Raw genomic sequence first — 72,089 nt, 5'->3', positions numbered from 1 at the left:
ATATTATTGTTTCTCTAATATATAAATTGTATTATTGACTTTGCTGCAATATCTGCATTTACTAATATTGACAAAAAATACCACATTATATAATAAGCAAAATACAATAGTGTCATCACCTGACCAATTCAAATTGTTCTGAATTTTCTTGAGGACGTCATCTTTACTCACATCAAGTGACATCACAATTATTCTATTACACAATCAACTAGATTTGTCCACATCGACCTTTGTATATCAAATTTTAGAATCTCTTCAGGAGTTCTAATAATATTTATATGATTATCATAAAGTCGATTAAAAGAAATTCATTTCCATATCCTTAAAATGGATAAATGATGTCATCTCTTCAATAGTTTTGATTGTATGTCTTACGCAAATGAAATCGTTCAGAGAGTTTCATATAACCATCACTATCAAGTGAGCCATACAAATAAATTGTAAAACATTTTCATATAATTTGAGCCTTTCATGTGCTACTAAACTTAATCAAGTATAAAAAAGTTCTTGAATTCACTTCAGGTGAATATGTCTCTAAACAATGTATGCTTCCTAAAAATAAATGGTTGATATTTACCAATTCACTTAAGATGAACATATCAAACTCTATATATATGTATTTTACCATACTAATTCCCTTTTCACACGAAAAATCATATATATCCATTTAACTTCACACCTTCAAGTGTGCGGACTACAAGTTCAAACTAATTATGCTTTATGAAGCGAGTTTGATATCATTGGAATTGTCTCTTTCCTTTTGTACATATTTTCTCTATCTATAATCTTCGATAGACTTTAACTCACGATCCTCATTATTACTTATAACATATAGCGCTATATTATATATCCAAAAATGCGTCGACATTAACTTCATTTCGGTTCCATCTCATTCCATTGAGATCTTTCATTCATGGCATAATTTATCAATATTTCATAAGTTTCAGGTACCTGATCAGTTCTTCTGGAATTGAAAAAATCAATTATGTCATAAAACTCTTTTTAGAGTTTTTGTATGCTTATTTGGGTTATCATTCCTTTAAGCTCCTTTTCTTATTTGAAACTTTTATATTTGGAACCGATTAATTTACCATGATTCAGGCACGGTTGAGATTCATTTGCAATATTAGATTATCCTACATGGATATCTATTTCATTTGGAGCATTAGCAGCAGATATTCAATTTGTTTAACTTTGCAAATGAGTTATATTTTGAGGATCAAGATGAGACAATAATATTTCCCTTCAAATAATTAATTTGAACTCCAGGTTCACAATTTTTAGCTGCTTATTATCTCCCTCTAATATTGGGAAAAGTAATCTATCAATTGATAATTAGCCTACCAGGCCATAACCAAATTGTCTCAATAAAGTATATGATAGATGGAGATTCATATCAAATAGATTTTCCCAATATTCTTTCAAGATTTATCTTATTGCATTATATTGGAGCAATTGTGACATACACAATACATCCAAAAATTTACTTAGATGAGAAATATCAGGTTCTTAACCTAAAACCAATGATAAATTAAGGAGGGAATTACATATAGTAATGTGTTGGCTTGATGCATATCAATATCTCAATATACAAGATTATTGATTCCCAAAATAGAGTTTATAAGAAATGGTCTCATAACCAAACTAGAGTTTTTAAGGTATAGTCTCATAACCAAAATAGAGTTTATAAGGTATGGTCTGATAACCAAAGTAGAGTTTATAAGGTATAGTCTCATAACCAAAATAGAGTTTATAAGTTATGGTCTGATAAGTATATATCAATCATACAATTAACTTTAGACATCTAAAGAATGGATCTCCAAGTCCATTTTTATGAGCATATGCTATCAGCTGTTCAATATCAATTTCAATTGACAAATGATACTTATCAAATGATTTCTGAAAATTTTAGAAAATAAACTCTTAGTCAAAATTGTTGACATAATAATCTCGCAAACTTCTGGTTGTGAATATACATGTGATCATTTAGTTGATGCATCGATTCAAATTATATAATATCCAAGTGATTCACATGATCAGTGTATTAATTTAAATAACATCTTATATAAGTGCGACATTCATTCCTTTAAATTGTCAACTTACTTAGGAACTAGTAACACAAAAGTCACTAGATTGAATAATTTTTTTTTCAACTAGTTTATGCATCGTAATAGATCCGGGATAACCCAACCGGTCTTGCCAACGATAAATTTAATATAATATGTAAACTTCTGGTTTACGATATTATGTGCTTCCATTGCACTAATAATATAATATGTAAACTTCAGGTTTACAATAATATGTGATTAATATGTTTAATCCATTTGAAACAATAATGAACAAGAAAATAATTATGTTCAAATAATATTCTAAAGCCTTGAATCATCTTTTGCATTATCATACATATATCAAATATAAAAAGAACTAAAAATATATTTTTTTTTTAACAAATTAAACTTTATATATCATACGTATTTTTCGGATGAGTAACTAGGCTACATAAATTGTCAGTAAGACATATTTTCCAAGTTTGACATCTCCAAAGTTTATATTATATGTAAGATCAAGATCAAATAAATTCATTTCATAAGAAAATATAAATATCTAACATATAATATTTATAAGATAATAATCTTGAATGATTTAGAAGTAAATAAGAGAACATAATTCATAAAAAATATTTTCAAGAATTATGTAGAGAAAAGTTTGTGCTTACCTTGTAATCCAAGCATTCTAGAAGTCTTATGCAATAAGAAAGATGAAAATCATTACCAAACTTTGATCATAGAATAAGGAAACAATCTTACGTAATTCAATTCATGTAATAGAAACATGACTATATCAAGAAAATCTTTGATCAAAAACTAAATTTTCAACTGATATAAGTTTACACTAATGAAATTTTATGACCTTGACATGTATCATATTAATAGTAATCTTTACTAATTTAATTACCATAACCATGATATTGGTTATATATCACAAATAGTATTGATAAAATGATCAAGTATTACCCTTTTTTTCCCTCTAATAGAAAATATGAGATTATTTAATCTTAGTAATAACACTTTATTATTCATATTGTTATTATAAAAACATTAATAAAAAATGAATACTAAAATAGTAATATCACTATGTATAGATGGGTGTAAATATTAATTACACGATCAAGAAACAAAAAAAATTGTTATTGAATAGAAATTAGTTGATAAATATAAATAAAAATAGAAATTCACTTAACAAACTAACGTTTGGTTAGATTACTACGGAACAAATTTAGGATCGTTGCGTAACAAATTTATAACTAATGTTTTATTAATTTTGTTCTATAAATTTGGTTTTGAACAAAATATTTATTTAGGGATAACGAACACATATTTCCTAAAGTCTAATTTGAAAAAAATTTAGAATCAAATATCCTATTGGTTTAACAAATGATCCATCCCATATCTGTGAGTAAATTTTTTTTTTAATTATCCGTGAAATATTTAAAACAAATAATAAACACCAACATTAGATTAGATTCAAATATTAAAAATCAGTTCTTTTGTTGAAAAGTGACTCAAAAATGTGCATTCTGTCTGTAAAAAATTGTGGCCGATTTGTACCAATCGGGGGCCGATTTTGACCTGTTTTTGGAGACTTTTGTCTCTGGAAAAATCGGTAGCCGATTTTGCAAGTTCGGTGGCCGATTTCGCACAGAAGGAGAAAAATAAAACAGCTTGTGGGCCTGTTTTGTTCCAATTTTTGAGGGATGTTTTCCACTATAAATATAAGCCTTGTATCAGATGATTATGTGTGTAGAAAAACAGGGTTTAGAAGCCAACAAACAAACTAGGGTTTATAGAGAATTCTCTTGGCAACAACACTAGGGTTGGGATTATTTTGATTCAACTTGAACAAAGAACTATTAGGATTGAGTCTCTTGGTCACGGGAAGAGGCTGGGACTTTGGGTAGAATTAGGTTTGAAGACTGATTCTTGTAACCCTCTGACATCTCTTTGTAAAGAAACTCATATCATTATAGTGGAACGGAGAGCTGCTCTCTCCCCCAGAGTAGGTCATCATTAGACCGAACTGGGTAAACAGATTCTTGTGTTCTCTTTCTTCCTTTCATCTCTTTCCGTTTATTTTTGTTTTAATTATTTTTGTCATCCACTTCAATTGATTGCTTGGTATTAATTTGCTCCACACATCAAGTTTATTATTGGTGTGTTTTTCACAACGAATTTGCAACAATTGGCGCCCACCGTGGGGCAAAGGTCAAATCAATAACCAGGTATCATGGGTTCGAAGTGGGATATTGAAAAGTTTACCGGTAGTAACGACTTCGGGTTGTGGAAGGTAAAGATGAGGGAAATTCTAATTCAACAAAAGTGTGTTGAAGCATTGAAGGGAGAAGCACAGATGCGTGCGCATCTGACACCTGTTGAGAAGGCGGAGATGAATGATAAAGCGGTCAGTGCTATCATTCTGTGTCTTGGTGATAAGTTGTTGAGAGAGGTAGCAAGGGAGACTACTGTTGTGTCTATGTGGAATAAACTTGATTCATTGTACATGACCAAGTCCTTGGCACATAGACAATGTCTGAAACAACAACACTACTTTTACCGAATGGTGGAGTCAAAACCTATAATGGAGCAACTGACGGAGTTCAATAAGATTATTGATGATTTGGCGAACATAGATGTAAATCTGGAAGATGAGGATAAAGCCTTACACCTACTGTGTGCTTTACCTAGGTCCTTTGAGAATTTCAAGGATACTATGCTTTATGGCAAAGAGGGCACTATCACTTTGGAGGAAGTTCAAGCAGCTTTGAGAACCAAAGAGTTAACCATGTTCAAAGAGTTAAAGGTTGATGATAGTGGAGAAGGCTTGAATGTCTCAAGGGGGAGAAGTGAAAACAAAGGAAAGGGGAAAGGCAAGAATTCCAGGTCAAAGTCTAGGCCAAAAGGTGCTGATAATAAAACAAAGTACAAATGTTTTCTTTGTCACAACTATGGTCACTTCAAGAAGGATTGTCCGGAGAGAAAGGGCAATGGAAGTGGAAATCCATCCGTTCAGATTGCAAGTGAAGAGGAAGGTTATGAGAGTGCTAGAGCACTAACTGTCACAAGTTGGGAACCTGAAAAGGGCTGGGTCTTGGACTCTGGGTGCTCTTATCACATCTGTCCGAGAAAGGAGTACTTTGAAACTTTGGAGCTAAAAGAAGGTGGAGTTGTTCGCCTTTGTAACAATAAGGCTTGCAAAATTCAAGGTATGGGTACTATCCGTCTCAAAATGTTTGATGACCGTGATTTCCTTTTGATGGATGTGAGGTATATTCCTGAACTTAAGAGAAATTTAATATCTATAAGCATGTTTGATGGTCTAGGTTATTGTACTATAATTGAACATGGTATGATGAGAATTTCTCATGGTGCATTAGTTATAGCTAAAGTGTCTAAAATACATGGTTTATATATTTTAGATGGTTCCACTGTTATAGGTCATGCATCGGTTGCTAGTGTAGACACTCTGGACATAACTAAACTGTGGCATTTGAGGTTAGGTCATGTCAGTGATAGGGGTTTGGTTGAGCTAGCTAAACAAGGTTTGCTAGGAAATGAAAAATTGAACAAACTAGATTTTTGTGATAATTGCACATTAGGCAAACAACACAAGGTGAAGTTTGGGGTGGGTGTGCATAAATCTAGTAGGCCTTTTGAGTATGTTCATTCAGATCTTTGGGGTCCAGCATCAGTTAAAACTCATGGGGGAGGTTCATATTTCATGTCTATTATTGATGATTTTTCTAGAAGGGTATGGGTATACATTCTGAAGAATAAAAGTGACGCTTTTGAAAAATTTAAAGAATGACATACACTTATAGAAAATCAGATTGGAACTAAACTGAAAGTGTTGAGAACTGACAATGGCCTGGAGTTTGTTTCAGAGCAGTTTAATGAGTTTTGCAGGAAAAGAGGTATAAAGAGGCATAGAACTGTGGCATACACACCTCAACTGAATGGTCTTGCTGAAAGAATGAACAGGACCTTGTTGGAGCGTGTGAGGTGTATGCGGTTGGGAGCTGGATTGTCTAAGAGTTTCTGGGGAGAAGCTGTTAGTACTGCAGCATATTTGATTAACAGATGTCCATCAACAGGGATAGATCTCAAAACACCTATGGAGGTTTGGAGTGGGAGACCGGAAGACTACTCTAATTTGAAAGTTTTCGGAGCTTTAGCATTTGCTCATGTGAGACAGGACAAACTTGATGCTAGAGCTGTGAAGTGTATTTTCATGGGTTATCCTGAAGGTGTGAAAGGTTACAAACTGTGGAAGATGGAACCTGGAGGATCAAAATTTATTATAAGCAGGGATGTTACTTTTGATGAGACCCGCATGGGGATGAAGTGCAAAGATCTGGATACAAGCTCAGAAACAGGGGAGGAGAAAATTCAGTTTGAGGTGGAGCCTACCACTGATGAAAGGGAAGAGGAGGATGAGACTCCAGTACCTGATGAGAGTGAAGGCCAAATTGATCCTGACTATCAGCTAGCAAGAGATAGGATAAGGAGAAAAATTACTCCACCTGATAGATACGGTTATGCTGACCTCATATGTTATGCTTTGAATGCAGTTGAAGAATTGGAAGACTCAGAACCAAAGAACATCAGGGAAGCATTAGAAAGCAATGAAAACAAGGACTGGCTGAAGGCAATGAATGAGGAAATACTTTCATTGGAAAAAAACCAGACTTGGAAACTTGTTTCATTACCTAAGAATCAAAGGGTGGTGGGAAGCAAGTGGGTGTTTAAGAAGAAAGAAGGTATACCAGGGGTCGAAGCACCAAGGTATAAGGCAAGACTTGTAGCAAAGGGTTTTACTCAGGTGGAAGGGATTGATTACAATGAAATCTTTTCACCAGTGGTAACACATTGTTCTATAAGGGTACTTATGGCGATTGTTAACATGTATGATCTTGAGTTAGAACAAATGGATGTGAAGACCGCATTTCTACATGGAGACTATCTATATGCAACAACCAGAAGGTTTCGTGGAAGATAATACAAAAGTGTGTTTGTTGAAGAAATCTTTGTATGGGTTGAAGCAAAGTCCAAGGCAGTGGTATCGTCGATTTGATGAGTTCCTAGTAAAGGCTGGTTTTGTGAGAAGCAACTATGATAGTTGTGTTTACATGATGAGAAGGAATGAGAAATTCATTCTCTACCTTCTCCTTTATGTAGATGATATTCTTATGGCAAGTTCTGACATGCAAGAGATTCAGAAGCTCAAGGAAAGATTGAATGATGAATTTGAGATGAAGGATCTTGGTAATGCAAAGAGGATACTTGGTATGGATATCATAAGGGACCGAAACAAAGGTGAGCTGTTCTTATCTCAGCAAGGTTACTTGAGGAAAGTGGTGGAGCGGTTCAGAATGAAAGATTCTAAGGTCGTTGGCACTCCTCTTGGTCGTCACACAAAGTTGCCAATAAAGCAGTGTCCTCAATCCGATGAAGAGAAAAGCAAGATGGAGGGTACTCCCTATGCAAGTGGGGTTGGAAGCATCATGTATGGTATGGTTTGTAGTAGACCGGACTTATCCTATGCAATAAGTGTGATAAGTCGGTTTATGGCAAATCCGGGTCAAGTGCACTGGCAAGCTTTGAAGTGGGTTCTGAGATATTTGAATGGGACTTTGATAGGTGGTCTAAAGTATACGAGGTCACAACCAGGAAGGGATGCTTTGGAAGGATATGTGGATGCGGACTATGCAGGTAATGTAGACACTAGAAAATCTTTGTCTGGATTTGTGTTTACATTGTTTGGTACAACAGTAACTTGGAAGGCAAATCAACAATCTGTTGTAGCTCTTTCAACAACTCAAGCAGAGTACATAGCCCTTGTTGAAGGGGTCAAGGAAGCCATATGGTTGAAAGGTATGATTGGAGAAATGGGGATTAGTCAAGAGTGTGTGAAGATACATTGTGATAGCCAAAGTGCCATTCATTTGGCAAATCATCAGGTCTATCATGAAAGAACAAAGCACATTGACATTCGTTTGCACTTTGTTAGAGACATGATTGAGACAAAGGAGATCATGGTTGAGAAAGTGGCATCGGAAGAAAATCCAGCAGACATGTTCACCAAATCATTATCGAGATCAAGGTTCAAGCATTGCTTGGACTTGATTAACTTCATTGAAACATAGATGAAGGTTGGAGAGAGCAGCAAGGTGATTGATGGTTAAATTGGCATCATCACTATTTTAGAGTCAAGGTGGAGAATTGTTGAAAAGTGACTAAAAAATGTGCATTCTGTCTGTCAAAATCGGTGGCCGATTTGTACCAATCGGTGGCCGATTTTGACCTATTTTTGGAGACTTTTGTCTCTGGAAAAACCGGTAGCCGATTTTGCAAGTTCGGTGGCCGATTTCGCGCAGAAGGAGAAAAATAAAACAGCTTGTGGGCCTGTTTTGTTCCAATTTTTGAGGGATGCTTTCCACTATAAATATAAGCCTTGTATCAGATGATTATGTGTGTTGAAAAACAGGGTTTAGAAGCCAACAAACAAACTAGGGTTTATAGAGAATTCTCTTGGCAACAACACTAGGGTTGGGATTGTTTTGATTCACCTTGAACAAAGCACTATTAGGATTGAGTCTCTTGGTCACGGGAAGAGGCTGGGACTTTGGGTAGAATTAGGTTTGAAGACTGATTCTTGTAACCCTCTGACATCTCTTTGTAAAGAAACTCATATCATTATAGTGGAACGGAGAGCTGCTCTCTCCACCAGAGTATGTCATCATTAGACCGAATTGGGTAAACAGATTCTTGTGTTCTCTTTCTTCCTTTCATCTCTTGCTGTTTATTTTTGTTTGAATTATTTTTGTCATCCGCTTCAATTGATTGCTTGGTATTAATTTGCTCCACACATCAAGTTTATTATTGGTGTGTTTTTCACAACGAATTCGCAACATCTTTCAAGAACAATATAACATACAATTAATTATTTGTGCGATCATTCACGATGCATCATTGTTGAATTGAATCTTCAGGAATTTCTTGAGAAAAAAAAACAAGAGTTTTTAAGTTCTTCAATAGCTATACACAATCAAATTAATTCTTTGTGCAATTCTTTATGGATGTGTCACTGTTGAATTCTTCAGGAATTCATGGATAATACAAATTGAATTTTTAAGTTCTTCCAGAAATATATAACCACTCTAATCAGTTGTTTGTATGATCCTTCAGGATGTAACACTACCGAATTCTTCTGGAATTCATGGAGGATAAATTAAACCCGAGTTGTTTAAGTTCTTCAGGAACTATACAACAAATTTAAACAATAAGATTAATTCTCTAAGTCATCCTTGAGGAATGTAACTCTTTTGATGAATTCTTCTAGAATTCACAAAAAAATATTGAGTTCTTCAGGAACTATGCGTTTGAATTCTTCAGGAATTCATAGAGAATAATATTGTGTTCTTCAGGAACTACATAATAGATCTCTTTAATTTTATAATATGAGATCAATCCTTATGCAATACTTCAGGAATGCATATGGAATAAATAAACACAATAATATAATATAATTCATATAATAATGATTTAATGTATCTATAAGCACTGATTCCAATTGATGGAATTGTAACAGTATAGCCTATAATCATCGATACAAAAATTAAATTTTATTTGCATAAAAAATAGATTAACAAGAATTGCATACCTCAATCGGTTAGAGTCTCGTGCTGTTAACGTGTTATGAAACTAAAGAAATAGGAACAAGAATAAAGTAGAGAGAAGTAGAGAAGGAGAAAGAAAGTGAAGAGAGATGATTCTATCATTCTCTTGTGATGTACAATATGTTACATGTGATATCTATTCATAGAGAAGAAACTTAAGAGTTAAGTACTTAAGGGATAAATACAGAAAGGTGTGACTTAGGAGTTAAGCAAAGGTGTCACTTAATAGATAAGCACAAGGGTTGTGGACATCCACTTATAATATTCATAACAATTATCATATAATACAATGTGTTTCAGATAATAAACTTTCGATATTGGTTAGTGAAATATACTTTATTACTCGTTATTGTTATCAAGATATCTAACAACGCGGAAGAGCTCATGTTCTTAGTTTTAAATTATTGATGAGTAAGGTTTTACAGAAACATCACACACATGTTAGCGTGAAATCGGGTTGTACTTCAACCACAAGCATTTTTAGGACATGGTAATTAAAGACAAGTTAGATGAGGTTGAAAAGCATCGTTTTGGATTCATAAAAGTTGAAACGTTGATCACTCGATCGAAATATACTTTGAAATAAGAAAACAAAAATTACCTTGAACCATTAGACAAAAACATTCATAGAAAGGCTTTAGACATTTTCATGATGGATTTGGCTCAAGAAATGCATAATTATTTAAAAAACTGACGTAGCTTTTGACAATTTACAATATAAGGTAATATAAATCACTTTCAACATATCAAGATGTATTTTCTGCAAAAAATAAAGTGGTTGATGATATTCAGGAAATCATACATAAACATCCTATGATAGGTGGGAAATTGAAATTTTTTTCCATTAAAGGTAGAGGCTAAGGCATCTTCTAAATCAAAGATAAAATTGGCAGCATCAATATCCTATTCCATGAATCATCTCTCTTTGGAATTCAGAAACATCTACTTTTGCGACAATAAATCAAGGAACAATGTTGAGATTTTGTGCGATGGTAGATAGTTCGAAAAATTAATGGAACTTAATTTAGTTCAGTTCGTGAGCTGTCGGTCATCGTTGAATTTTTTCGTTGCAATTTGCTTTTTGTTCTGTCGACTTCTTTTAATCTACCTAGAGGACCCCGTCAGATGAAGTGTTTGTGATATTTTTCATAAGTGGACCCTTTGTTTTTGCTGAAGTAATTGGGTATTTGTAGAGATGTTGTGGCTGAATATTCACCAGTCGTAATCCAGGAGTGTACAGGAAACCAAAAGAGGCAGAAGAAATTCTAAAGGGGTGAAGAAGAGCTTCTGAAGAAGATAGCCTTGGCAGATGCTACATTTATGCTCGTAAACAAGCAGCTGAAGAAGAGTTGTATGCAAAGAGAAAGGAGGCAGGTTTAGGGTTTAGGGTTTGTGGCTGAATTGACAGATGCTGCATTTATGCTTGTAAACAAGCTGCTGAAGAAGAGCTGTATGCAAAGAGAAAAGAGGCAGGGGGGACGGTGACACTTGTTTGGGAATGCTAAAGGGGTGTAAGTACATTTCTCAATGCACTTGGAGGCAATGACTGCAGAGATTAATGCTGAGGAAATATGTGTACTTCAGGCTAAGATTAGTATTTGGAGTAATGGTGGTGAAAGAGCTGATGGTTCCATGGGTATAAAAGAAGTTACTGGTGTTTACAAGATGTTGCCACCTCTGTTTAAGACAGTCCATGAGCAAACAGGCATGTTGCCACATTTTATTGTGTGATACATGTGTTTGATTCACTAGTCTATTTATAGTTTCAGGTTCAAAATATTATATACTAATTTAATTTATATTTTACATACTTGGTATTTTATCAATTGAATTACTCTGAAAAAATAAAACTCGTAGAAGGACTAGCATCACTGTGGTTTTTTATTTGTGAGTATGCATACTCATTTCAAGAATAAACAAGAGCTACTAGTTCTATTTCATTATCATGTTGAAAGATGAGTGTTCGCAACCATGATATACAAAAGATCAATTGGAGATGAAATAAGGTGACAGTGCCAGGCAGTTGCCTTGAAATGGTAGGATAATACTACCTAAAAATAGAACAAGAGATATATCAAAATTATAAATGTGAATGAGAATAAATTACTATGTTGTTATAACATCATTAAATACTGAACCAATATAAGCATAACTACTCAGAATTTGCCCATAGGTTCCAATTTATAGCTATCTTAAGCCTAAAAAGAAGCATAACAATGTTCTAATTTGTTGCGCACAAGCATGTGACTGCAACAGAGTCGGAGGCTGAGTGAGATGGACAAACAATGTATCTGATAGATCAACCTTCTCATTATTCTCAGACTGTGCTGGAAAAATTTAAAAGATTCAATTCAATATCAGAAAGACAGGGTGCCAATGGCATCACATTCTTCCAAAAGTCCTGCAAGAATAACTTTAAATTAGATTTTGAAGGGCAATAACTTCAGTAAATCCCTCCTGGTTTCACCAATTCAAATGGATATACTAATCTTGTAATCGCCGTCCTGTTTCTCATGAATTTGAGCGAAGAAGCATGCCACCTAGTACATATGCAAGGGACATTTGATACAACTCTGAATCGTAATTGTTAAACTTCCCTACTTCTACATCAATAATAATAGGTAGTTTCTTTATAACCTCTTCCTTCATTTGAGTAGTTTGCCTAAGTTTGATTTGGAACATCGTAAACTCTAGACGTATAAAATCCTTTCTTCATGAAAGTCTGCAGTTTTCAGCACCAGTACTATGTCTATTGTTGTATAAGCGTTTTATGAGATTTGGCAATGATAGATTGATGATGTAAGTTTGGATGCTTCAGAAAACTTAATTGTTAATTTTGTGTATAATTATGCTTTCATTAAAACGGAACCCAGTTATCCCCACTTTTCCACAATTAAATTGTGTGAGCCACTAGGCTACTTGTGTGACAAAAAAAAATAAATGAACCCAGTTGAGTCGGTTAGTCTTTCTAATAGGCATATGAAAATAATAATTGATTCCTAAATTTGAGGTTCCAATATGACTCGGACTTCTAGTTCTATGACTCATTCAAAAGAGAAAAACAAATTAATTATAATATAATAATCAAGTCTAAGTAAAAAATACAATAACATGTATGTGGCCATTCTAATTCCATTATCTCCCTTTAGAACTCTTAATCTAACAATAGTATTATTCCAAAAACCATTCGATTATAACCAAACTCAGGTAAATAGAAGAAGAATAGATGAAGTCAATTAATGAGGTGGAGAAGGAGGAAGATGAGGAACTTTCCAGTGAAGAAGTGGAAGAATCTCCAGTTGAAAAAGCTAAACCCATTGGTGAACCCGTTAGGGTTTCTCGAAAAGGAAGAGATAGAAAAATGCATTTTTAGTCCTTTGATTTCCTTGGAGACCAATACACTCTCGTATATTAATATTAATCAATCATCTCTTTCTCTTTTTCTCCTTTTGCTTTTTGCATGTTGTAACTATTTGGCTTTGTCGAATTCAGTGCTTAATCTTTTTTGTGATTGTTTCAATTGATTCTACAACTTACTGCTATTCTTGGTGTTACTCTTTCTGCAGGAGGGCCCTGTGCTTCTTTTTCCTGAGATTAAATATCAAAAGCCATATGTTGCAATTATCAAGGTCAATTCCTTGTTAATTATGCCGTTTTTTTATTTATTTTAAGATATGTCTGCGTAATATGAATTTAAAATGATCATCTGTGTTGTTGTTTGTTATGCATTTGTGAATAAGTAATAAATTATACACTAGAAGTACATAAGGAATAGAAGTGATTATTCCATTTGTAAAGTTTAATGTCGATATACAGTATGTGTAAAGATTTTTTTACACTATAATCAATTATCAACTACTACGACAATAAGTGTAAAGTTTAGTGTTGATTAACGTTGTCATTGACAATGCACGATAATTTAATTACTTTTTAGATTAGCTTCCCTTCTTTGTTGTTGGCAATCCTAGGCATGTGCGCATTGCTGGATTTGGCATGTCGTTCTGTACTCATCTTTTGGCTTTTGATAACAAGGTTTAAAAAAAAAATCAGCGTTGTTACATAACGCAACATATGTTGTGAAGTAGATTGATCAACATTAATGTTATCATAAACTTATAATAATAGGTTTGGTAACCTCCTTATTTCTCCTTTACTTGTGGGGACATATAGGGTGCTATTCTCTCCTTGCTTACAAAATGTAGAGTTATACGCGCACCTTTATGTTTTTTGATTTTAAGAGATGTGTTTTTGTCAGGACATCACACAATCCCTAAATGGAAGCTTGATGATCACAGGGCAGTGGTTTTACCGTCCAGATGAAGCAGAACAAAAGGGAGGTGGTAGGTGGCAATCGTTTGACAATAGAGAGTTGTTTTATAGTTTCCACCACGATGAAGTTCCTGCAGAATCTGTTATGCATAAGTGTGTGGTGCATTTTATTCCCATACACAAACAACTTCCAGATCGTAAGCAACATCCCGGGTTTATTGTGCATAACGTTTATGATACAAATGAATTGAAATTACGAAAACTAACTGATAAGAACTATCATGACAATAATAAACAAGAAATCAATGAGCTTATACTGAAAACTCGTTAATGTTTGGGTGAACTACCTGATATCGAGACCGGTGAACCTGCTACTGATCAGGAAGATTTGGTTAAGGATAGGAGAAACTTAAAGAATGGTGTTTCAAGGGAGGATGAAACTCCCTGGTGTTTCTTTAAAACCTATAACACCAGGGAGTTGTGCAGCTAATACCTTAGAGCATCAACGCATACTAGTGAATTTTAATGCGCTAACAGGAGATACCCGTCGTGACAAGGGTTTGGTGATGTTGCTTCAAAATGTTCAATACTTGTTTGAAACTGATGAAAGAAAAATGAAAACAGACAAACGTGATGACAGGGACAGATCTAGACTTTAGGTGCATGTGGAGCTAAAATTTCAAATAAATAATACTCCCTCCGTCCCATAATAACTGAACCATTTGCAAAAAAAAAAAAGTCCCTAAATAACTGAGCCATTTCATTTTTCAATACAATATTAATTTCTTTTTTCCCTTTATAACTCTAATTAATACTACTTTCATCATTCTAATTCAATACTCCCTCCGTCCTAAATTATAAGCAAAAAAAACTCATTTTTTTGTCCCAAATTATAAGAAAAAAGATCAACTTTTATCATATTTAATTATGTTTTTTCAAAACATTATCTTTTCCAAGGAAAAATTAAATGCAAAGTGCATTCAATTTGCTCTCTTTTTCATTTTCTCTATAATCAACTACCAATGAAAATTGTTTTTACACCTTCCTATAAAACTTATTTCAAAGATAACACAAAAAAACTATGTTACAAACTACTATGTTTTAGTTTTCTTAATAAGTGTGATTTTTTTGTTGCTTATGATATGGGACCGAGGGAGTATATTCCACTTTACATTTATGATAGTGGAAAATACACCAATACTTAATAAGTGCACTTAAAACTATTTTTCTCTCTCCTTCATTTATAGATTTTTCTTAATACATGTGAAATGAGCTTTTGGCTCAGTTAATACGGGACGGATGGAGTAATACAAACTATTTTTTTTAATCCACAAATATTATTACCTTATTGTTTGATACAATACATTACAATGAAAATCATCACCTATCCATTTGTTGAAAATGAGATAAAATGACATCATTGCTAATTGTTAATAGAACATCTCTTAGCCACTGATTACCCATTTGATTACATAGGTTACTCTTCCCAACTTTCATAGCTAAAAAAACACGTTCAACACTTGCAGTTGCTACCGTGCGTGTGTGCTATATGTGTTTTATCTATTAAAAATATAAAAAAAAATAGGGAAAAGCATGTGGAGCTATAGTCCCATATAGCTCCAACATGCATCCGTCCCTGCGTGATGACCATTTTTATGCTATCAACAATGAAGGCTATAACAAAAGTTTTGGAATAGAAAATGAATCTAAAGATAAAGTTTTGAAGGTATTTCTTGAAGTACCCAATTGTGATTGTGATCTCTTGTGTGGGTTCATTTATTTTGTCATAATCTTTTCATTGTTTTCCCTTTTTCTTGAGGTTTATAACTTATAATGAATTCATCATGTACTGTTTTCTATCTACAGAACTCCAAGTCTTTTGTCTGGCCCGATGTTGTTGTGCCAGTTGTAGTTTCTCTGGAGAAAGCTTTATACCATACATTTTCATCAGATTATCAGAAGTACAAACAAAAGCTACGACAGTTGATATTTAATCTCAAGGTTTGATGTTACTTTTTCACAAGGATTGTAAATGTTTTTTAGTGTTGTCTTTGAGACTTAAGAGATGAAAAATCACTTGTCACTACTACACTTGATTTTGGATAAGGTTGCACAAAGAGAGTTTTTTGTTATAGTTGAATAGATATTTTTAATTATAATACTTATTAAAAAATTATTATCAGGAGATTAATGTCTAATAAAATGGGGCCATCTCAACTGAGTTATATATAGCCATATGAGGCATATGTCATGTAGTGAAGAATTACTGATTTATTATTATTTACAGTAGTTATTATTTCATATTTTTTATATGTGAATATGTGTGATATTTTCTTAAAAGCATTTGTTTTTGTGTTGTAAAATTTGTCTTTGAACTTTGAACAGGGGTAATTTAAGTAAACTTCTGGCATTCAGAATAATGCGGTCAACTAACGGGGATGCTTTTTAAGTTTCGCAATTAGTTAAAAGTTAAAACAATGTGTTTTTTTTTTGCCTCGATCTGCATCATCTATGTCGTTATCCAAAGTTGTAATATTAGGATAGAATTAAGGTTTTGAGGGGCTAGTTCGCCTGGCCTTGCAGATCGTTCTTAGTTAACTTATTTTTACTAAGACAAAAATATTGCAAGCTGTGATGGTCTGCTTATATTTATTTTTCTCACCTTATTTTACAGAACAATTCATTTCTGTTCCGCCGATTATTAAATGGAGAGCTAGAACCTTCAAAAATATTGAATATGACACCTACTGAATTGAAGGTATTTAATGAATGTCATCTTTCCAACTGTTTTTCTTATTTTGCATTTACAATTTTCAAGTTCTCTACTCATATGATTTTTTTTCATCTAAATTGTATGCTATTAATTTCTAATTCGATAACTTCTTGTAAATATTTTGTTCAGTTAATACAATCGGTCCAACCCTTATAATTTTCAACATATTTATTTGTTATAACTCATTTCAAATGCTGGTAAAATAAAGGAATATACTTCTGATTGAATTTTATTGACAGCTATGATTATTGACAGCTATGAAAGATCTATAAACATTTATGTTACTTATCATTGAAAGTTATAGCTTCATGAAATAGTTAATAGCTTTAAGAAGAAAGTTCTTTCTAGTAATAACGTTTGAAAGATTAATCTTTTTGTTTAGTGGTTATTTGCTGAATATTTGAACTCCAGGAGGGTTTGACAGCCGATGAAATATCCAAGAATGTGCCTGATGAGCCACGACACATGCAGGTCACTTTTTGCTCTATTCCAACAATCTTATGTCATATGTTAGATTGTGTGAATATTATCTACTGAATTTCAACTTTTTTACTTGTGAAATACATGACAGATGCTCGCTGCAAAATTTGCAATAAGCAAAAAGTTGGTGTAATGGATATAATTTGTGCAGGACATGTTGATCGATATATGGTTTGCACATGAATGCTTTACTGATATTTAAAATCATAAATTCATCTCGTTGCACTTTTTATGACTTTGGTTTGGATGTTGCTCTTCTTGTTCAGCTAGAATGCATTGCTTGTGGTTGTTCTTGGTCTGCCTCTCGTGATGCGGTGTCTCTCCTAACATTAGATGCATCCAATTCAAAAGGAAATGTAGGCACGGCCCCATGGGCAACTAGGAAATTGGAAACTCGGAAACTCGGAAATCATTTGGGAAGTCCAGGAAATATTAAAAAATCAAAGCTTTAAGGTGTTTTAACTAGGATGAGTATTAATACAATGAGTGAGTGAATGGTCATAGTTTTGAATTTTTTTGACAAATGAATAGTCATATTTAAGAAATATGATTTATTATGTCTTTGGGAAAACCAGCGAAGGGAAAACAATAAACAAACAAAGCAATAACAGTTCCCTACTGAACTCTACTACAATAAAGCTTGGGCACCAAAATAGACACACCTAAACCTTATAAACATGACATATTAAAAAATGGTTGACTTATGATTTAGAATACTCTGATTTAAATGAAATATTTATGTTGGGAAAAATGGGGTGTTACAATTGGTATCAGAGCAGGTCGGTCCGTCCGGCCAAGTAGTGAGTCGAGTTGTGTCTTTAGTAGTTGGAATACCATTATTATGTTATTCTAATTGTTGTGTGTTGTGCAGAGCAGAGACTTGGAGGCTGCGAATTTTATCTGCTATAAGAGAACTAGAATGGCTAGAATGAATGATGCTGCGATGGTTGCTGCATTGGAAGCTGTAGCCCAAGCTATAGGACAACAGCCAAATGCTAGTGCTGGTGTTAATGCTGACGTGAGAATGTTGGAGGCCTTTCTGAGAAACCATCCTCCCACTTTCAAAGGAAGGTACAACCCTGATGGAGCATAGACATGGCTCAAGGAGATTGAAAGAGTTTTCAGAGTTATGCAATGTACTGATGGTCAGAAGGTGCGTTTTGGAACGCATATGCTGGCTGAGGAAGCTGATGACTGGTGGGTGAGCCTCCAACCTACCCTAGAGCAGGATGATGCGGTTATTACTTGGGCTGTGTTTAGGAGAGAGTTCCTAATTAGATATTTTCCTGAAGATGTTCGCGGGAGAAAAGAGATCGAGTTCCTTGAGCTGAAGCAAGGAAAGATGTCGGTGATAGAGTATGTAGCAAAGTTTGTGGAGCTGGCTCAGTTCTATCCACACTATACTAGGGACAATGCTGATTTCTCTAAGTGTATCAAGTTTGAGAATGGTTTGCGTGCTGATATTAAGCGAGCCATTGGTTACCAACAGATCCATGACTTTTCTGCTTTGGTGAGCAGATGCAGAATCTATGAAGATGATAGCAAAGCTCATTATAAGATTATGAGTGAGAAGAGGGGTAAGGGCCAGCAAAGTCGCCCAAAGCCTTACAGTGCTCTTGCTGACAAAGGAAAAGGAAGAGCTAATGATGAAAGAAGGTCAAATAAGATAGATGTTGGTGCTGAGATTGTTTGTTTCACTTGCGGCGAGAAAGGCCATAAGAGTAATGCTTGCACTAAGGATATTAAACAATGCTTCCGTTGTGGTAGTAAAGGACATACACTTGCAGAGTGTAAGCATGGAGACGTTGTGTGTTTTAACTGCAATGAAGAGGGTCATATTGGGTCTCAATGCAAGAATCCGAAGAAGGCTCAGACCAGAGGGAAAGTGTTTGCTTTGACTGGTACTCAGATTGAAAATGAGGATCGTTTGATCAGAGGTACTTGTTATATTAACAATACTCCTTTAGTTGCTATTATTGATATTGGTGCTACACATTGTTTTGTTGCTTTTAATTGTGCTTCTAAGTTGGGCCTTGCTATGTCTGATATGAATGGAGAAATGGTTGTCGAAACTCCAGCAAAGGGTTCGGTGACCACTTCTCTTGTTTGTTTACGGTGTCCCTTGTCTATGTTTGATCGTGATTTTGAGATTGATTTAGTTTGTCTACCTTTGAGTGGAATGGATGTGATTCTTGGTATGAACTGGTTAGAGTACAATCACGTCCTCATTAATTGTTTTAGTAAATCGGTGCGTTTCTCTTCTGCTGAAGAGGAAAGTGGAGCGGAATTTTTGTCTACCAAGCAGCTGAAGCAATTAGAACGCGATGGAATCTTGATGTTTTCCTTGATGGCATCCTTATCTTTGGAGAATCAAGCAGTGATTGATAAGTTGCAAGTGGTGTGCGATTTTCCTGAAGTTTTTCCTGATGAAATTCCTGATGTACCACCGGAGAGAGAAGTTGAATTTTCTATTGATCTTGTTCCGAGAACGAAGCATGTGTCTATGACACCTTACCATATGTCAGCTTCTGAGTTGGCTGAGTTGAAGAAACAGTTGGAAGATTTGCTAGATAAGAAGTTCATAAGACAGAATGTTTCACCTTGGGGAGCGCTGGTATCGTTGGTTAAGAAGAAAGATGGAAGTATGAGGTTGTGCATTGATTATCGACAACTGAATAAAGTAACTATAAAGAATAGATATCCACTTCCTAGAATTGATGACTTGATGGATCAGTTAGTGGGTGCTCGTGTGTTCAGCAAGATTGACTTGAGGTCGGGTTATCACCAGATTAAAGTAAAAGATGAAGATATGCAGAAGACGGCTTTTAGGACGCGATATGGACATTATGAATATAAGGTGATGCCTTTTGGTGTGAGTAATGCGCCTGGCGAGTTTATGGAGTATATGAATTGCATTTTTCATGCATTTTTGGATCGCTTCGTGGTTGTGTTCATCGATGATATTTTGATTTACTCTAAGACAGAAGAAGAACATGCGGAACATTTGAAGATTGTCTTGCAAGTGCTGAAAGAGAAGAAGTTGTATGCTAAATTGTCTAAGTGTTAATTCTGGTTGAATGAGGTAAGTTTTCTTGGCCATGTTATTTCTGGTAGTGGTATTGTAGTCGATCCATCTAAAGTTGAAGCAGTATCACAATGGGAGACTCCTAAGTCAGTTACAGAGATTAGAAGCTTTTTGGGTCTAGCAGGTTACTACCGAAGATTCATAGAAGGATTTTCTAAGTTAGCACTTCCGTTAACGCAGTTGACGTGTAAAGGTAAAACCTTTGTGTGGGATGTACATTGTGAGAACAGTTTTAATGAATTGAAGAAGCGATTGACGATGGCTCTAGTTTTGATTTTGCTGAAACCTGATGAACCTTTTGTGGTGTATTGTGATGCGTCCAAGTTGGGCTTAGGCGGTGTGCTTATGCAAGATGGTAAAGTGGTTGCTTATTGTTTTATCTTGGTTTTCGGGTGTCAAACATTGATTACGTTTGAACCTTTTAAACCGGTGATATCTTATTTTTTCTTGGGAAGGGAAAAAGTAAGCAAAACCCTTGAGAATCGAGGTCCGGGAGTTGTTTTCGCTACGAGAAGGTGTTAGGCACCCATAACGACTATAGTAACCTATAGGAACCGTCTTTAATTTCTACGCGCGCGCTTTATTTTTAAATGCTATTTTGAAATGTTATTTACACCTAAGAATTACTAAATGAAGAATTGGAGGGAGAAGAATGTTTTTTGGATTTTTATTTTAGTTGAATTGAAGGAATTTTGATTCCTTGCCTACGTACCCGATTAAGGGATCAAATCCACCGTAGTTCTCTCTCAAAAATGTTTTTTGTTTTTGTTGGTTGATTTTAAGTTTGAAAATGGGATTTGAAGAATAGAAAGAGGCCTCAAGGGCATGGGATTAGGAAATAGTGAGGTTGAATTAGTGAATTGCAAAATATGGTCAAAGTTTGATTATTTTCATTGAAATTTGATTAAGAAAATGGAAAAGAAAATACAATGGGATGTCGGATCCCAAGGTTTATTTGGAAAAGCTTTGAGTGAAGTTGTTCACATTTGTTTGGAAAATTGGTTTTTTCTAAGTATAAGTCCTAGACATTCATCTAAACATACAATCCTAAACATACATCTAAACATGCATATTCTAGCTATAGTGGTGTGTGTGCATGTGTCGGTGTACATCATTAGAGTCCATTGTCCTTTACATCATACCCTAGATACATTCTATGGCCTCTTTGCCAAGAAATTAAAAGCATGAAAGTAAAATATTACAAGAACTCCTAAATATTTACATCCTAATTTTTGTATGGAATTGAAGCTTAAAAATGCAAGAAATAAAAGTGGAGAAAGAGATGAGATATGGAATGAAATGCTATGGAAATGAGACATGAAACAAGAAACAAAGGGATTAGTAGTACAAGATATAATGTGGAAAATGAAGCAAGTGGAAATTGCATAACAAAATGAACAAGACTTAACCAAAAAATAACAAACACTTTAGCCAAAAAAATGGGAAAATGGACTTGAAGAAATTGCACTAACACCAAAGCAAATTTAAGGCTTAAAATTCTCATATCAATGGTAATTTCCAAATGGTTCATTTCAGCCACATTATGAGAATCATAAGGACAAGTATGAGCCAAGACTTATAGTGCACTTTCAAGTCCATTTTACACATTATTCCTCATGGTAACAAAACACATTACTTACAAAACAAGAAATTCACAACTTGCACTTTCAAAACAGCCAAACAAACACAATTTTCAGAGGTAAACACATTACACATTTGCATATTAAATGTCAACATGATGTGGCAAAGTATTGGAATCAAAAGCATGCAAAAATTCCACAACAATTGACAAGAAATAACACAAGATCACAAGGGAATTTTTACATAAGCCTTTATCAAATTCTTAACATGCAAGAAAGAAACCAAGAATCAAGTCTCTCGTATCAATACCAGCCCCAAGAATGTTCATGCAATTTCGAAACTCTTTTTCACGATTTTTACCAAGGTTAAAAAACACTAAACTAAGCAAACAAACAAAATTTTCACCTATATTTCCTAAACAATTTTACCATGTAAAACACACCAAAAATTAACAAAAAATATCAAGAAGAACAACTAAAAAAATCCAGTAATTTTATTAAACCAATTTGGCGCAAACAGGGGTGTAGAAGCAATTTTCAGCAAAAACCACAGAAACAGGGGGGTGCACGTATCAAAATGCCACACAGGCCATGGCAGTTGGGCCTAAGAACAAAGTAGGCCGGGTTGGAGTTGGTTGGGGACGGGTCAACCCGGTTCATGGGTGGTATAAACCCCAAGAACCGGTCCACACACTCACTTCTCACCCACACTTCTCTCTCTAGGTTATTTCTAGAGAGAGAAGCTCTGCAACACCTTAGAACAGACTTCGCCGGAAACGAATGAGGAAGATGACCGGAAAACACTCCGGTGTGGTGGTCGGCCGTAGCGCCGCCGCACCGGAGCACATTTTTTTTGCTTTTTTCGAATTTTTTTTTACATGATCCGGTTCATCTTCTTCTTCTGAGTCCGAATCCATCAATAGTTTTTCAAGATATTCAACACATAGCCCTGGATCTACGAATCAAAGTTCAAAACCAAAACACATATTCAATCTTTTTCGAACCAAACGTGAATATAACAGAACACAACGATTCATACATGATCCAGGAAAAGGAATGGCGAAGGTTACCTTGAATAAATCGGAGGTAAGGTTGAAAGATAATAGAAAAACTTCTGCTCTTCTTCTTGCTTGTTACTCGTTCAGATCCGAATTTGTGTCCTAGAGTGAAATTCGTTCTTGCGGTCCAGTGATGAGCTCAAAACCTTGCGTCGTTGTATGTTGGAAAACGGCCTGGATCTGTTGACGAATCAGGTTTGGATTCGTATTGCTTGGATGCGTTCGATTGTGATGATTTTGGAGTTTGTTGAAACTCGAAAATTACCACTGTTTGATGATAATTTATGGATTTGTGTTGCTGAATCTGTGTATGAACGGCGGAGATGATGTATTGATGAGTCTTTTTGTGATTGTGATGAGCAGTTACGGTGGTTTGTGAGGATTTTGCGGTGGTTAGTGGCGGCCGTATTAGTTAGTTATGGTGGTTTTTTGAGACCTTGTGGTGGTTCTGGAAAATTCTGTTAGGGTTTGTGTTCATGTGTTCTTGATGAGATTCATCAAGTTCATGTGAATTCTTTGATTGTTTGATCTGTTTTTTTGTGGAAAGAGAAACTGCAAAGTGTTTGTGATGAGATGGCAAAAAATGAATGGTGCCTTTGACCTTTGACTGTGATGTGGCTTTTATAGCTGATGACTGTAACTGCTGGACCAATAAGCAGCTGCCATGTGGCGCTGGACCTTGTAACAAACTCTTGGACAAATGGACCAATAAGAAACTGACACATGTACAGACCTGATGACTTGGACAAAAAGGACTAAAATACAATTTTTAGGAATTTAGGACTAAAAATAAAAATAAAAATGAATTAAAATTGGTAATTGGAAAATAACGTAAAGTGAAACGATTAAAATTGACAAAACGGACTAAAACGAACCAATGGCCTAAATGAGGTACTTTAAAGTACCTCTCTGCCGAAATTTCGTGTGAAATGACCAAAATGCCCCTGGGGCTAAAAACGACTAAAAAATGACTCAGATACGAATTTTAAAATGGATTTTTAACAAGGAATTGAATCAAAGGCTCAGACAAGCAACATTAAAAGACTCAGAGACAATTTTTAGGATTTAAACAGTGACTTGACACCTGAAATGACCAAAATGCCCCTAGGGGCAAAACTGACTCAAAATGACTTCAAATGCAAATTTTGGAATGGATTTTGACATAGAATGAAACAAAGACTTATTCAACCTATTTGAAAGGACTCAAACAAATTTTTAAAAGATTGAAAGAAATTTTGACATAGGAAATGACTAAAATGCCCTTACATGTGAATTTTGCAAATAATATTGAAATAAAATGCAGAAGAAGATGTAATTGATCAGAGACATATCAAATGGTTTAAAATGCAAGAAAAGAAAAATTGACTAGTATTTTTAGGTCCAAAATTAGGGTATAACAGCTGCCCCTATTTAAGTTTCTTTGTCCGGAGAGTCAAGAGACGAAGTCTTAGAGTTGACGGGACGAAGATACTTAAATATTAACATTTGCACTGCTTTTGGACATAAAAATACGCTTTCAGAGTTTCAAAGATATGAATGTTATGCAATACTTTGATTATGAATGCAAGACAAACAACTGGAGTCTATGGAACCTATCATGTCACTGGGGATTCAGGTGGACATTGACAGGGTAGACAAACCAGGGAGTAGAAAATAGGGTACAAGTTGTTCTTTGGGTCGAACTAGTCACTTGACCAAGGAATACAAAACAAGAGATAGGTGCAAGCTGTTCTTGGGATTGAACTTGGCACTTGACCGGAAACATAGACATATAGGCAGATACAAGTGGTTCTTTGGATCGAACTTGACACTTGATTGGAGATACAAACAGATAGGCAGACACAAACTGTTCTTTTGGATTGAACTGGCTGTTTGGTTGGAGACATAGACAAAAGGGTTGATACAAGCCGTTTCTTTGGATCGAACTTGCTTGTTGGATTATCACCACATCATGTGGGAGAGTGCAGACTGTTCTCTTAGATCGAACTTGTCGTTTGACCGATAACAAAGCATAAGCTGGGTACAAACTGTTCTTCAGATTGAACTTGCCGTCTGACTGATAACAGAGCATGAGCTGGGTACAAACTGTTCTATCGAACTCGCCGTTTGACCAATAACAAAGCATAAGCTGGGTACAAACTGTTCTTCAAATCGAACTTGCCGTTTGTCCGGAAGCATAGGTATATAAGCAGGTACAAGTGGTTCTTTCTGGATTGAACCTGGCACTTGACCAGTAACAAGATACAAATTGAGAGTCTGGTTTAACAAGATTCCAATTGAGGGTAAATTGTCATCGACTTGATTTGAAAATAGACATGACCATTTTTGTTGGCCCAAAAGTAAATTGAGAGTAAATTGACATTGATTTGAGTTGAAAATTGACATTGAAAGTTGAGATTGAAAGTTGAGATTGAACAGAGACATAGACATAGACATTGGAAATTGGAATTGGATTGAGACATAGACATTGACATTGGATTGGAGAGTTGCAATTGACATTGAAATTGGATTGAAATTGGATTGAAAATTACCATTGACATTGGATATTGACATTTGACATTGACATTGGATATTGACATTGGAATTGGAATTGGAGATTGACATTGACATTGTCGTTGGATGTCAACGTTGGAATTGGAGATTGACACTGACATTGTCGTTGGATGTCAACATTGGAATTGGAGATTGACATTGACGTTGTCATTGGATGTCAACATTGGAATTGGAGATTGAAGTTGAGATTGCTTCGAATTTGACATTTGACATGGTTTGAAATTGAGTTGAATTTGACAGTTTGACATTGAAATTGAGATTGGAATTGACATTGGAGATTGGAAATTGCTTCGAATTTTGACAGTTTGACATTGAAATTGGAGATTGTCATTGGAGATTGTCATTGAAATTGGAATTGAAATTGGAGATTGGAAATTGCTTCGAATTTGACAGTTGAAATTGGATTTGACAGCTGGAATTGAGTTTGACAGTTGACAGTTGGATATGCAACATGTATGTATGATATAGCCAGATTATTGGATGTATGAGCACATAAAATGCATGATTATGCATGTATGAATGCTTGAAATGCATGATTGGTTTGTAATTTGGCAGAGAAATATCACAAAGGCAGACAAGACATTGGAAAATTGGGCACGTAGTGGCTCGTGCTGCAACATATTCACAGGGGGAAAACTTCTTTGGAGAGACCGTCGTTGAGAGACGTATCAAAACCATGGCTGAGGGCAATCAAACTTGTAAAGGAGGGACCCTTGGAAAGTCCTTGGATACAGGTCGCCGTTGCTAGGCGTGTCAGTGCTGGGTAAACATTGGACGTTCGCATCTGCGGTCAATGCTTTTTCAATATTTCATTCTTTCATTTTTCATTTTCAAACCCCTATTTTTGCCTGAACCGCCCTTTCGGGTTTTCGATTCACCGGGGAGTAAATTCTTTTCATTGCCCCATTTTTGCCTGAATTGCCTTCATAGGTTGTCAATCAGCGGGGTGCTCATTTTTGCCTAAGCCGCCCTTTCGGGTTTTCAACTTAGCGAGCTTTTCATTTTCATTTTTTCATTTTTCTATTTTCATTCTGTTTTTTCATTCTTGCCATTGACCACAGATCATCCCGGGGAGTAACCTGCTTGTAACATGTATTGAAATAGACATTGATGCTCATTCATTCATGCATGTTTCATTGAAATGTACCCTGTTGCTCAGGTTTGCTTTCAAAATAGACAGGAAAAGATTTTCCAATTTTCAAAGATGTTTGTTTCAGACATTGACATTATCAAATAGAAAGAAATTGTTTTGTATAAAGCATTGAAAGTAGAAAGAAAAATGGAGTTTCAAACAATAGAAAGGCTCAAATTGATGTAGAAGAGTGAAAGTCAGCCAAGGGCATGACTTCACGGACTTACAAAGCTTGGAAAATGGTAATTTTATTGGTTGGTGATACATTGAACACGATGACCGCTACATTTCATAGAAATTTTGAATTCACAAGTACAGAAGCTTCTGATGAAGATGATCATTGACAGTTGCAGATGCCCCAAGGGGTGATGGTGATTTGCCAGATATAGTTACTTGTCTTTTATTGTCAACCTCATTTTTGCATGAACCGCCCTTTCGGGTTTTCGGCTCATCGAGGCGCTCATTCTTGCCTGAGTTGCGTACAATCTCAGCGAGCTCTTTCATATTCATTTTTTTGTCCCTAACTTTTGCCTGGATCGCCCTTGCGGGTTTTCGGTCCACCGGGAAGCGCATTTTTGCCTAGGCCGCCCTTTCGGGTTTTCGACCTACCACGCTGTTCTTTTCTTTCTAGACAAAGTATTTCTTGACTACATCGGCATTAACAGGATTTGGAAGCTCAACACCATCCATGTGTGTAAGAATCAAAGCACCACCAGAGAAAGCCTTCTTGACAACATAAGGACCTTCATAGTTAGGTGTCCACTTGCCCCTTGGGTCGGGTTGCTGACTTATTCTTCTTTTCAATACAAGTTCGCCTTCCTTGAATTCTCGAGGTCGGACTTTCTTGTCAAAAGCATTCTTCATTCGCACTTGATACAACTGTCCATGAGTCATAGCATCCATACGTTTCTCTTCAATCAGATTCAATTGATCATACCGACTTTGACACCATTCATCCTCAGTTAATTTGGCTTCCATGATTACTCGAAGAGATGGAATCTCCACTTCCAGAGGGAGAACTGCTTCCATACCATACACCAAAGAGAAGGGAGTTGCCCCGGTTGAACTGCGCACTGTAGTTCGGTAACCATGCAAGGCAAACGGTAGCATTTCATGCCAGTCTTTGTAAGTAGTGACCATCTTCTGAACAATCTTCTTGATGTTCTTGTTAGCGGCCTCAACTGCACCATTCATCTGAGGTCTGTAAGGAGAAGAGTTGTGATGTTCGATTTTGAATTCTTCACATAAAGCTTGCACCATGCTATTGTTCAGATTGGAACCATTGTCAGTGATAATTTTGTTGGGAACACCATATCGACAGATGATGTTATTCTTGATAAACTTGACAACCACTTGCTTGGTTACATTGGCATAGGAGGCAGCTTCAACCCACTTGGTGAAATAGTCAATTGCCACTAGAATGAAACGATGTCCATTGGAAGCCTTTGGTTCAATTCTTCCGATCATGTCAATGCCCCACATAGAGAAAGGCCATGGGGAAGAGATAACATTGAGAGCATGTGGAGGCACATGGATTTTGTCAGCATAAATTTGACACTTGTGACATCTTTTAGCATGTTTGTGGCAGTCACGCTCCATAGTTATCCAGTAATAGCCGGCTCTTAACAGTTTCCTTGACATAGTGTGACCCGAAGCATGGGTCCCAAAAGTACCATCATGTACATCATGCATCAATTTCTCAGCTTCTTGTTTGTCAACACATCTCAACAAGACCATGTCATAGTTCCTCTTGTATAGGATCTCTCCGTCCAGAAGGAATCTACTAGCCCATCGTCTCAGAGTCTTTTTATCCCTGTTGGAAGCACCAGTTGGATATTCACGATTCTGCAAGAATTGCTTGATGTTGTAATACCAAGGCTTTTTGTCATTCACATCCTTGTCAGCTTGATCTGGCATATTTTCAATAGTAAACACGTGAGCGGGTCTATCAAGACGCTGCACTTTGATCACGGGGACATCATTCCAGTGATTGACACGAAACATGGAAGACAGAGTAGCAAGAGCGTCAGCCATTTGATTTTCATCCCGAGGGATGTGGTGCAGCTCAACCTTGGTAAAGTATGTCAATAGACGTCTTGCATAGTCACGGTATGGGATCAGCTTCTCATGATGAGTTTCCCATTCACCTTTTATCTGATTTATAACAAGTGCAGAATCTCCATAGATGTCAAGGTGTTTGATTCTCAGGTCAAGGGCTTCTTCAATGCCCAAGATGCATGCTTCATATTCAGCTATATTGTTTGTGCATTCAAAGGTTATTCGAGCGGTGAAAGGAATGTGATGCCCTTGTGGAGTTACAATGATGGCTCCAATTCCTTTACCATAAGCATTAACAGCACCATCAAATACCAATCCCCATTTGCTATTGGGGTCTGGCCCTTCATTGATCAGTGGCTCTTCACAATCTTTCGCTTTCAGATACATGATCTCTTCATCAGGGAAATCAAACTTAATTGGCTGGTAATCATCAAGAGGTTGACAAGCAAGATGCTCAGCAAGGACGCTTCCTTTGATTGCTTTCTGAGCTTTGTACACAATATCATATTCAGACAACAACATTTGCCAGCGTGCAATCTTTCCAGTAACAGCAGGTTTTTCAAAGATGTACTTGATTGGATCCATTCGGGATATCAACCAAGTTGTATGATTCACCATATAATGACGCAGGCGTTTGGCAGCCCAAGCTAAAGCACAACAAGTCTTTTCAAGCATCGTATACCGAGTCTCGCAGTCGGTAAATTTCTTGCTCAGATAGTAGATAGCATGCTCTTTCTTACCAGTCTCATCTTGTTGACCGAGAACACAGCCCACTGAATCATCTAACACTGACAGATACATAATCAAAGGCCTTCCTTCCACTGGCGGGACAAGGATAGGTGGTTCTAACAGGTATTCTTTAATGCTATCAAAAGCTTCCTGACATTCATCGTTCCATACAACAGGCTGATTCTTTCTGAGCAATTTGAAAATTGGCCCACAGGTAGTAGTCATGTGAGATATGAATCTTGAAATGTAATTCAGACGTCCAAGGAAACCTCTGACTTGCTTCTCAGTTTGAGGGGCCGGCATTTCTCTGATGGCTCGGACTTTGTCAGGATCAACTTCAATGCCTCTCTGGCTGACAATGAAGCCTAGCAACTTTCCGGATCGTACACCGAATGTGCACTTGTTAGGATTCAACCGCAGCTTGTACTTTCTCAATCTTTCAAACATCTTTTTCAAATACACCACATGCTGCTCTTCATCACTTGACTTCACAATCATATCATCAACATATACTTCAATCTCTTTGTGAATCATATCATGAAACAGAGTTGTCATACCCCTTTGATAGGTAGCACCAGCATTTATCAAGCCAAACGGCATCACTTTATAACAGAACGTTCCCCACGGAGTGATGAAGGACGTCTTTTCTCTATCTTCAGGTGACATTCGTATCTGATTGTAACCAGAGAAACCATCCATGAAAGAGAACACTTTGGATTGAGCAGTACTGTCAACAAGCACGTCAATATGAGGCAATGGAAAGTTATCTTTTGGACTAGCTTTATTCAAATCTCTGTAATCCACGCACATTCGAACTTTCCCATCTTTCTTTGGTACTGGTACGATGTTGGCGATCCACTCAGGATATTCAGCTGTCATGAGGAAGCCCGCATCAATTTGCTTTTGTACCTCAGCCTTGATCTTAAGAGCCATGTCTGGACGAGACCTTCTCAATTTCTGTTTGACAGGAGGACATTCAGGCCTTGTCAGTATCCGATGTTCCACAATCTTGGGATCTAGACCCGGCATATCTTCATAGGACCATGCAAAGACATCTGGATAATCATGGAGAAGCTGAGTAATCTTCCTTTTCACTTCTGGCTCAAGTGCAGCACCAATCTTGATCTCTCGCTTGTTTTCTTCAGTACCCAGGTTGATGAGCTCAATCTCTTCCTGATGAGGCTGAATGGCTCTCCTTTCTTGCTCAAGCAGTCGAGTGATCTCATACGGTATCTCTTCATCATCATCATCCTCATCTTCAGCTTCATATACAGGGAATTCAAAATTTGGAGGAACCATAGGGTCACTGTGTTCGACGGGTTTATTATGGTTCAATCTGCATAATATGATTGGGATGATTTTAGAAAAATGTTTTTTTTATGCAGATTTTTGAAATTAATAAGAAAAATACAGATGTTTTGGTTTTTTCTGGCATTACCATTATTTCCAAGAAAAAGGCACTAAAAAAGTTAAAAAAACAAAGAGTCGTGAGAAAGACGACAACTTTTTATTGATTAACGGCAATGCCGAAACAAACACGCCCTTACAAAGATGTCACTTTCGCCTTGGGCAGAGCGAAAGGGTTGTTATTTTGAAAACAAGAAACATGAGCAACAAAACACATTACATGGAAGCATGCATGACTAAAGGAACATCAATGGCTTCCCAATTTCTCACAGTGCCTCCTGGTATAACAAATGTAGGCACGTGACCACCTTCAGCAGCATCTTCAGTAATAGCATTGATGAACCCAGCACTGTAAAAGGTTCCCTTTGAAACAGCAGATGTCGGGGAGAATCCAAGGCCCTCTTTACGCTTGTTTTCCAAGATCTGAATCACCTTGCCCCAGCCAACAGCTTGCCCTGCTTGGACGGCCTTCTGGGCATCTTTTAGTGAAGCCATAGCAGTACCAGCCCTCCGGGGTTCTGCGCCCTCAACGGTCAAGCCTTGAAACGACGTTCCTTCAGCGGACCCTGCTTCAACACAAGAGAATGATGATACCTGGCTAACTAGATATGCTTCCTCACCATGCACAGTGACAATCTTACCATTCCCCATGAACTTGAGCTTCTGATGCAAAGTGGATGTGACTGCTCCAGCGTCATGGATCCATGGTCTTCCGAGGAGACAACTGTAGGAAGCATTGATATCCATGACTTGGAAAGTTATTTGAAATGTCTCGGGACCAACGGTGATTGGCAAGTCCACTTCCCCGAGAACATCCTTGCGGGATCCATCAAAAGCTTTAACCAGATAACTGCTACCCCTCAGAGAAATTCCATGATGGCTCAATTGCCTTAGTGTGGATTCAGGCATTACATTCAGAGATGATCCAGTGTCTACCAATACGTTGGATATCAGGTCAGATCCACAATGTACTGAGATATGTAGAGCCAAGTTGTGGCGTTTCCCTGCTTCGGGGAGCTCATCGTCACCGAACCCCAAGTTGTTGCAGGCGGTAATATTACTTACTATCCCATCAAACTGATCCACAGAGACTTCGTGGTCAACATAAGCTTGCTCAAGTATTTTCATTAACACCTTCCTGTGAGCTTCTGAGCTCATGAGCAGAGACAAGATGGATATCTTCGATGGGGTTTGTAGCAGCTGGTCAACAATCTTATAGTCACTTTTCTTGATAAGCCTCAGGATTTCGTCCAGATTGGACTCTTCAATAGATTGGCCTGCTGGGCCAGTGTTCTTGTCAACAGGAGGAGCAACCGGTGGAGTTACCGTAGCAATAGGTGTGACCACCTGCCTTTGAAACAAGGGTGGACGGACTTTCCCACTTCTGAGAGCTGTAACTTCACTAGCAACATTATCAACTGTAGCTGGGGATATCAGAGGCACCTCCACTCCGTTCTCAATCATGGTTGCATTGTATTTGTAGGGAATTGCTTTGGTAGAGGTATAAGATACCGGACCAGGTAGCCTGATCACCAAAGGCTCAACATTCTTTGCCTGAGATACACTTTCAACAGGAGAGTCATGGAACACTGGCACAATCACACATACATCACTGGCAATCAAGTACTTGTCATCCATCAGGCTCTGGATATCATTTTGCACAACACAACAGCCCATAGGGTTCTGCAGGCATTCTGAACAAGCAGCATGATCATGATTGAACAGAGAAGCCTGGCAAAGTTTGACATGTAATGGCACCAAGGGAGTAACGACATTGCGGACATCCAACATGGGATCCTCTTGAGGAACGGGAACCCTTTCAAAGGCCTCAATCATATTGACAGCAGCATGGTTTGGAAGCGGATTGTCAAGAACATGAGGAACACTGTTCTCAAAAGTCAACCGTCCCCTTTCTATCAGATCTTTCACAATATATTTCAGAGCAAAGCAACCTTCAATATCATGGCCTTGAGCACCCTGATGAAATTCACATGTTAAGTCTTGACGAAACCTGGGAGGCAGTGGATTAGGCGGAGGTTTGCCTGGCCTAGTAACACAGTGTCCCTTAGCCAATAGAGTTGGGAGCAGCTCACCATACCGCATTGGTATTGGTGGAAAAGAAGGCTTGGGTCGGGGACCCTGTTGTTGCTGCCGTTGCTGTTGAGCAGGAGGCTGTTGTTGTACTTGTTGAGGAATGGCATTGACGGGCATTGGTGGTTGACCCGGTGGTAGAGGATATTGCTGATAAAATGGTGGGAAGAACGGATGTTGAGAGTATTGCATGTAGTGATAGGGTAGAGGTAGTTGTGTGGCTGCTGCAGACGGGTTACCAGACACCATCCCTACATCAGATTCTTTTCTCTTGTGATGACCATTACCGTACTTCTTTGGTGCACTGGTTGATGATTCACCTTTCTCGAGGACAATAATACCATCTCGGACGGCCTCCTCTAGTCGAGTACCCATTGTAACCATATCAGAGAAGTTGTTTGGGGCAGAGACTATCATTCTCTCCTTATATTCCTTCTTCAGAGTCTTCAGGAATGTTTGTGTTAACTCTTCCTCATCAAGTCGAGGAGAAACACGGGCAGCTGCCCCTCTCCACCTTTGAGCATATTTGATGACATCCTGTCATTACGTAATATTAGGGACTTATTGTGACATTTTGATAGAGTTCTCATGCAATTTATACTGTTCTGGAGTGCAAAAAGCTTAAAATTTGAAGTCTGTTCGAAGGAAATCGCGCCACGCCAATTTCAAGCCGTGCTGCGATTTTTGAAGCAAAAATACACACTTCCTGTAAAGAGGAAATCGCGGCACGCCATAATACAAGGCGCGGCGCGATTTTGATGGGTCAGGCCCATGACTTCTATAAATACTGCACTCAAGCTGAAGAACAAGGGTTACGATTTTGGAGAACGAAAGTGCGATTTTAACACCCAGAAGGCTGCAGCGGAGAGGATTTCATCATCTCTAACCCAGTTTATGTATGTTTTAATTCTTTCATTGATTATGCTATTTGTAAACTCAATTATGAGTAGCTAAATCTCTCAGAGATTAGGTCAGAGATGAATCTATGTAACCCTAATTGATACATGTTGCTGTGAAACTCTATTACTTATTAATGATATTCTAGTTTTCATTCAATTCAATTGTTCTTACTGCTTTTTATATCCTGATCAAATATAAACATGATTTTGTGAGATCGAATGACTACTGACCATAGCTTTCGACTTAGACCTAATTGAATTGTTCTAATAAACATGGTTAGTCTAGGAATGGATAATCGTTTGTTAGTGATATTAGGTTAACGCACTTAAACCTTTGATGATTATTAGACCACCTAAGGAATTAGGGGCTGTAGTTTAAAAAGAGGGTCCTAACTCAAGGGATTGATTAGGGCTAATTTGTTAACTATCGTGAAACTAGAGAATCATTAGTAATAATAGGTGCAGTAACCAATTAGAGGAAACATAGAGGATTCGAAGACCTGATCTCATCTCTCTCCATATTTTCTTAATCAAACCTATTTCTTTTATTTGATTTCTTAAAATCAAACCAAATCTACTGCCTAGTGGCAAAACAAAATAAACTTTTATACATCCAAATTTTATAACGCAATTGAATTATTGAAGTTAAAAACAGTCCTCGTGGGAACGATATTTTTACTACTTCGATAGTTATTGGTACACTTGCCAAACGTCTATCAAGTTTTTGGCGCCGTTGCCGGGGACTGTTGAATTATTTCAACAAGGCAATTACGTTATAATTTAGGGTTTTTGCAATTTACTTTTCTGTTTTTAATTTTTATTTTTCTGTTTTCATATTCACTTGATTACTTTGCGTTGTGCAGTGCTACTAAGGTATTTTGCTGTTTATGCTAGGTAAACAGAGCTCTGACGACTTAGAGTACGATCCGGAAATTGAAAGGACTGCTAGAGCACTTCGGAAAGCTGTCCGATCGCAAAGGTTAGCTCAGTCCGTTCCACCGGGTGTTCGAGAACAAGTACCGGAGCAACTCTCAAGTGAATCTGAAACAATCTCTTCTCCTAAATCTGCAACTATGGAAGGAGAAGGAGTTGTACCACCAAGACCTAAGCTTGGAGACTACGGGTTAGCCACTCATCGCGGTCAACTGACCCACACTTTTCAACCAGCTAACCCCGTAGCGTTCGACATCAAGACAACTGTCCTCAACGGTTTGAGGGACAAGCAATTCGATGGGACTGAAGCTATGAGTCCTCATGAACACTTGAGCCGCTTTGCTGAAACCTGCGAGTTTTGTGTGCAACCAGCCACCGTGACTGAAGCACAAAAGAAGCTAAGGCTGTTTCCTTTCACCTTGACGGGAAGAGCAAAAGATTGGTTGCTAACAATTCCAAACGGGACTGTCCAAACATGGGAAGAGTTAGAGCTGAAGTTCTTGGAGAAATACTTCCCTATGTCTAAGTATTGGGACAAGAAGATGGAGATCTCTAACTTCAAGCAAGGAGAAGGTGAATCATTGTATGATGCTTGGGAGCGATTCAATTTGCTTCTCAAGAGATGCCCTAATCATGAGTTCACCGAGAAGCAATACCTCCAAATCTTCACTGAGGGGGTAACACCAAACACTCGAATGTTCTTAGATGCTTCCGCGGGAGGTAGTCTCAAGAGCAAAACTGATCATGAAGTCCAAGCTTTGATAGAAAACATGGCTGGAAATGAGTATCGTGCTGAAGCTAAGAAGAAGGAAAGAGGAGTGTTTGGGGTGAGTGAACAAACTGCTATCCTTGCTAACCAAGCAGCAATGAACAAACAGATCGAAGCTCTAACTAAGGAGTTTCAAGGCTTCACTTTGGCTCATAAGCAACAACAAGTAGCTGCAATCAAGTGTGACTTATGTGGTGAAGAACATCCCAACGGTGAATGTGTTCCAGAAGGGTCAAATGAAGAAGCTAACTTCATGGGAGGTTATCAAAGGCAGAATCAATACTACAATTCAGGCATCAACAAGCATCCCAATCTAAGCTACTCAAATAACAATGCTTTGAACTCTCAGATGCTCACTCCTCCTCAACAACAGCAAAGGAAGCCATCAGCTCTTGAGGAAACTATGATGAACTTCATGAAGATGACTCAAGGCAACTTTGAAGAGATGAAGAAGAGTCAAGAAGCTGAAAGAAAGAACAATGAAGCTTCTAGGAAGCTGCTTGAAACTCAACTGGGGCAATTAGCTAAGCAATTGGCTGAACAAAGTAAAGGCGGATTCTCAGGTAACACTAAAGATAACCCTAAGAATGAGTCTTGTAATGCTATTGAATTGAGGAGCAAAAAGGTTTTGACACCTTTAGTTCCAAAAGCTCCAAAGAAGGTTGATGAAGTAGTTGAGGTGGAGGAGAATGATGTAGTTGAAAAAAATGATGAGGGTGTAGTTGAAAAAGAAAATGATCATGGAGTAGTTGAAAACGGAAGGAAGAAAAAAATAGAGGGAGAAAAAAGTGAGAAGTTAATTGATGAAGATTCAATCTTGAGGAAGTCGAAGAGTCAAATTTTGAAAGATGGAGACAAACCACAGGTTATTCCATCATATGTGAAGCTTCCATACCCTCACCTTTCGAAGAAGAAAGAAAAGGATGAAGGCCAATTCAAGAAGTTCATGCAACTTTTCTCACAACTTCAGGTGAATATTCCTTTTGGTGAAGCTCTTGATCAAATGCCGTTGTATGCTAAGTTCATGAAAGACTTGTTGACTAAACGAAGGAAGCCTAAGGATGATGAGAACATAGCACTTTCTGAGAATTGTAGTGCTATTCTTCAAAAGAAGCTGCCACCTAAGCTGAAGGATCCTGGTGCTTTTACTATCCCTTGTTCAATTGGACCGGTAGACATTGGTAGAGCTTTATGTGACTTGGGAGCAAGTATAAATCTGATGCCACTTTCAATGATGAAGAAGCTTAAGTGTGGGGAACCAAAACCAACAAGAATGACCATTACTTTAGCTGATCGGTCAATCTCTTATCCCTTCGGTATACTTGAAGATGTACTAGTCAAGGTTAATGACTTGGTGTTTCCAGCAGATTTTGTGATCTTAGATATGGCTGAAGATGAGGATATGCCACTAATTCTAGGAAGACCTTTCCTTGCAACTGGCCGTGCTCTGATTGACATTGAGAAAGGAGAGCTAATGTTGAGATTTCATAAGGAGCAAGTAGTGTTCAATATATTTGAGGCCATGAAGCACAAAGATGAAAATCCCAAGTGTTACCGGATTGACATTGTTGAAGAAATAGTTAAAGATGACTCTTGTGAACATCAACCAACACACCCTCTTGAACGTGCGATTGTGAATTCTATAGCAAAAGGTGAAGATGATGAAGATCTTGAAGTAAGTGATTGTGTGAAACAACTAGCAGCAAGCAAGCAAGAGTTGGGTCCGGTAAAAATAGAAGAATTAATGGGTAAGCACTCTATGGATGCTCCTATTTTGAGTGGAGAAGGAGAGAAAAATCCAGAATTAAAAGAACTCCCTTCTCACTTGAAATATGTTTTTCTCACTAAGGATGCCTCTAAACCAGTAATCATCAGCAATACCTTGACACCTTTGGAAGAAGAAAAATTAATGAGGGTGTTAAGAGACAATCAAGGAGCTTTGGGGTGGAACATTTCTGATTTGAAGGGTATTAGTCCAGCTTATTGCATGCATAAGATACACATGGAGGCTGAATACAAACCGGTAGTTCAACCTCAAAGGAGACTTAACCCAACAATGAAGGAAGTGGTGAAGAAAGAGGTGCTGAAGTTGCTAGATGCAGGTATGATCTACCCTATCTCAGATAGCTCATGGGTGAGTCCCGTTCATGTGGTACCAAAGAAAGGAGGAATGACGGTGGTAGCAAATGAAAAAAATGAATTAATACCTACCCGCACCGTCACTGGTTGGAGAATGTGTATAGACTACCGGAGGTTGAATACCGCAACAAGAAAAGACCACTTTCCATTACCATTCATGGACCAAATGATTGAGAGATTGGCTGGCCAAGCCTTTTATTGCTTCTTGGATGGGTATTCGGGGTATAATCAAATTGCAGTGGCTCCGGAGGATCAAGAAAAGACTGCCTTCACTTGTCCATTTGGAGTGTTTGCTTATCGAAGGATGCCCTTTGGGCTGTGTAATGCGCCGGCAACCTTTCAAAGGTGCATGCTTTCCATCTTCTCTGATATGATAGAGAAGAACATTGAGGTATTTATGGACGACTTTTCTGTTTTTGGTAAGTCTTTTGATCAATGCTTGTTCCATCTAAATGCTGTACTTAAAAGATGCACCGAAACTAACCTTGTTTTGAATTGGGAAAAATGTCATTTTATGGTAACTGAAGGTATAGTTTTGGGGCATAAAATAAGTGCTAAAGGCATTGAGGTAGACCAAGCCAAGATAGAGGTTATAGAGAAACTTCCTCCACCCATCAATGTTAAAGGAGTGAGGAGTTTCTTGGGGCATGCCGGTTTCTATCGGCGGTTCATAAAAGACTTTTCTAAAATTTCCAAACCCCTCTGTAACCTCTTAGTCAAAGAAAATGAGTTTAATTTTGATTCTGAATGTCTAAATGCTTTTTCTTTGATTAAAAACAAGTTGGTGACTGCACCGATAATCATTGCACCCGATTGGAATTTACCTTTTGAACTTATGTGTGATGCAAGTGATTATGCTGTTGGTGCAGTCCTAGGCCAACGCAAGAACAAATTTTTTCATGCAATTTACTATGCAAGCAAGGTTTTAAATGAAAATCAAGTTAACTATTCCACAACTGAAAAGGAATTGCTTGCGGTAATCTTTGCATTGGAAAAATTTCGTTCTTATCTAATAGGCTCCAAAGTCATTGTTTTTACAGATCATGCAGCTCTCAAATATCTCTTAACTAAAGGGGATTCAAAGCCTCGACTGTTGAGATGGATCCTATTATTGCAAGAATTTGATCTTGAAATTCGTGACAAGAAGGGAGTCGAGAACGTGGTAGCTGACCACCTCTCAAGGCTGGAGAATGATGAGGTAACAAAGAAGGAGAAGGCCATCAAGGCCGAGTTCCCTGATGAACAACTGTTTGCTATTGGAGAAAGACCTTGGTTTGCTGACATGGCAAACTTTAAGGCCGGCAACATAGTTCCTGATGATCTGACCTACCCTCAGAGGAAAAAGTTCTTCAAAGATGCAAACCACTATTTGTGGGATGATCCATATCTGTTTAAGGTAGGTACTGACGGTTTGATTAGACGTTGTGTTGCAGGTGAGGAAGCACATAGTATCATGTGGCACTGCCATAGCTCAGCTTATGGAGGCCACCACAGTGGAGAAAGAACAGCTGCAAAAATTCTGCAAAGTGGATTCTGGTGGCCCACCCTTTTCAAAGATTGCCACAACTTTGTCACAAGATGTGACAGATGCCAAAGGACAGGTAATATATCAAAGAGGAATGAAATGCCCCTAAAAGGAATCATTGAAGTTGAACCATTTGATTGTTGGGGTATTGATTTTATGGGACCATTCCCTTCCTCTTACTCTTATCTCCATATTCTAGTCTGTGTTGATTATGTCACAAAGTGGGTTGAAGCGATACCATGTGTTGCTAATGATGCCAAAACGGTTGTCAACTTCCTTCAAAAGAATATTTTCACTAGGTTTGGAACCCCTAGAGTATTGATCAGTGATGGGGGGAAGCATTTTTGCAATAATTTTCTTGAAAATGTGCTCAAAAAGTATAACATTAAGCACAAAGTTGCAACTCCCTATCACCCACAAACTAGTGGTCAAGCAGAGGTTTCAAACCGACAGCTGAAACAAATTCTGGAGAAGACAGTTGCGTCAAATATGAAAGATTGGTCTAGGAAATTAGATGACGCACTGTGGGCATATAGGACAGCCTTTAAAACCCATCTTGGGTTCTCACCCTATCAGTTAGTATATGGGAAGGCATGTCATCTTCCAGTCGAGCTAGAACATAAAGCTTATTGGGCCATTAAGGCCTTAAATTTTGATCAAGTAGCCGCTGGTAAGAAAATAATTTTGAAACTTAATGAACTTGAGGAAATGAGGCTTAGAGCGTATGAAAATGCGCTCATCTATAAAGCCAGGACAAAAAGGTATCATGACAAAAACTTAGTGCCTAGGGATATTAACTGTGGACAACTAGTTTTGTTGTATAACTCCAGGTTGAAGCTGTTTCCTGGGAAGCTCAAGTCAAAATGGTCTGGACCATTCTTGGTCAAAAGTGTGTCACCATATGGAGCTGTTGAACTAGTGACACCTGAAGGAGATCGAAGTTTCAAAGTAAATGGACAAAGAGTTAAACCATACCTAGGCGGCGACCTACCAAAAGGAAGGGTGGCACTCATTCTGAAGGACCTCTGAGAATCCTTAGCAGTCAAGCTAGTGACGATAAAGAAGCGCTGGGTGGGAGGCAACCCACTACATTTATTTTCTTTTTGATGTATTTTCTTTAGTTTCTTTTTAATGTCGAAGTCCATTGAACTTATTTCCCTATTGTAATTGCTCCTGCACTTGTTTATTATTAATGAATTTGTTTTGTTTCATGTGACCTATTCCAGTTTAGTAACAGTTGTTTGATGAAACGGTATTCCAAAAGTTCTAAAGGAGGGGTGACTTGATTCAAAGGCGAAGTGTACGGCGTTGCTAGGTAGTCACATACTCCCAGAAATCTCAGCCATAAGGTTCATTGCCAAATCTTGTTTTTCAATTTACTTATATTTAGATTAGTTTTCCATGCAACTACATTTCTAGAACTTGCATTGTTTCTCTATTATTGATTGGTCTTTGTCAATTACACACTGAGGCAAAAGTGCTTGGTCCTGTGAGCCTTTTTGAAGCCTACCCTATTTTAATTTGTTGAATTTATCCTTTCTTAACCAATTGTGAGCCGGTAGAATTAGAACTTTTTGTTCGGTGACAAACTACATTACAAGCCTAGAGACTTTTAGGATTTGTCCCTTAATGTATTTTCTGAGTTAAGGCATTGTAGAATGTTGCTAACAATTAAGTTTGGGGTTGCTATTGGAATTTGCAACCAACTAAGTTTGGGGTGGGGGTACTAGAGAATAAGAGAACAAAAAAAATGAAAGAAATATGAAATTGTCATGCAATATATACACAAAAATGGTGTATCAAAAAAAAAAAAAATTGAATGATGAAAAAGGGACAAAACATTGAAAATCCGAGTAACTTCAAACTCGATTGTCCCTAAATGTTAAAAATGTTCTCTAGTACCTTTGCATTGATTGTATTTCCACAAGGTGAATGAATGAAGGATTGAATTTTGTGCTTTAATTTCCGTAGGAATGCCTAACTCAAATTTTGTGTAGCCTACTTATCCAAATATATCCCACCTTTCACCTAAGCCCCGTTATAACCCTAAAGACCTCAAAAGTGTGTAATGATATTGACTTTGATTGATGTTTAGAAACTTTTCAAGCGTATGGTAATATGTAGACCTGCATGTCGACTGGTAGAACCCTATTTCATATTGTTGCGTGGAGTTGTGAATTGGTGGATGCGAACAAGACAAACTAGCTCATCTTTAGCTAGAAGGAGAATGAACTTTTGGGTACTATCGTTTTGTCAGGTAACTGTTATTTTACTGTCGTTTGTCACTGTTGCAAGCAAATTCCTTGAGGACAAGGAATGGTTTAAGTTTGGGGTTGTGATGACATCCTGTCATTACGTAATATTAGGGACTTATTGTGACATTTTGATAGAGTTCTCATGCAATTTATACTGTTCTGGAGTGCAAAAAGCTTAAAATTTGAAGTCTGTTCGAAGGAAATCGCGCCACGCCAATTTCAAGCCGTGCTGCGATTTTTGAAGCAAAAATACACACTTCCTGTAAAGAGGAAATCGCGGCACGCCATAATACAAGGCGCGGCGCGATTTTGATGGGTCAGGCCCATGACTTCTATAAATACTGCACTCAAGCTGAAGAACAAGGGTTACGATTTTGGAGAACGAAAGTGCGATTTTAACACCCAGAAGGCTGCAGCGGAGAGGATTTCATCATCTCTAACCCAGTTTATGTATGTTTTAATTCTTTCATTGATTATGCTATTTGTAAACTCAATTATGAGTAGCTAAATCTCTCAGAGATTAGGTCAGAGATGAATCTATGTAACCCTAATTGATACATGTTGCTGTGAAACTCTATTACTTATTAATGATATTCTAGTTTTCATTCAATTCAATTGTTCTTACTGCTTTTTATATCCTGATCAAATATAAACATGATTTTGTGAGATCGAATGACTACTGACCATAGCTTTCGACTTAGACCTAATTGAATTGTTCTAATAAACATGGTTAGTCTAGGAATGGATAATCGTTTGTTAGTGATATTAGGTTAACGCACTTAAACCTTTGATGATTATTAGACCACCTAAGGAATTAGGGGCTGTAGTTTAAAAAGAGGGTCCTAACTCAAGGGATTGATTAGGGCTAATTTGTTAACTATCGTGAAACTAGAGAATCATTAGTAATAATAGGTGCAGTAACCAATTAGAGGAAACATAGAGGATTCGAAGACCTGATCTCATCTCTCTCCATATTTTCTTAATCAAACCTATTTCTTTTATTTGATTTCTTAAAATCAAACCAAATCTACTGCCTAGTGGCAAAACAAAATAAACTTTTATACATCCAAATTTTATAACGCAATTGAATTATTGAAGTTAAAAACAGTCCTCGTGGGAACGATATTTTTACTACTTCGATAGTTATTGGTACACTTGCCAAACGTCTATCAATATTCACGGAATGTTTCATCTGATTTCTGAGATAGGGCTTTGAGAGAGTCCCTGTTTGGCCTCAGACGGGTGTTGAACTCATATTGACCTTCGAAAGCAGCAGCGAGTTCCTCAAAGGTATGGATGTTATCTTTGCTCAAGCTAGTGTACCAATCTGCGGCATCATCTGTCAAGCTACTCTGAAAGCAGTGGATCATCAGTGCATCATTGTCGGCATAGTTAGCCATCTTTCGGACATACCGGATAACATGGTTGTGTGGGCAAGAAGTCCCATTGTACTTGTCAAATTCTGGCTCTTTGAATTTCTTAGGAACCTCAAATCGGGATACCAAGCACAGATCACGAGCTTTAGTAGGAGCACCATTGTTTCCTCGGCTAGCCTTGACCTCACGGAGTTCTCCAGCCAACTCCCTTAACTGTCTTTTCATAGCTTCCATTGCGGGATCTTGTCCACGCGGGGTGTCAACATCAATCACCTGTTGCACAGTGTGTACAATGGGGTCGGTAACAACAGTGGTTACTTGAGGCATAGCAGTAGACACAGGAATCTGTCCTTGACCAGCAAAACCAGAGACACCAGCAGCAGTATTAGGAGAGTAGTAAGCTGAGAGGCCATAAGGACGGCCGTTGGGCATAACAAAACGAGCATCAGTAGCCACGGTAGATAGTGGGATAGAGGGAATCACCTCAGCAGTGACTGGAATAGAAGTGGCTGGCTGTTCCTGTGAAGCCATCATAGCGGACATAGCGTCATGAGCCTTGGCCAAGTCTTCTTTCATAGCGGCCAACTCGGCACGGAGCTGAGCATTTTCTTCTTCAAAATTAGCCATCATCCTTCTCTTGTGAAATCTTGTTTGATGAATTCTGTCTGGTTGGTAGACTTTGCGAACACGAGCCACTTTTCAGACTGCGGCGGACAAAACCAGGAGGCAATGAGCACGAGAGAAGTTTTTTGTGACCAATGAATGCATATGATGCATGAAATGTGTTAATGCATATGCAAAAAGGACTCTTTTTGTGTTATCGAAGGGTTTTAGACAAATTAAAAATTTGTAAACATTACTAAACAATAGTTAACATAAACGGGAAACAAACAACCAACATATAGTTTTACAAAACAATTTCAACATAAACAAATGGAAATAACAACAGAAAAAGGAAATCCTCAAGCATAGGAAGTGGAAGCATCGTCCTCAGAGTCGGACTCATAGCTGCAGTATCGTGCATAGAAGTCACGGGCCCCCCTAGCTCTCTTGGAGTCCCTCATAAGCAACCTATCTTTCTCCTCAATCTCTCTCTTAGCCTTAGCTAACTCTTTCTTCAGTGTCAAGGCCTCATGAGTCTGCTGCTCACCCTTTCCATCCAAAGTCATGATCAAGTTCTCAGCCTCACAGTATCTAGCTCTCCACTGATGCTTCTCCCGACTCTCCATAGCTAGATGCTCCTGGTACATCTCCTGGGTAGGTGGGAGTAGAGGCAAAGGCATGGTAGGAACAGTTGCAGACACATATCTCATAGAGGGGTAAGGCGTACCAGCCTCCTCAGCTCGGTTTATCACCCACTGTGTATAGGCCTCATGAGCGACACCGGACCTTACACCCATATGCTTCACCTCTTTCTTCCGAAGCTTGGTCCAAGCTTGCATAAAATCCTCTCTTATGCCGGTGGGAGCACTGGAGTAGTGAAAGAAGTAAGGAGCTGTAGCAAGATTAATGGGTTTGTCTCTCATCGGGAAACCAAATTGTCGCAAAGCAAGCTCCGGGTTGTAGTTGATTCCACCCCGGGTACCAAGAAGAGGTACATTAAGAAACTTTCCACCACCAAAGATGATTTCCTTGACCCTAGAAGCGGGAGTGAGCCAAACCACTTCATTAGGAGTGAGAGCCATAATCCTCTGTGAAATAGACCAATTCCTCGGATTGTCGTGGAAAGACTGCGGAAGGTGCGAAATAAACCACCTATAGAGGAGAGGCACACAACAAAGAATGTATCCACGACCTTTGCTGGAACGATCGTGAATAGCATGGTATGTGTTAGCTAGCAAAGTAGGAACCGGATTCTTGGAGTGGAAGATCATAATAGCATTCATGTCCACGAAGCCATCAAGATTCGGAAAGAGAATAAGCCCATAGATGAGAAGTGCAAGAATAGCCTCGAGAGTGTCCCGACAAGTGGTATTGAGGTTGGCTTTCCCAAGAAGATACTCTGAAGTGAAACCTCGGATGCGTGCCTTAGTGACAAGATTCTTGGAGACATCGGTGGTTTTGAGATAGAGATCTTTAGCAATAACCAATGGAGGAGGAGGATCTTCAGGTCCTGAGAAAGGTATCCCCTTAGCAATAGATAGACCTGTCAAGGAAGAATAAGCCTCTAGAGTAGGCACCAACTGAAAGTCTGGAAAAGTGAAGCACCGATACCCCGGATCATAGAATTGCACTAGAGTGTGCACAAGCTTCTCATCCACATTAGTATGAAGAATAGGAAGTAAAGCCCCGTAACGACGTCGGAAACCAGTCGGATCCTCAATCTTGAGTGCAAAATCTCTCAAACTAGCCAAATCCACTTCCTTGAACTTGTAGGACTTAGTCATCTTCATTCCTACAATGTTTACAAATTCAACTTGTCTAAGCCCTTTGATAACAATGCATGATAAAAAGGTTTATGCATGAATGCATATATGCATGAATGCATGATTATGTTCAAGTTCGGAGAAAACATGGTGGGTTTGAAGTTCAAAGTCGAGGAGTCATGGGTGGACACGACGTCCGGTGAAACTAGGGTTTTAGGATAATAGTAACCGGGTTCTAAAAAGGTTCCCAAGTTGCAACCTCTCCGACGTATCTCATGGTGCCACGAGACAACACTCGCGCCATGATTATACGTGGAAGGTCTAACTTGAGTGTAGTATCGCGTGACGACTAAAACTCGAGACGACACCCGGTTTAGCCTCCGCACTACATCCTAGAAAATGGCCATGGATGGGTTTGGTTATCTACGGTCCATAGCGTCATAGAACAATTAGAAGCAAAGTGCCTAAACGCGACAACTCGCGCCGACAACATCACCCCCAAAATGCCTCAGCTATGTGGGATTGATCGCATAATCCAAAACACGAGGCAACCCCCGGAATGAATTGTTGATTATATCCCTCCTAAATCCTAAGTTCACTCAGCCCGGGTGCAGGACTTTTGATATTCTCACCCCACACGTTTGCAAGAAATTAAACATTTATTCACATAGGAAAGCAAGTAAAAGGACAAGTAAAAATACAAGCGCAAGCGTGGAAATAAAGACTAGGCGTAACTCTCGAATCTCCCCAGTGAAGTCGCCAGCTGTTTTATCTTGGTTTTCGGGTGTCAAACATTGATTACGTTTGAACCTTTTAAACCGGTGATATCTTATTTTTTCTTGGGAAGGGAAAAAGTAAGCAAAACCCTTGAGAATCGAGGTCCGGGAGTTGTTTTCGCTACGGGAAGGTGTTAGGCACCCATAACGACTATAGTAACCTATAGGAACCGTCTTTAATTTCTACGCGCGCGCTTTATTTTTAAATGCTATTTTGAAATGTTATTTACACCTAAGAATTACTAAATGAAGAATTGGAGGGAGAAGAATGTTTTTTGGATTTTTATTTTAGTTGAATTGAAGGAATTTTGATTCCTTGCCTACGTACCCGATTAAGGGATCAAATCCACCGTAGTTCTCTCTCAAAAATGTTTTTTGTTTTTGTTGGTTGATTTTAAGTTTGAAAATGGGATTTGAAGAATAGAAAGAGGCCTCAAGGGCATGGGATTAGGAAATAGTGAGGTTGAATTAGTGAATTGCAAAATATGGTCAAAGTTTGATTATTTTCATTGAAATTTGATTAAGAAAATGGAAAAGAAAATACAATGGGATGTCGGATCCCAAGGTTTATTTGGAAAAGCTTTGAGTGAAGTTGTTCACATTTGTTTGGAAAATTGGTTTTTTCTAAGTATAAGTCCTAGACATTCATCTAAACATACAATCCTAAACATACATCTAAACATGCATATTCTAGCTATAGTGGTGTGTGTGCATGTGTCGGTGCTTGTGTCGGTGTACATCATTAGAGTCCATTGTCCTTTACATCATACCCTAGATACATTCTATGGCCTCTTTGCCAAGAAATTAAAAGCATGAAAGTAAAATATTACAAGAACTCCTAAATATTTACATCCTAATTTTTGTATGGAATTGAAGCTTAAAAATGCAAGAAATAAAAGTGGAGAAAGAGATGAGATATGGAATGAAATGCTATGGAAATGAGACATGAAACAAGAAACAAAGGGATTAGTAGTACAAGATATAATGTGGAAAATGAAGCAAGTGGAAATTGCATAACAAAATGAACAAGACTTAACCAAAAAATAACAAACACTTTAGCCAAAAAAATGGGAAAATGGACTTGAAGAAATTGCACTAACACCAAAGCAAATTTAAGGCTTAAAATTCTCATATCAATGGTAATTTCCAAATGGTTCATTTCAGCCACATTATGAGAATCATAAGGACAAGTATGAGCCAAGACTTATAGTGCACTTTCAAGTCCATTTTACACATTATTCCTCATGGTAACAAAACACATTACTTACAAAACAAGAAATTCACAACTTGCACTTTCAAAACAGCCAAACAAACACAATTTTCAGAGGTAAACACATTACACATTTGCATATTAAATGTCAACATGATGTGGCAAAGTATTGGAATCAAAAGCATGCAAAAATTCCACAACAATTGACAAGAAATAACACAAGATCACAAGGGAATTTTTACATAAGCCTTTATCAAATTCTTAACATGCAAGAAAGAAACCAAGAATCAAGTCTCTCGTATCAATACCAGCCCCAAGAATGTTCATGCAATTTCGAAACTCTTTTTCACGATTTTTACCAAGGTTAAAAAACACTAAACTAAGCAAACAAACAAAATTTTCACCTATATTTCCTAAACAATTTTACCATGTAAAACACACCAAAAATTAACAAAAAATATCAAGAAGAACAACTAAAAAAATCCAGTAATTTTATTAAACCAATTTGGCGCAAACAGGGGTGTAGAAGCAATTTTCAGCAAAAACCACAGAAACAGGGGGGTGCACGTATCAAAATGCCACACAGGCCATGGCAGTTGGGCCTAAGAACAAAGTAGGCCGGGTTGGAGTTGGTTGGGGACGGGTCAACCCGGTTCATGGGTGGTATAAACCCCAAGAACCGGTCCACACACTCACTTCTCACCCACACTTCTCTCTCTAGGTTATTTCTAGAGAGAGAAGCTCTGCAACACCTTAGAACAGACTTCGCCGGAAACGAATGAGGAAGATGACCGGAAAACACTCCGGTGTGGTGGTCGGCCGTAGCGCCGCCGCACCGGAGCACATTTTTTTGCTTTTTTCGAATTTTTTTTACATGATCCGGTTCATCTTCTTCTTCTGAGTCCGAATCCATCAATAGTTTTTCAAGATATTCAACACATAGCCCTGGATCTACGAATCAAAGTTCAAAACCAAAACACATATTCAATCTTTTTCGAACCAAACGTGAATATAACAGAACACAACGATTCATACATGATCCAGGAAAAGGAATGGCGAAGGTTACCTTGAATAAATCGGAGGTAAGGTTGAAAGATAATAGAAAAACTTCTGCTCTTCTTCTTGCTTGTTACTCGTTCAGATCCGAATTTGTGTCCTAGAGTGAAATTCGTTCTTGCGGTCCAGTGATGAGCTCAAAACCTTGCGTCGTTGTATGTTGGAAAACGGCCTGGATCTGTTGACGAATCAGGTTTGGATTCGTATTGCTTGGATGCGTTCGATTGTGATGATTTTGGAGTTTGTTGAAACTCGAAAATTACCACTGTTTGATGATAATTTGTGGATTTGTGTTGCTGAATCTGTGTATGAACGGCGGAGATGATGTATTGATGAGTCTTTTTGTGATTGTGATGAGCAGTTACGGTGGTTTGTGAGGATTTTGCGGTGGTTAGTGGCGGCCGTATTAGTTAGTTATGGTGGTTTTTTGAGACCTTGTGGTGGTTCTGGAAAATTCTGTTAGGGTTTGTGTTCATGTGTTCTTGATGAGATTCATCAAGTTCATGTGAATTCTTTGATTGTTTGATCTGTTTTTTTGTGGAAAGAGAAACTGCAAAGTGTTTGTGATGAGATGGCAAAAAATGAATGGTGCCTTTGACCTTTGACTGTGATGTGGCTTTTATAGCTGATGACTGTAACTGCTGGACCAATAAGCAGCTGCCATGTGGCGCTGGACCTTGTAACAAACTCTTGGACAAATGGACCAATAAGAAACTGACACATGTACAGACCTGATGACTTGGACAAAAAGGACTAAAATACAATTTTTAGGAATTTAGGACTAAAAATAAAAATAAAAATGAATTAAAATTGGTAATTGGAAAATAACGTAAAGTGAAACGATTAAAATTGACAAAACGGACTAAAACGAACCAATGGCCTAAATGAGGTACTTTAAAGTACCTCTCTGCCGAAATTTCGTGTGAAATGACCAAAATGCCCCTGGGGCTAAAAACGACTAAAAAATGACTCAGATACGAATTTTAAAATGGATTTTTAACAAGGAATTGAATCAAAGGCTCAGACAAGCAACATTAAAAGACTCAGAGACAATTTTTAGGATTTAAACAGTGACTTGACACCTGAAATGACCAAAATGCCCCTAGGGGCAAAACTGACTCAAAATGACTTCAAATGCAAATTTTGGAATGGATTTTGACATAGAATGAAACAAAGACTTATTCAACCTATTTGAAAGGACTCAAACAAATTTTTAAAAGATTGAAAGAAATTTTGACATAGGAAATGACTAAAATGCCCTTACATGTGAATTTTGCAAATAATATTGAAATAAAATGCAGAAGAAGATGTAATTGATCAGAGACATATCAAATGGTTTAAAATGCAAGAAAAGAAAAATTGACTAGTATTTTTAGGTCCAAAATTAGGGTATAACACTTATGCATCAAGACAGTTGAGAATCCATGAACGAAATTACCCTACTCATGATCTTGAATTAGTTGCAGTTGTATTTGTTCTTAAGATTTGGAGACACTACTTGTATGGTTCGAGATTTGAGGTGTTTAGTGATCACAAGAGCTTGAAGTATCTGTTTGATCAGAAAGAATTGAATATGAGACAACGAAGGTGGCTAGAATTGTTGAAAGATTATGACTTTGGCTTGAATTATCATCCGGGTAAAGCTAATGTTGTTGCAGATGCCATAAGTAGGAAGACTTTGCATATGTCCGCTATGATGGTTAAAGAGTTTGAATTGCTTGAACAGTTTAGAGATTTGAGCTTAGTTTGTGAAATGTCGTCTCGGAGTGTTAAGCTAGGAATGCTGAAAATTGATAATCATTTCCTGAAGAGTATTAGGGAGGCGCAGAAGGTTGATGTTAAGTTTGTAGACTTGTTGGTTGCTAGTGATCAAACTGAAGATAGTGACTTTAAGGTAGATGATCAAGGTGTGTTGAGGTTTCGAGGTAGGATATGTATTCCAGATAATGATGAGATTAAGAAGATGATTCTTGAAGAGAGTCATAGGAGTAGTTTAAGTATTCATCCGGGAGCTACAAAGATGTATCATGACTTAAAGAAGTTGTTTTGGTGGTCTGGATTGAAACGTGATGTAGCACAATTTACTCTTGTTTGATTTGTCAGAAGTCAAAGGTAGAACATCAGAAACCTGCTGGATTGATGACACCGTTAGATGTACCAGAATGGAAATGGGATAGTATATCCATGGATTTTGTGATGAGTTTGCCCAATACTCCTAGAGGGAATGACGCCATTTGGGTGATTGTGGATAGATTGACAAAGTCAGCACACTTCATTCCGATCAATATTAGTTTTCATGTAGCTCAGTTGGCAGAAATTTATATTCGAGATATTGTGAAGCTGCATGGTGTTCCTTCAAGCATTGTGTCAGATAGAGATCCAAGATTTACTTCTAGATTTTGGAAGAGTTTACAAGAGGCTTTAGGCTCTAAGTTGAGGTTGAGTTCGGCTTATCATCCCCAAACAGATGGTCAGTCGGAAAGAACAATTCAGTCACTCGAAGATTTGTTGAGAGTATGTATACTTGAGCAAGGTGGAACTTGGGATAGTCATCTCCTGTTGATAGAGTTCACTTATAATAACAGTTATCATTCAAGTATTGGAATGGCACCTTTCGAGGCCTTATATGGTCGGAGGTGTAGGACTCCGTTGTGTTGGTTTGAAATAGGTGAAAGTGTGGTTTTAGGACTAGAAATTGTTCAACAGACTACTGAGAAGGTGAAAATGATTCAAGAAAAGATGAAAGCGTCGCAGAATCAACAAAAGAGTTACCATGATAAGCGTAGGAAAGACCTTGAGTTTCAAGAGGGAGACCATGTGTTCTTGAGGGTTACTCCAACGACCGGTGTTGGTTGTGCATTGAAGTCAAAGAAGTTGACTCTGAAGTTTATTGGTCCGTATCAGATATCGGAAAAAGTCGGGACGGTGGCGTACCGAGTGAGTTTACCACCGCATTTATCGAATTTGCATGATGTGTTTCATGTGTCGCAGCTGAGGAAGTATGTTCTAGACCCGTCCCATGTGATTCAGAGTGATGATGTGCAAGTTAGAGACAACCTTACGGTGGAGACTTTACCTTTGAGGATTGATGATCATAAGATGAAGACGTTGAGAGGCAAAGAGATACCTCTAGTGAGAGTTGTTTGGAGTGGAACGACTGGTGAAAGCTTGACGTGGGAGCTAGAGAGTAAGATGATGGAGTCTTACCCAGAGTTGTTTGCTTGAGGTAAATTTTCGAGGACGAAAATTCTATAAGTTGGGGAGAGTTGTAACGCCCGTCTTAATTATTTGATTATTTAGAAATATATTTATATATATTTATATGATTTATGATTTAAGTGATTTTCATGATTGATATGTGTGAATTTTATGATTCATGAAGTTGAGTAGTTTATATGATTTTTAAATAAATTATGTGGGGTATATGATGTTGTGAAGTTGTTATGTTGGTATGACTTATTTTATTATTAAATAAAATAAGATATGAGAAGTAAAATAAAAATATTAAAAATGGGGTTGTGTTGTGAGATGAGTAAAATTTAGTAGTGAGAAGAGTAATATGAAGAGATAAATAGACAGACATAAGTTAGAAAAATAGTACGTACGTTTTTGGAGAAAAAGAGAGAAAAAGTCAGAAGTGGAGAACAAGTCAGAAGTGGAGAGAGAGGGCTGCGATTTCTGCAATTACCAGGTAAGGGTGAGACCAACTTTCAATATTATTAAGGGTATAATTCTTTAGAATGAATTTAACATGATTAGGTTGAGTTTTGGTGAGAATTGGGATTAGGGTTAAAAGACCGATTTGATGATTAAACCATGAAAAGATGTTAGATTGATGCAAAATTAGTGTACAGACCTTAGATATACATTAGGGTGTTAATTAGACGCTGTTTTGGTGTTAGAATCATGAAGAGAGATGAAAAGTTGAATTTTTAGGTTTCTGCCCGAGCCTGAACTGTCATCGCTCGCAACTGCGAGCTAGAGCACTCACAACTGCGAGCTAACCCAGTGAACTTGCCATTGCGAGTAAATCAACTTGCCACTGCGAGCTACCCCTTCACTCGGCATTGCAAGCAGGACCCTTCGCCACTGCGAGCAAGTCAGTTGTCCGCCATTGGGAGCTATGTACTCGCCGTTGCGAGTAACCCTGTTAGTTGCCCAAAATTGTTGTTCCATGCGATTCTTTCGCACGTGAAGTTATAAGTTGACTTAGAAGTAAGAATGAGAGTTGTTAGGACATTTCCAGAATGTCCAGAAGCCTGTTTAGATGACTGAGATTATTAGTAGGGTTGCATGAGTGATATTATGATGTTTTATGATAATTATGTTGATGTAATCCATTCCTTAAATGATGTTGATGCATTCAAGTATTATTATATGTTGTATCTTGCTGCTGTTTTCTGTTGTTGACTGTTAATGTTTTGAAGTTGTATGAGTCGGTCTAAGTTGTCGTGATTTAAGAAGTTGTCCATTTTAATGGAATTGTATAAGATATTCACGTTGTTGTCTAAGTTGTAGAAAGATCGAGTCCATTGCATACTCATTAAAGTTGGGGGCTTTAGGCCCGACAGCCTTGTGCTCATTAAAGTTGGGGGCTTTAGGCCCGACAGCCTTTGTGCTCAAACTACGTTGGGGGCTTTAAGCCCGGCAGCTTTATGCTCACACGTTGAAGAGCCTAATTACGCTCATTTATGTTTTTGTTTGGTACCACGTGCATTTGCATATCAAGAAGTTTCACGATGGTTTAAGTTGTTAAGTTGATAAGAGTTGCATTGTCAAGTTGAGTCGTGTTGTCAAGTCAAGTGTTAAGTTGAACATGATATTTAATGATGATGATATTTGATGATGGTATTTGATTATGAAATGACAATATGCTAAGTGATAAATGTTTGATATGTTAATAATGTTTTATGTTGTTAAATGCATTTTAATGAATTATATGCTTAATTTATTGACTGTGAAATCTCACCCCTACTGCTTGAAAATGTTGCCCTTCGTATGGGTAACTTGCAGGTAATAAAGACTAGAGGCGTACGTGAGTGGACTCCTCACATTTTGTCTAGGTGCTCTGATACGTAACGGGATAGGGGCTTGCTTTTACTTCTGTTTCTTAAGTGTCTTTATGAACTTTTTATGAATAAATGTCGAACTAAAATTATGAGATTTCGGATGAGGCCTGCGTGCCAAGACTTTTAGTATGTTGAACTATTTCCGCTGCATGATTTTAGATTTTTGTTGTTAAATATTGAGAGATAATTCTTATTATCCATTTTATGATTTTTTTAAGATGTGACATTCCGTTATGATTTAGAATACTCTGATTTAAATGAAATTTTTATGTTGGGAAAAACGGGGTGTTACAGAATGGAATTTGGAACCTGAAAAAGTTGGGTCTCTCGGTTGTTCTTGTAGAAAGAAAGAAGTAATTTTGCAGAGTGGCGGCGCCGCCGCGACGGAGGATGTGTTGGAGTGCGGCAGCGGCAGTAAGACTTGTTGATGGTGGGTGGTATTCGAACTGAAGTTGCAAAATTGGGTTATGGCATGTGTCCACTACCGAACGATTTTCGATGGTGCAGCGGAGGACGTCGTTGGAGAGCGGTGACGGTGGCACTTGTTGAGGGTGGGTGGTGGTTGAACAGAAGTTGTAGAGATTGGGTTTTTTTTACGCCTCTCTTTCTTAGGAATTCTTGCATGCAAACACACCTAACACATAAGGTTTTCAGTAGTCGTAATCTTCTCTGTCAAAAATAGGTGCTCTATTGTACGCCCCCTTGGGATCATTATTTGCCATATCGTAGTTAACCGTTTGTGAAGAGGCCAAAGCGCTCGAGAGGGGTGAATAGCGGTTTGAAAAATTTACGAATTTACGGAGTTTTAGCAAAAGTGTTTTGAAATGGTTTTACTAATTGGAAATTTGCTTTGAAAAGTTGCAAACAATCACAAAAAGTTAAGACTATATACTAATAAGATTTACAATAGAATTGAGTGATTCACAATATAAATCTTATTTCAATCAAATATTAATAATACTTGAACAACTTTCAAAACAAGACAATTTCAAAGTCAAACCTATAAGAACATATAACAAGCTACCAATCAAAAAATCAATGCATATGAAATTGATGAATTGGATAAGAATTGAAACTAATTGATCCAAGCAAAATAGTTAAAACCTAGATCAAGGAATTAGGTCAATTTTAATAAAAAAAAAACTTAGATCAAAATCAATTTCTATTCTATTAATTTATCAATGAAACATATACGGCGATCAAATTTAAAAAGGACAGGGGAAAAAAGAACGACACTGAGATTTTTATAGTAGTTCACCCTTTCGTCCTCACATCAGGCTACGTCTACTCTTCTTGGTGAAAAACGCCTCCGCCAAGGACTTCCACTAATAGTAATAATGTTGAATACAAATGTAATTACAAGAATTCCTTGAAACTATCCTAGTTCTTCAACCCCTATTTAAGCACTCTCCCAAACTTCAAATAATCTTTGAATTTACTGCTTCTTGATGTCTTTGAATCCTCAATTACCCGTGTAACCCTTCAGACTCTTCACTCGAGCTCTTCGATGCTACGTTCGACAAATGGATCCCCTTGAACACAAGAACAACTAATTTAGAACATTTAGAACCTTGATTAAGCCCAACCAATTTCCTTGAAAGAACAAACTTACAATCTCTATTAGCACCCTAGCAAATCATATGACTCAAAGTACAAAGTGATTCTAAGAAAAAGTGCTTAATCTTGAAAAATTTATGAACATTGAGTTTTTGAGAGCTAGAGAGAATAGATGCAAATGATTCAATAGTTTGGTGTTGCTAGGAATTAAGTATATATGAAAAAGGAGGATAAGTGCAAATTTTCGTCCAAAAACAACTAATCGATTAACTAAATGTGTGAATTGATTCAAACAACTAAAGACAAAACTAGAGAAAAGGAAAATGCTATGAAGATTGATACGTATCAAACAAAATTTGAATCGATTCAAAAAGCTCAAGATGAAGGTTGATACGATTCAAACTATTTTGAATCGAGTCATGGCAAGTCAGAAAGTTTATGATACGATTCAGGCATATTTGAGTTGGTTCAAAAGTGAATCGATTCAAAATATCTTGAAACGACTCACCCTAAGTTAGAGACTTTGGGTGACACGATTCAAGTATGTCTGAATCGATTCAACCTGTAGAAAACCAAATTTTGACCGCAAAAAAGACTAGTTTTAGTCACAAGAAACACATAACATAAAAGAACTTAAGGCATGATGAATCACAGTGATTGCTAGGTGCTTTAACAAAGAACTAATGAAAATCAAGAACTAACTAGGACATCATCAAAACAAAGCCTATTACTATTACTATTACTAAGAGCATGCTTCAAGACTTGGATGTCTTATCAAAGTTTTGATTTTATTTTTTCTATTGGTTTGACTTTGATATTCCTAATTTTATATTTTGTGATAGGTTCTTATGGCTAGAGAAATAATATAGATGCTGGTTTCTGTAAATTGTGTTAGTGGTGGGAAAGATTTAATGTTTTCGTGCAACCCTCCCCCATAAATTTCACTCATGTTTCATGCATATTGATATTCCATTGATAGATGAGTATGGGTCACAAAACAAAGTAAATTTTAAGTAACTCCATGTTAAAGAAGTCCATGTATTGCCTAACTTACATTTTTTATCACGTTTTGAGGGGAATGTATGATCTATCTTTTAATTCTAATAATTTTGTTCAAGATATATCAAGAAAAAATTAGACCAACATTGATGTTGAAAAACATGCCTGGAACGATAGTTAAAAATATAGAAAGAAATAAGAATAATAATAGTCTAAAAAATAGAAGTACTTTAGCACTAAAGCGAAATAAAGAAAAATATTTTACTGACCAAGATTTGCGTGGTAGTTAACTTGGATCCCACGCATATCCATTTCTAGATAACCATCCAAATCAACGTCGATTTCCTCTCTTATTAATCAATCATCACAACTTTCTTCATCTCTCAACTTTATTTCTCAATGGCTGCTGTCACCTCGTTGGTCCATCTGAGACCTATACTCTCAATTTCCTCTTTCTCCTCTCAACTTTATTTCTCAACAACAACGGCCGCCGTCACTCTCCTTGGCCCACCTGAGATCTACACTCACAAATCAAACCCTAACCCCACCACCGCTCAAACCACCACAACCACTAATGATGTCTTCGTCGATCAATCGGTGGCCAACTTCAATTCTCTGGCAAGTAACCGTAACCCACCGATGGGGTTGACCCAGAACATGTCACCGACGTTTCTCTCCACCGGTAACCCATGCCTTGATTTCTTCTTCCATGTTGTCCCCAATACTCCCTCTGAAACACTCGTCGAGAGACTCAAACTAGCATGGTCCCACAACCCACTCACCACCCTCAAACTCGTCTGTAACCTCCGTGGTGTTCGTGGTACCGGAAAGTCCAATAAAGAAGGCTTCTACACCGCCGCTCTCTGGTTGCATGAAAATCACCCTAAAACCCTAGCTACCAATGTTCCTTCATTCGCTGACTTTGGTTACTTCAAAGATCTCCTTGAGATCCTCTACCGTCTTCTCGAAGGTTCTGAAATTCGAAAAATGCAGAAAAAAGAGTGGAAGGGTACTGAGAAAGAAACTGCTCACACTTTGAAGGAAGAGAAGAGGATTGCCTTGGCTAAGAAGCTTGTTGATCGATACAATCGTGACCCTGATTTTAAGTTCCTTCATGATTGTATCTCTCATCATTTTGCTGATTGTTTGAAGAAGGATCTCGAATTTTTGAAATCTGGGTCACCCAGAAAAATCAGTCTTGCTGCTAAATGGTGCCCCTCCCTTTACTCTTCCTTTGATCGGTCAACTCTTCTGTGTGAGACCATTGCAAAGAGGATCTTCCCTCGGGAGGAATATGAAGGTGTGGAGGAGGCGCATTATGCTTATAGGGTTCGTGATCGTTTGAGGAAAGATGTGTTGGTGCCGTTGAGGAAAGCATTGGAGTTGCCTGAGGTGTTTATTGGGGCTAATCAATGGGGTTTGATTCCTTATAATAGGGTTGCTTCTGTGGCCATGGAGTTTTATAAGGAGAAGTTTTTGAAGCATGATAAGAAGAGGTTTAAGAAGTACTTGCAGGATGTGAAGGCAGGGAAGACTACTATTGCTGCTGGTGCTTTGCTTCCTCATAAGATTATAAAGTCTTTTTTGAATGGATATGGTGGACAAGTGGCAGAGTTGCAGTGGAAGAGAATTGTTGATGATTTGCTCAAGAAAGGAAAGATGAAAAATTGTCTTGCAGTGTGTGATGTGTCTGGGAGTATGTATGTGACCCATAGGAGGAGTATACATGGGAACCCTATTGAGGTGTCTGTGGCATTGGGGTTGTTGGTGTCTGAATTGAGCGAGGAACCATGGAAAGGGAAGGTGATTATTTTCAGTGCTGAGCCTAAGCTTCATGTGATTGAGGGGGATGATCTGTTGTCCAAGACAAAGTTTATGAGTAAAAAGGAGTGGGGGCTAAACACTGATTTCCAGAAGGTGTTTGATCGCATATTGGATGTGGCTGTAAATGGGAATCTTAAGGAGGATCAGATGATTAAGAGGATCTTTGTATTTAGTGACATGGAGTTTGATAAAGCGTCTGCAAACTCTTGGGAAACCGATTACCAAGCTATCTCTAGGAAGTATAGTGAAAAAGGGTATGGTTCTGTTGTGCCTCAGATAGTTTTTTGGAATCTGAGAGATTCGAAGGCCACCCCAGTGCCATCCACTCAGAAAGGAGTGGCGCTGGTAAGTGGGTTTTCGAAGAATCTGCTGAAATTGTTCTTGGATAATGAAGGTGATTTAAGCCCTGAAGAAGCCATGGAAGCTGCCATCGCTGGCCCCGAGTATCAGAAACTAGTTGTGCTGGATTGATTTCCTTGTGAAATTATTAGTGTTTTATTTAGTGCAACATTAATAAGTTGATAAAAAGGAAATAGGTGATTCTGTTTATGAACTACTGCTTGATTAGATTGTAGAAAAAAAAATTCTGATATGCTTTTGTTTTATGTAGTTGTTCTTCAGTTTAAATGGCAGTGTTTTTAATGTAAATTGGTTATCTCTTTCATTTATTTTACCCTTTATTTTGTTTTTTAGGTATAACATGTTTGCAATTAGATATAAGTTGTGTTCTTGGGAAGGGAGCAAGTGCAGATTAAATTGAATGGCAGTGTGGATTTTTGTCGAAGTTCGTCTGTTGAAAAAACTTACCACTGAAAAAATTGTTCTCGTTAGTTTTAGTGTATTACTTTGAAAGGAAATGCTGTATTACTTCGAATGACCAAGTTAATTTATCAATTTGGATCCTGTGTGTGAAGTGTATTTATAAGTGTAGGTTTCTTGATATGAGAAGACATAATATAATTACTGTGTCTAATTTTGTTTATGCAATTATTCTTGAGCTGCACTAATGCAACTTTTTTTTTTTTTTTGGTACAAGCAGTGATGCAACTTTATTCCATGGCCACTTGATTCTTACAACTCTCATGATAAATTAGTGTTCTATTGATATGTAAGGTTAAAGAGTAATAACTAAATATACATTGTGGTGATGAACTTATCTATTTTTTTTTTTTCTTGAAATGACTTGCCTAAGATCTCCACAAATCTTTAGTAGTTTAATGACACTTGTGTAGATAATTCCTTTAGTTGGTTGTAACTTAGTAGACTAAGAGATTGTTAGGTAAAAATAAAAATAAAAAATAATAAAAAAGTTACAAAGTGTTTTGAATTGGAGGTCCCTGTGTTTTTTTTTTTTTTTGCAGTTGATCTTAACTTGTTAAATGTAGTCTTTGCTAGGCTTGTTTCGGTATCTCCTGTGCTTAAACATGCGTAATTATTTTTGAGTATCTATCTTTTAGTGCAAAAAAAAAAAAAATGGTAATGTGAGTGTATTGGTTGCCCTTATACATCAATCTTAAGACGTAGAATGTGTGAGTTTCTTTATCCGTTATTTCTTTATTCCCTTCTTCTGTTTAGAAAATGTTGCTATTGATTTGAAAACTGGACGAAAAATTATTTTGCTTGGCGATCGTGTAGGAAGGTTTTTAGAATTCAATTGGTAAACTTTCTTAAATGGAAAAAAGGATGGATGGTCCGACTATTATTAATTTTTTTTTTCTCAACCATTTTGTTGACGTTTTAATTTAAATCGTCCACTTTGGTCCCTTGTGATTGATATGGCATGTTTATCATTTCCTTTTCGCTGCTTGACTTTTTTCCGTTGCTCCATTGTCTATAAAGTATGCTGCTGTGAATTGCCTTGTTATACATTACATGCAATATTAATCTCAGAAATATATTTTATGATCTATAAAATGAATTATGGTGTGTGCATTTCTGAGCAAAATTGAATCAATACATTACATACGGTTGCTTATGCATGGTTCTTACTGTTTTCTATATGCACGGTCAAGCCAAATAAGTTTATGATTAAAATAGTAATCACTAATCAGCCACATGCGAGGAAGGTGTAAATTTGCTGACATTTTAGTTAACCCTCCAGATGTCAATGTTACTAAGATAAAAATAGAAAAATTTACGTTTCTAAATTGCAGCCGTTGTGATTATGCTGCGAATTTTGATGTTGCGGCAAAGTATAGCGGCCGACGTAGCCACAATTCCTTTTCCAATACCGTTACAGAGACCTCTAAAACCCTTATATGTTATGGATGTAGTTTCGATTGCGGTAACATATGCTTGATTTTTTACTTTTGACTATCAAGCCGGTTGAACTCAGCAAGATCGAATGAAAGTTGTATCAACAGAATTAGAACTACAATATGTTCACTATTCCCCTCATCCTTTTCAATTTTCTTGGAAACACAAGTTGGTTTAATTAACAAGGAGCCTTTTTTTTCCAAATTGGTTTTTGACAGGAAGTGGAAATATATAGAATAAATCTTGATAAAATAATAACTAACCCTCTTCTACTTGACTTGTAAATAATTTAATATGCAATCCCACTATTTGTATATGAAATTTTTACATATATTAGATCAACCAGAGCTGCGTTCTTATTGTTATATACAGCATGATATGTAGCATTGGAAATAAGTGTTTATCCATCTACTATTCTAGAAGAGACATTAATTGGTTTAAAGTTAAATAAAGGTGTCATGTTTTATATGATGTGCCTAGTATGAAAAATTGAAATTGATATATATGGAGATATTTCCTTATAAGTTGGAATCTTCCTCGTATCAATTTTCATTAGTTTCAGACCTGTTATTTATCATTCAACTTTTACATTTTTTGATTTTATAAACCTTTTATTTGGTTGATAGTTTGAGAATTACTTTCTCTTTTTTCTTGTACGACAGAACATAACTATGTTACTTAAGCCAATAAAATATTGCAAGAGACATTAATTTCTCTTTATAAGATAAAAAGATAAAAGAATGACACCTATTCTTTCTATTATTTGAGTGAAAATAATGAAACCAACTTATTACGTTCTGAGGTTGTAGGTTGTTCCCTTGTAATCAAAGGAGAATGTGCTGCAGAAAATGTGTTTTTTTTAACAGTGAATGTTCATACACTTAGCTTCTGTGTTTTCAATAATCCTTTGTAAATCCACCTTTCATACCTTTGAAAGCAGAGAAATTCAACTTGTAGGATTGTCACATATAATCCCATTGAAAGTAGTCGTGTTTGTATGTCAATTCTGTCACAACAGGATATCTATGAAAGATAACATATTCATGCCTGATATTATTGGAGAGGATGCATTGTTGTATATCTCTTGTGTTTTACAATGATGGAAGCCAACATTTAAGCCAATTCTCTGGTTTTATTTTAGGGGATGAGTTGTGGAGACAAAATAATTTACTCTTTGGTTCACACATATTTGAGTCAATTGGAACGCTCGTGATAAAGGTGTTTTCCAAAGAAAGACAATATCGGTGGATGATATGCTTGAACATGAAAAATTGGCATCTTCAAATTGATTGTCGGTCAAGTTCGATAGAGTGCTTGTGAAGAAGCCAAGTCTGGTGCAAACATTGGAAGGTGTAATTTTTTTGGCTGCGTGGAGATTTTTGCGGTGATTGTTGCGGCTGCAACTGCGTGTCTGGTGACGGTAGAGTCTGGGAAGGAGAGTGTGGTGATGGAGGCAAGTCGCCCGGTGATGGCTGTGGCGAGTCAGGCTGTCGTTGTTGCGGTGGATAGTCGTTTGGTGGTTGGGACGTTTGGAGGGTCTTTGGTGCTTGGGATGGTCGAGGACAAAAAGGGACATGCAGTTCTTCTTCAAGTTAGTTAGTTTGATTAGATTATATAGTGTGCGAGAGCTTCAATTAACTGATTAACGGTATTTAGTTAGTTAGTTGCATATGTATGTAAACGTAACTGACTAACGGTCTTCTATATATCAAGCTCAATAATTAACTAATGTATCTATATGTGAAGTCTTTCATAGAGATTCATTGTTGTTTTTCAAAATATATATATATATATATATATATATATATATATATATATATATATATATTGAAATACGGTTATTAGTTATAGTGGCTAGCTAGTTGCATTTTGGATATATACAATTAGAGTAATCAGAAAGAGATGAAAACAACTGATATACATTAGAGTTTGAAAGGAAACTTTAATTTTAAGTCTACTTAACTTCTATGATCGGGATTCTTAAAAGAAATTAGCTTAACATCATGCCATGAACAAGCGCTTCTAAGCTCAAATACAGGGAAGTGCAAGTGAAAGGAATGGATATTCACAACACAACAAACATTATATAAATAGAAAATTATCAAGTGCAATACGTTAAGTTTGCGAATAAATCAAATGATGACTGATGCTATCTACCGGAAGTAAAAATTCATGATCTAGTTGCAAAAAGTTGAGACATTGTCTGATCGTCGTAAGTTTTACAAAAATAAAATTGATAATTGTGCATCAAAAATAAAAATTGAACTCATTTGTTTTCCCTTATTTGTCAAATCGGCTCGGATCTTGTCATTGTCTTAGTTGTGATTATGATGAGAATTGCAAGCTTCTACTTCTAGAGACAACATCGCTATGATGCTTTAGACAGTTTTCAGTCGATAACCATACAACCCATAGAACGCTCCTATAAAGTTATAGTTAAATCAATGATTAATAAATTGTTAGAATCAAAGATGACTTCAATTAGCCAACATTCCTCCCTCACCCTAGACTCCAACCTAAACTGCTTAAGAAAAAGGGTAATGTTCTACACACACTTTTCCCCATACACCTATTATACACCCTTTTGTGGCATTTATTTATTTTACTAATCCAACTCATTATCTTCCCCTTGTCTCTCTTCTGTCTCTACCAACCGACCACCCTCAACCACACCCTCCATCCTCTGTCGCCCCCGTCCTCGTCCTCCGGTTCATCCATCGTCAGCTTCTTCACCTTCGTCAGCTTCTTCACCTTGTCCCTCTTGTTCTGTCTCCCAGACCTCCATCCATCTTCTTTCTTCCTCCCTCTCTCTCTCTCTCTCTCTCTCTCTCTCTCTCTCCCTCCCTCCCTCCCTCCCTCCCTCCCTCTCTCTCAGACTCACTTCAAACCTTCATTGTCCCTCTTTCCTCCATTGTCACCATTTCACTATGTCGTTCCCACTCCTTATCTATGTCGTCCTTAACATCAAATCCATTATCCTTGTCAATCTCGCATCTCGGTGGCGTTCTAACATCTCAACATAACGAGATCTAGCGCGTTCCGTCTGACATCTCACCACCCATGGCTTCATCAGATTCATATTCAATTTTTGGTTAAGGGGGAAGTGAAAGGAGAAGAAATATGAGTTTGATGTGACAGAAACATGGATTGAGATCTGTGAACAACATTGGGTCGATGTGGGAGTTGAGAGAGACTCCGACAAGAGAAGACCGACGACCGATAACAAGAGAGAGAATTTAAAGAGAAGAGAACAAGGGTGACGAAGGGAGTTTTTTACCTGTCTTCCCCTGTTCTGAAATTTAAATACCAATATGCCCTACTTGAAAGAAAAAAAACATCAAAATGCCCCAATTTTAATTGGCTTGTAGGAGTGTTCCACTTGGCGCACTTGTTGATGACCTGGCCATGAGTCTGCCAATTCAACTGGCGCACTCTTCAATCATTTTTTTCGTTTTTTAGTTTTTTTTTGGTTGTTTTATATTATTATCAATTTTAATTATTAAAACATAAAAACATAAATTAAAAATAATTTAAAAATAGACTAATAAAATGCATAATAAAATATTACACCAATAATATTAATAATATTAAACAACATAACATAAGATAAAATATGGATTACATTAAATTAATTAGTGGTGTCTAGCAAGTGGAGTGTTTTTCCGTGAATGCCTGTCTCACGTCATATTCCACATTTCCTTGGATTTTTTTCCACCACATCCATTTCGGTCCAGTATGACGGGTGTTTAATTATTTTGAACCTGGTATTGTAGACATTGAATATGAAGGTGAGAAAAACACAAGAAGGGGGGTTGAATTGTGTTAGCTTTTTCTTCGTTTTCTCCTAAGTTGAAAACACTGATCAGGAGCAGATAGAGTTCTGCTTCTAAAGTGATGTTCAGGACTAACTTGCAGCAGATAAAAACAGAGAGAGAGAAAAAAGAAAGACACAAAGCAATTATACAGGTTCCTTCCACAAATCGGAAGTAGTCCTGTCCCCCTTGCACTTCCAAGGAGAGTTTACTAAAATGTAATATCTGATTACAACTGCTCACTGCTAAACTTAGAAAGAGACTTCTAATGCTCAAGCACAACTGCAAGAGACTTTTATTCAAACAGAATTACAAAGAAAATGTTTGAGTTTGAACACTTGATATACAATCAGTGGTGTTCACAATACAAATCAGATACAGACTCCTAAGACTCTAGAATTTCTAAGATATGAACTTTGAAACAAAAATTCTAAGTAAACTTTTGAATGCATAACAATTTCAGCAGAGTTTTGGTACTTGTAAATTGTTGTTGAGTCCTTGCCAATCTCTAAGTCTTCACTCCTTTATATAGAGGTGTGAAAGAGACGTTGTGAATTGCCAGCACATCAAAATAGAGTCGTTTGAAGCTTTGATCAATGACCAATGTTCTTTTGCCTGATATGGTTATTGTCCTATGAAGGATCAATTTCAAATCCATTCCAATTGTGAAGGAACATCGTTGCAGGCAGAGCTGTTTTTCTTGTCTTGTAGCAGAGACAAAAATAGAGTTGTGGAGGTAGTGGTTGTACACTTCGTACAATTTTACTTTGTCAACGCTCTTTAAAGAACAAGCATCCAATGCCTTCAAATCCTTTCAAAATAGCGGTTGCTTCACTCTTCCAGTCTTCTGCAATGCTTAGACGAGATTAAATCCATTGAACAACCCTTGAAGCTTTAAGTCTTGCATCTCCTGATGAACTTCAGCTTCTGGTGATGAAATTGCTTCTGATGAGATGCTTCTGATGAACTTGCTTCTGATGATGTCATCACTTCAGGAGTACTTTGTCTTCAAGAGCACTTTGACTTCAGGAGCACTTCACTTCAGATGCTTCAAGCTTCCTTTTTGTTGATTTCTTAGCTCTCTTTTGTTCTTCCAGAACCAATTTAAGATGTCAAATTTTGTCTATGGTCCTGTACACTTGAACAAATATTAGCTTATCCAATTGACAATTTTTAATATCTTGTTATCATCAAAACTCTTAAGGGTTTAATGTTAAACACATTTTGTTCCAACAATCTCCCCCTTTTTCATGATGACAAACAATAGTATTTAAAATGTGCAATTGTTATTAATCTAATTAACAAGTTGACTATAAGGGTTTGAGGTTTGTAAGCTCCCCCTGAGTCTAATAGTACTTTAAGGTGAGTTTTGTTAGCTCCCCCTGAGTTTTATGCATGTTAATTAAATTCATCATTAAAAGAGAATTAACACTCAGAATATTCTCACATTGATAGACTAAGAGATAAGAAGTAGGTCCTATAAATTTAACTTGATTAAAAATTAAATTAATGGGGCTCAGAGCCTATAAATACTATACATCTACTCCCCCTTAATGGGAGCTTGTTTCAAGCCATATAGTGATTCTTAAGTTTGTAAACATGGTCAGGATGCTTAAGATCCTCAAAACCAAGAGGTTGTATTGTTTCAGATTTATAGGAATGTTCTTTGTATAAATTTTCTTGGTCTGGTACATGGACTTTATATTGTCATTTGCGGTCTAGCATGCTAAGGGAAGGTGTTGTAGAGTCAATTTAAGAGATATTTCTTACTGCTTGCACACCTTGTGCTTGGTTGTAATCAATACACCTTGTGTTTAGTTGTAATCAATAATATCACTAGGACTAAGAAACTTTCTTATAAATACAGGAAATTCATCCAACTGGCGAGGAAGGCCAATCTGAAGACGAAGATCAAGAGGGATGATGTTATTTGCATGTTTAGATTTTATAATCTCCAATTACTACTAAACTATGAACAATGTGTGTATAAACCAATACTGTGGTTTTATTGAAGCAAACACATATGTTACTTTCAATTCGTATATGTTTTTGGATATTATCACGCATGTAATATTATGATGCAAGACTATTACCTATTTTATTGAAGTTCTTATCATTCAAAATCTTGAGTAGTTATTATATATATATATATATATATATATATATATATCGACATATCTAAAACTACCATTCCTATAACTTCAATTTAACAAAAAAGCGTTGCAAAAACAAGTCAATAATCTACTATGTATTTATAACTAGAAAAGTTTGAATAATCGTCCCTAGAAAGCTTGAATAGCCGTCCCTAGAAAAGTTTGATCAAATCAACAACAGTGAAAAAATCGTCCATAGAAAATTTGAATAACCGTCCCTAGAAAGTTTGAATAACCGTCCCTAGAAATTTTGAATAACCATCCCTTGAAGACTGTGAAACCGTCACTCATGACCCTGAAGAAACCGCTGCTCTTATGTCCTTTAGACAACGGTTTTACGGGACTGTGGCCTAAAACACAAAAACCGTCGCTTTTAGAATAGGCCACGGGCGTATATGGGACGCTTTCATAAGCGTTGCATAACTGTCGCCTGTAGATTTAGGGACGGTTTTCTTGTTTATAACAACGCATTTTGAGTGTTGCCTAAGATCAAAAATGTTGTAGTGTAAGAAATGCACACTTGACATCCATTTGATATAATATTATGCCATGATTTCCTGCATAGGAAAGAAGTAACCTGATTGCTTCCAATCTTGCAACTGGAGCAAATGTTTCAGTATAATCAATGCCTTCTTGTTGACTGTAACCTTGTGCAATAGGTCTTGCTTTGTTTCTAACTACTTCACCTTGTTCATTCAGCTTATTTCTGAATACCCATTTTGTTCCAATAATGTTCTTATGATGAGGTTTGGGTACCAGATCCCACACGTCATTCCTTTGAAACTGATTAAGCTCTTCTTGCATAGCTAGTTTCCATCCATCATCTGAAAGTGCTTTATCAATTGTAGTAGGTTCAATCACTGACAACAGTCCTATCATAGACTCTTCTTGTCTGAAGTATAATCTTGTTCTTCTAGGACTCTCTTTGTTTCCAATGATTTGATCCTCAGGATGTGAAGACTTGTACTTGAATGTGTTCTTGGATTGATTAGCTTGCTGAGAGCCATCTTGAGCTTTATCAGAAGCAACTTCATCTTGTGCTTCTGGAATTGGTTCAGCTTCTGAACTATCTTCAGATTCAGCTATCTGATCAGGTTTTGGAGTATCTTCAGGAACCTGTATATCTGCAAAACTTTCATCTTGCTCTGGAATTTTACTTCCAGGCTCTTTGTCATCAAATTTAACGTGCATTGATTCTTCAACACAAAGTGTTTCTGAATTATACGCTCTGTATGCCTTTGACATTTCAGAGTAACCTAAAAAGATTCCTCTTTAGGACTTGGCATCAAATTTCTTTAGGTGGAGCTTGTTACTTAGAATGTAACAGGTGCATCCAAATTAATGAAAGTAAGAGATATTGGGTCTTCTTCCCTTAAAGAGTTCATATGTTGTTTTCTCCAAGATAGGTCTGATATAGATTCTATTTTGGACATAACATGTTGTATTCACTACATCTGCCCAGAAATGTTTAGCCAAATTGTTTTCATGAATCATTGTTCTAGCCATTTCTTGTAGAGTTCTATTCTTTCTCTCTACAACCCCATTTTGCTGTGGAGTTCTAGGAGAAGAGAATTCATGGACGATTCCAAGTTTTTCGCAAAATTTTTTAAATGGCTAATTTTCAAATTCTCCACCATGATCACTTCTTACTTTTAAAATCTTCATTTCTTTTTCAGATTGAATTTGAGTGCAGAAGTTACTGAATACATCATAAGCATTATCCTTACTTTTCAGGAATTTTACCCAAGTCCATCTGCTGTAATCATCAACAATAACTAATCCATATTTACTTCCATATAAGGATGCAATGCTAACTGGTCCAAATAAATCAATATGAAGTAGTTCTAAGGGTCTGGAGGTTGAAACAATGTTTTTTGTTTTAAAAGATGATTTCACAATCTTCCCTTTCTGGCATGCACCAAAAAGTGCATCTAAATGATAGTCAATGTCTGGTAGGCCTTTGACAAGTAGTAACTTACTAAGCTTAGAGATTAATCTCCTGTTAGCATGTCGCAACCTTCTGTGCCACATCCATTTCTTATCATTCACTGACAAAAGGCAAATTACCTTCTGGTCAACCAGTTCAAAGAAGTTAATTTTATAGACATTCTCCATCCTCTTTCCCTTGAATACTATGGACTTGTTATCTTTGTTGATTACTGTGCAGTTGGTCTTTTCAAATATCACATCATAACCATTGTCACAAAACTAACTGATACTCAAAAGGTTATGTTCAAGACCATCTACCAACCACACATTATTAATTGAAATAGACGAGTTACCAATAGTTCCTGTACCAATGATCTTGCCAGACTGGTTGCCTCTAAACTTCACATTTCCTCCTTCTTTCATGGTGAGGGTGAGGAACATAGACTTCTCTCCTATCATATGCCTTGAGCAACCGCTGTCTAGGTACCATGATTTTTGCTTTTCCTTTGCTCTTAGACATATTTGTAGCATTGACAATTTCAGATTTAGGTACCCATTGTTTTATGGGTCCTTTCAGGCTAGTACTAGAAGTTTTACTCTTCACTTCTTGTACCTTGTGCTGTGAGTTCGATAGCTTCTGATTAACCATTACCTTAGGTTTAACACCTTTTGGTTTTGATTCCCCAGGAGCAGCAACTGTTTTGTTCTTCGGAAACTTAGACTTTAGGGCCTCAGATTCAGGCTTCAACAGACTCTGAGGAACATGTTCTGATCTCTTTAGAATCTTGATCTTGGAAGTCTTAGAATCAGAGTTTATCATTCCCTTTGGCTTAGAGTTCTTTGGCTTTGATGTAATCTTAGCCTTAGAGCTGGAAGCTTCAGGTGATGACTGAACTTCAGTTTCAAACTTAGCACCTTCAGGTACAAAGAAGGTTTTCAATCCTTCCTTGATGCATTCACAACATGCTTTAAGACTGATTTCATTGGGTTTCCCTCCTGAAAATCCAATCCCTTTACCATTGTTTCTGTAAATGCTGAAAATCATTGAAGCAACTTTGCTTCTGTCAATACCAGATATAATGAAATCTTCAAGAGCAATTTCATGTTTGCTTAAAGACTTTCCATTACATTTTTCTTGTAGCTTCGGACAAAAAAACTTGAGTTTCTCTTCATTAGTTTTACAAATGAAGTCAAAGCCTCTAAGTCCTTCTTCAGAAGCTTTCAGATCCAATATAGTTGATTCTTGTTGTTTCATTAACTCAACATATTTTTCTTTTAAATCTTTCAACTCATTGGTTCTTAGTTCAAAATGTGTAAGGAGTTCTTTAAGAGACTCAATAAGTTCTTCTCTAGGAATTTTAGAGTATACCTCATTTTCATCTTCAGAGTCTGAGTCAGGATATGTTTCTGAAGTCACAGTAGCCACTAACCCCATAGCTACATTTGCTTCATCTCCAGCTTCTTCCTTCTCAGATCCAGATTCACTATCTAAATCTTCCCAGGTTGCGATTAAACTCCTCTTAATCTGCTTTCTGAATTTCCTTGAGTTGAAACTTGATTTCTTTGACTTATCCTTTGATTTCTCCTTCTGAAGATCAGGGCAATCAGCAATGAAATGTCCAGGCTTCTTACAGTTGAAGCATCCCTTTTGATCATTCTTGGATCTCTTGTAGCCACCTCTCTTACTCAGAGACTTCCTGTTCTTTCTTTCCAGATACTCAAGCTTGTTGGAAAGCATAGCCATCTTCTCAGTAGGATCTTCATCAGAGTCTCCATCAGGTGACTCTTCTTCGAATTCAATAACTGTAAGAGCTTTTGATGACTTCCCTTTAGATAGTAGAGCAATAAATTTACTCTTCTTAGTAGGCTCATGTTCATTTAGACTTATCTCACGAACCTTGAGAGAGCTGACAAGATCTTCAACACTCAAAGTGTTTAAATCTTTAGCTTCCTCAATAGCAGTAACCTTAGGTTTCCATCTAGCAGGCAAGCTTCTTAGTATCTTGCTAACATGACCAGAAGCAACATAACTCTTCTTCAGTATTTGTAGTCCAGAGACTAGGTTTGAAACCTTGAGTACATCTCCTCAATAGTTTCATCATCCTTCATCTTGAACAAATCATACTGATGAACAAGCATAAGAGCTTTTGCTTCTCTAACTTTCTTGCTGCCTTCATAGTTTGCACAAAGAGAAGCAAACATTGCCTTAGCAGTGGATTTGTGACTCATCTTCATATACTCTGCTTTAGGTATAGCCGTGACAAGTGCTCCTCTGATAATATGATGCTTCTTGTAAATTTTCTTCTGAGCAGGAGTATGTTTCTTTCTATTAACAACAACTCCTTCTTCATCAAGGACCAAGTCACCAACACCATCTTCAAGTATGTCCCATAGTTCTTCATCTAAACCCATGACATAGCTGTAGAAGTTGATTTTCCACCAAGAAAATTCTTCAGGATCTCCGTTGAACTTAGGAACTTTTCCAGCGTTAGATTTCTTGTTGTCACCATCATCATATGGAACAACATCGTTGTTCCCAGATCCAGAACTAGAGGTATCACCAGACATGTTTTTCTCAGATTTTTCTGTTACACTGTTAAGTGTTAAGACAACAGACCAAGCTCTAGATACCAATTGAAGGTGAGAAAAACACAAGAAGGGGGGGTTGAATTATGTTAGCTTTTTCTTCGTTTTCTCCTAAGCTGAAAACACAGATCAGGAGCAGATAGAGTTCTGCTTTTGAAGTGAAGTTCAGGACTAACTTGCAGCGGATAAAAACAGAGAGAGAGAGAGAGAGAAAGAAGAAAGACACAAAGCAATTATACAGGTTCCTTCCACAAATCGGAAGTAGTCATGTCCCCCTTACACTTCCAAGGAGACTTCACTAAAATGTAATATCTGATTACAACTGCTCACTGCTAAACTTAGCAAGAGACTTCAAATTGCTCAAGCACAACTGCAAGAGACTTCCTATGCTCCTGAACACAATCAAGAGACTTCTATTCAAACAACATTACAAAGAAAATGTTTGAGGTTGAACACTTGATATACAATCAGTGGTGTTCACAATAGAGATCAGATACAGACTCCTAAGACTCTAGAATTTCTAAGATATGAACTTTGAAATAGAAATTCTAAGTAAACTTTTGAATGCAGAACAATTTCAGCAGAGTTTTGGCACTTGTAAATTGTTGTTAAGTCCTTGCCAATCTCTAAGTCTTCACTCCTTTATATAGAGGTGTGAAAGAGACGTTGTGAATTGCCAGCACATCAAAATAGAGTCGTTTGAAGCTTTGATCAATCACCAATGATCTTTTGCCTGATATGGTTATTGTCCTATGAAGGATCAATTTCAAATCCATTCCAATTGTGAAGGAACATCATTGCAGGCAGAGCTGTTTTTCTTGTCTTGTAGTAGAGACAAAAACAGAGTAGTGGAGGTAGTGGTTGTACACTTCGTACAATTGTACTTTGTCAATGCTCTTTAAAGAACAAGCATCCAATGCATTCAAATCCTTTCAAAATAGTCGTTGCTTCACTCTTCCAGTCTTCTGCAATGCTTAGACGAGATTAAATCCATTGAACAGCCCTTGAAGCTTTAAGTCTTGCTTCTCCTGATGAACTTTAGCTTCTGGTGTGAACTTGCTTCTGATGAGATGCTTCTGATGAACTTGCTTCTGATGACGTCATCACTTCAGGAGCACTTTGTCTTCAGGAGCACTTTGACTTCAGAAGCACTTCTCTTCAGATGCTTCAGGCTTCCTTTTTGTTGATTTCTTAGCTCTCTTTTGTTCTTCCAGAACCAATTTAAGATGTCAAATTTTGTCTATGGTCCTGTACACTTGAACAAATATTAGCTTATCCAATTGACAATTTTTAATACCTTGTTATCATCAAAACTCTTAAGGGTTTAATGTTAAACACATTTTGTTCCAACAGAATACACTATCATTGCGGTAAAGTTGATGGATACATCGTTGGTAGTTATGATTAAAATTGGGACATGCAGCTATGACATGTGAACAAGTCATATGAAAAGCCTGAAATTTCCCTAAATCATACCACTCTGCATGCAGGTCGACCTTGCAATTAGTTCCTTTTGGCCTTCCCTCATTGTGGTCGATGGTTTCACAGACATAAATAGTATGCATTTCTCGATCGAAATGAATGACTTCGTGAGTGTGGGACTTAATCACTTCGACTTTAAGTTTGTTCATACAATGCTTGGCGTAAGCATG

General features: G+C 37.3%; 1 protein-coding gene, 1 non-coding gene and 1 pseudogene across 3 annotated transcripts; 2 read left to right on the top strand and 1 right to left on the bottom strand.

The window, feature by feature from the left end:
* The first annotated feature begins 12,959 nt into the window (after positions 1 to 12,959).
* On the top strand, positions 12,960 to 17,707 carry LOC146915674 (ASI1-immunoprecipitated protein 3-like; annotated as a pseudogene). Its single transcript, XR_015016615.1, has 9 exons — positions 12,960 to 13,139; positions 13,300 to 13,362; positions 13,989 to 14,632; positions 15,676 to 15,728; positions 15,869 to 16,003; positions 16,677 to 16,760; positions 17,187 to 17,246; positions 17,340 to 17,426; positions 17,522 to 17,707. The product of XR_015016615.1 is annotated as an ASI1-immunoprecipitated protein 3-like (transcript).
* Positions 17,708 to 35,313: 17,606 nt separating this feature from the next.
* On the bottom strand, positions 35,314 to 35,420 carry LOC146915673 (small nucleolar RNA R71). Its single transcript, XR_015017187.1, has one exon. It is a non-coding gene; the product is annotated as a small nucleolar RNA R71 (small nucleolar RNA).
* A 20,830-nt stretch (positions 35,421 to 56,250) lies between these two features.
* Positions 56,251 to 58,485, top strand: LOC146915672 (uncharacterized). Its single transcript, XM_085716513.1, has one exon. The coding sequence runs from the start codon at positions 56,277 to 56,279 to the stop codon at positions 58,170 to 58,172; it is 1,896 nt and encodes a 631-aa protein (XP_085572639.1). The 5' UTR covers positions 56,251 to 56,276; the 3' UTR covers positions 58,173 to 58,485.
* Positions 58,486 to 72,089: the final 13,604 nt, after the last annotated feature.

Source organism: Medicago sativa, chromosome 6 (genome assembly GCF_051527215.1).
Source record: "Medicago sativa cultivar Bolivia chromosome 6, Bolivia_mono, whole genome shotgun sequence".
NCBI classification, from domain to species: domain Eukaryota; kingdom Viridiplantae; phylum Streptophyta; class Magnoliopsida; order Fabales; family Fabaceae; genus Medicago; species Medicago sativa.
The sequence above is the reverse complement of the archived record's forward strand: the minus strand, read 5'-3'. Positions and strand labels throughout refer to the sequence as shown.

Excerpts from the sequence above, each read along its gene's own strand:
- LOC146915672 (XM_085716513.1), top strand. The coding sequence starts at position 56,277 with ATGGCTGCTGTCACCTCGTTGGTCCATCTGAGACCTATACTCTCAATT.